Consider the following 72,089-nt stretch of genomic DNA (forward strand, 5'->3'; position numbering starts at 1 on the left):
TCTGCAAAATATTGTTCACAGGATAAAAGGAGCAGGGAGAGTCCGTGATATGTTGTGCTGGAATTTCTATTACACAAGAATGTCAGAGGGCATGAAGTATTAGAAGGAGGAAAGGAAAGAAATATAATGTTAGGTAATACTGTATCTAAAAAACCAAATACAAAGCCAAATGCAATGTGCACAATATAAGGGCACATTTAAATCATTCTAGAATTTTTATGAATAGTATTGTTAGCCTTCTTTATAAGCTAAACAAATCCTCTCACAGTTCTTCACAAATCTCAGTTACTTTTAAAAAATGTCTTTCTTTTGACAACCGTATTAACATATGGCTCTGAGCAAAGGAATCATGTTGAATACATGCAAAATAACACTGGGATTGACATTTTTTGAAAGAGATGAGAGGATCCAAAAGTATAATCTTCCTCTTGTAATCCTGTATTAATCCATTCTGTACTGCTAAGGCTTTTATTTGAGTGTGAAGCTCACAAAGATTTTGGCAGAACAAAAAAAAAGAGAAAGAAAGAAAGAAAGAATGTGAAACGTCTTCTGCATTTAAATCCCCAAAGCTACACCTATAAAGTATTTCTGCAATCTGTAAAGAAAGGAACAGCCCCAGGAACTAATCTCTGGATTTCTCTCTTTCTATCCTGACCTTGGCTCTTCCACAGCCTCAGTAAGCATGCCTCTGACTCATGATGATCTGGCTGTTCTTTCTCATCCTAGCACACTCTTAGGGCATGCCTTTTCAATATCAACTTGTTGTTTAACTAATCCCACGCTTAGATCACTCAGACATTGAAAGAGGCTTAGTTCACTATCGTCTAGACCTGGAGAGATGATAAATCAATTGATTTTGTAGCAACTGCTAAAAATGCCAATGCTTAATCATAAATGCAGTTAGTAGACTTCAGGGTAGGATGTGATCTAAGCAGAGAGAGATCACAAAGTGTTTGCTCAGATCTGCACACCTCCTTGAAAGTTAAAAATGCAAGGAATATGTTTGCCTTGAGGCAGTTCTATAAAATTATCTGAAAGAAGAATAGCAAGAAATAATAATTTATTTCTTCTTATGAACTTTGAATCAACAAAAATTTTACTATTAGAAATGAACTGAAGCTAAATCTTGCGATGTGGAATATCTGAGACATCGTTGCAATAGGGTAGATAATATTTTACGGTGGCTACTCTAAAAGTAATGCCTCCTATCTTATTATGTTGACTCACAATGTCACCAGCAGATGTTGGTGGTATCACAGTAGAAGTTGGACGTTCCCATTAATATTCTGTTATATTTTGTGGCCATGCAATGGATGGCAGCAGAGGAGTAGTCTGACAAAATGGTGTTCAGAGTAGAAGCGCATATGAAGGAAGGGTATGTCAGTTCCATCATGCAGAAAAAATTGCATGCATTGATATTCATCAACACTTACTGAACATTCATGAAGATTGAACAGTGTATGTAAGCTCAGTGAGGAGGTAGGTGCTGTGTTTCAGCAGTAGTAAAAATGGGTCACCTTGGCTGGTTCAGATTTTTATAAGCACAACATACAAGATTTTGTTCATCACTGATGAAAATCCAAAGCTAATGGTGGTATCTATGCTGAAAAAGATTTTTGTATTTAACCATTCCCTCCACCAAACAGAGTTATAGAGTTATTGTGCTCTGTAGTTTCCACTGAAATAAACAGGAGGCATTACATTCAGAATATCTCTCATACCTTTTTGACTATTTGACCACTAATTTTTTACTTACAGTGCTACATTTATAAACAAATCATCTACTTATTTGACCATTCATTTAATGAAAAACACAGTTTTGATAAAATCAAGCACTGTTACAAGACATCAGTGGTTTGCAGCATTCCAGCAGTCCTTAAATATGGAGTAGTGGACATTTTTTTCTGCATGTTTCCTATCGCTCAGTATTGTGCAATCACAGATTTCCCTAAAGATATTTCTTTAATTAATTTTTTCTCTTGAGCAGGGAAACAGTTCTTTCTTGTGTGCAAAAATGTGGCTCTTGGAATTCTTGGGACACTCCTCCATCTTGACTGGGCAGCCTACTGTCTTGAATTTCACAGAAGAACTGTATTCATCCCCAATTTCCTGTGTTCTGTTAACAGATTCCCTCTGTTCCCTCTTTTACTGCTATTCTGTGCTCCTTCAAGTGACAGAAGACTGTAAAGGTACTTTACTTGTATTGGGCAGAGGCCTGTTGATTTTTCTGTCTTCACAAGTCAACTTTCCCTCAATCCACTAAATGATTTTGATTGTGTTGCCAATTGTCTTCATCTTGAAATACTTCTGTGATAGCCACAGAACTACATACCAAATGCCATCAAGTGCTATCAAAGCCATCGATTAAAAAGGAAAACACTGCCTTGTGCAGATTTATGATATGTGTTTTTTTTTACATTCTTTGATGTTCCTGGCAAAATTTTATGGAAATATTCTCAGTTTGTTGATTATAATGTTGTGCCCAATGTAATCTCTTGAAGCATCAGGTTTTGATGTTCACTCAAAAGCGCTGCTTTGCATTATTCTCCAGGCTTTACAGATTAAGACTGTAGATGGTTTCTCGGCTTAAAGTTTTTTCCTGCAGCTCTGTTTTTCAAATTGCTGAGAGTGGATATCATTCATTCAAGGTTTTGATATTTCAGAGATCTTTTTTTTTCCTACCATACATTTCTGGAGTTCAGAGAATATGTGGCATTTCTACTGTCATCCTTATGATGCTTGCTCTTTACCAGTTGATCTTTTTCTTGTTTTTGATGTACTTTTTAATGATATTTATTTCTTTCCATTCAATATTTCATATTCTTTAGTTTTCTTATTTATTGGAATTCAGCTAAGCTTATGAGTTTAGAATTTAAATGAATAATTCAGACCTACTCTAAACATTATATATGTATTAATAGGAGCATGTATTCTCATTATTTTCGAGAATGAAGATAATGCTGGTGCACAGAATAAAAGTGAGATGAATAGACCGAATCACAAAATTTATGCTAATCTCTGTTGCACCTCATTCATGTAGGTCCCCACTGAAATAGAATAACTGTAGTAGTAGTTAAATAAAGAATAGAGAAGGAAATATATTTCATTTTCCTGCCTTTCATTACGTTTTACTAGATTGCACATCATTTGTAAACAGCTCGATTTTTTTAACAGGAAAAAAAAAAGCAAAATCATGGACAAAAAAAAAAGTGATGTATTCAAAAAACTTGCTTTCATTCATTTTTTTGTTCATCTTCAACCCAACAATTATTTTATTAAAAGAGTGACTTCTCATAAAGGGAAAGAGAAAACAGACATTTGAATAGATGGGCTTAATAAAGATTTTGCAGTGTATCTGCCAAAGTGGTTAAAAACTGGTACTATAGCAGGACTAAGATATGACTGAAAATAATGGACTTCCAAATAGTTTGTGCCTTCAGTGAAGGAGTTTTAGTTTAAAAGACAAAGGTTGTGATGTAAATGCACATAAATCAAAGAAGACACATAATGGAATCTTTCTGTGTAATAGGAAAAATGCACTTTCTTTCTGAGCAACAAAATTGTGGCCTGTTGCAGTGGGAAAATTGCAAGTCTTTGTTTTAATTTTTGTGAATTTTTTGTTTTTCACCTAATGCCAATCTTAGATGAGATATAGTTGCTGCCCTTTTTCTCAAAACACTCAAAAAAATAAACCAAAAACTTAAAATGTTAAAAAAAACACAAAACCCATGGTTACTAATGATTTAAATTTTCATAGCTATCTCTCTTGCATGGGATGGTAAGAAAATATTGTCATCATTCATTCTCTGCTATAGAATTTTGTCTACCCAATAGCACACAGAAACTTTAGCAAATATTATAGCATCATGTTTTGAAGGGGAAAAAATTTCAAATATGTACTTACTGAGCTTTGAAAAACATGTCAGAATAAATAAAATTCATGTACTTTCAATTTGCCTCAACTTACTAATAGAATTAAATATAAAATGTCCTGTCACAGAAAACCTAGCAAAAGATGAAATTGAGCTTACCATCACATTTTAAAGTTTTGCACATATCTAATGCTTTTTCTGTTGCCATGGTTAAGGAATAAGACATGAAATGTAATGTAGTTTTAGTCTCTGTATTTCAGCAAAGATTGGGAATGGTCCGCTGTTATGCCTGTTGGCAAAAGTGGGCATGAGAGAAGACCCAGGAAATTTAGACTAAACCTTGGAATAATTGTGAACATTACGAACAATATTGTCCTGGAGGATACTGAAAGTCAGTTAAAGAGTAAAACTACTGTAAGACATAACAAACATGAATAAATCAAGAGGAAGTACTTGTGCTTACCTTAGTAACTTGATCTCCTGCTATGAAATGCTCACCTGCCGTGTGGATGAAGGGAAGTTGGCAGATGCATTTTTCTAGATTTCTGTAAGGTCTTTGTTATTGTCCCTCATGGCACTCTTCTGGATGAACTGTCCAAATGTGAGATGAACAGATTCGTGCTTCACTAGGTGATCTGGCTCAAGAATAGAGCTCAGATAGTTTTTAGCGAGTAGAGCTGCATCTGACCGTTGGATACTCACCAGCAGACTGGTCACTGGGTTCAATTTTAGAGCTAGTACTGTTTAATATTTCTATCAATTATTTTATATGCATGAATGCATGAGGGCAGCACATCCTCAGCAAGTTTACTGATGAAACTGAACTGGAAGATGTAGTTGACCCCCTGGGCAATGCCTTGCAGAGAGATCTATATCCATTGGAGCACTGGATAATTAACAAGTGAATGAAGCTCACCAAAGGCAAATGCCAGATTCTGCATTTAGGATGGAGTAATGCTGGACACAGGAATAGACTGAGGTTTAGTGGCTGGAGAGCCGCTCAGCAGAAAGGGACTTGGGAATGCTGGTCGCATCACCGTGAGTCAGCAATGTGCCCTGGCAGCCAAGAAGGCAAACAGAATTTTGGGGTACATTACACACAACATAGCCAGACATTGAAAACAACTGATACTCCCATTATATGCAGTGTTGCTGTGGCCTCACCCTAAATATTCCATACAGCTCTAATCTCCACAATATAAAATAAAAAGATGCTAAATTAATAACCTTGAAAGCATCAAGAGGAGAACAATGAAGCTGGTAACTAATTGGAAGGCACAGCCTGTGAGGAGAGGTTGAGGACACTGGACTACCCAATTTGGAGAAGAGGAAACCAAGAGATGACCTCATTCCTTCCTGTAGCTCCACGAGGAGGGGAAGCAGAAGGAGGTACTGGGTTCTGCTCCTGAGCACTGATGATAGGACATTAATGGCACACATCTGGAATGATCTTACTGGACATTAGGAAAAGCTCCTTTTCTTTTTGAGGGTGGTCAAAAAAACTGAAGCAGGCTTCCGGAGAAGTGATTCCTGCTCCATGCCTGTCAGTGTTCAAGAGGCATTTGGACAATGACCTCAATGTTTCATGCTTTAGCTTTTGGTTAGACCTGAAGAGGTCAGGCAATTAGACTAGATTATCTTTTTAGGTCCCTTCCAACTAACTTGTCTATCCTATCCCATTCGAATGGAAACTCATTTCTGAAAGTTTAGCTGGTTTTAGAAAACAACTTCACTGAGAAAAGATGTTGTGAAGGAAAAACTGGAAGAGGCCTCATCAGCACCTCTCCTCACCCTTGCTTGAAAAACTGCGTAACAACCAAGTTTTCCATAATTGATCCCTGGCTGTGAGGGTCTGTGAATCTGCTGGTGCTGCACCTGGGCCTTATCTCCTACCTTCATGGCCCTAACATTCATTCCAATGTGTCAACTTCACTTTCTGATTTAACGTTGTCACTGGGTGATTGCTGGGCTCCTGGATGCCCTTAGTTACTGTCATCAGACATCATTCTGGCTCTGGCTTACTGACTTAATTTCCTGGCTCCTGGTCAGAGAGGCTGCTGCCTGGCTTCTGGCTCACCATCCCTTGCCAGGAAAACTGCCCTTGCTCCATATTTACACTCATGATAGTGCTGCAGGAAAAATGAGTTTTCTCTAAGTCTGTGTATTTGAATTGTTTTGGATAACCTTGTGCTCTTTTTTACTGTCACTTAAGCACTGAATCTGTCTACTTGTAGTGACCTTGACAGTATGTAAGTTAATACTTGCGGATACTCATGTGCTAACAATTCCTTACTTCCCACTTACAAATCACTTTCATCCATCATGAAAGTGCCTGGCACTTTACACTAATGGTCATTTGATTAGCAGAAGATTGAAATTATCTGGATGAATCATCAGTGACAAAGATTTAGCAATAGATCAATATTAACACCAGACTGAGACTTGAAGGGGACAGAGCATGGGTGCTGCAGAATTAGCCCTTGAAGAATGATCAGAAGAAAAAAAGGGTATCAAAGCTACTCTTAGCTTCTTAGTACCTTTATTACAATGAGGCAAAGAGCTGACTTAACTGGTTCAAGAACTGTCATCATGTGGGGATGCTGCACACTTAATTTGTCAACTGCTTAAGAATGAAGCAGCTAGACCAGTTGGCATAATTCTCCTTGGAGACTTCATTATCAGAACATCCATGCAAGAAAAAGTGCTATTACAAATGTGAATGTTCTCAAGCTCTTGATTCTTTTGAGTATTCCTGAGGGAAGGTATAATGTTGCTTAAAAAGAAGTCAACAAGAGAAAAAGTAAATACTTTCATAAGTAAAGTGTAGAGGAAGAGACAGTTTCATTCCTTTCAAGCCTAAACTGTACATTTCATCAGATATTTAAAATAAATATCTTTGAAAGAGGTGTTTTAAGAAAAGAGCACTTGTCTCCTTTCTCAAGACATATTTTAAATATTTTTTCTTTGCAGTTAACATCTATGCAATATGTCTTCATAAAAGCTCTGAAGACATTTATTGAATTCAAGGTTGGGGAAATAGTTTATATTCAATCTGAAAGCTAAAGAGACTATGTGCAATTATTTACATAACACAGAAGCATAAAGACAAAACTCAAATTGTTTTACAAAAAAAGTAGGGTGTATAGCTATTAGCAATGGTAAATACAGAACCAAAATAGGTGCGGGCACTGGAATAAAAATCATATTCTTGAGTATAGCTGAATGGCATAGCTAAAGGTAGTTCCTGCTAGAATTATGCCTAGAAATGTCTCTTTTTGATGTCAGAAAAAAAAAAAAAGGAAAAAAAAAAACAAAACCAAAGAGTTGCATCCTGTGTGATTTAAAACATAGGCAGGCAGGCTTGAAGATTGTTAGCTGAGCAGTAACAAACTGGGATAAAAACATTATCCCCAGCAAACTTGAGAGACGTTTGTGGAGACTGGACACAAATACATCCAAGTTCTAACGGGCCTTTCTGCCAAAGGCAGGAAACTAATCAGGGCAACACAGGATCCTAGGAGAATTTTTTGGGAAAAGCAGAGACCTTCTGAAGTATTGCTACCGTATTGATTGACTAAGGGGATGTTACTTTTGGGATTGTCTGCTAATGCAGTGTTTCCGGACTGAATGGCAGGTAAACTACACAGATTGCCCTTCCTTTGCTTGCCTTGGAGAGCACAGCTGTGATATAAAGCACCCAAGAAGGTAACAGTACTCAAATCAAGGCAGAAAGATTACAGTGTTAGTTAACATCTCAAATTTCTGCAAGATGAAGTGTAAGGTGAAGAAAAGATAAATATACTTAACTAAGAATGATGAACAGAAGAGTGGAAGTGTCAGTTTAAATCTAGAAGAAAGCAAAGAAGAAAGGAATGCAGTGGCAAGTACTAACCCAATCTTGAACTCCCCTGGGAGTCTGGGAACACAAAGCTGGTCCCTCCCTTCCTGTCAGTAATAACTGTACCTTGTCTATGCAAATGCTGACTCTGATTAACTGCATAGCAAGGTCTGTATTCCACAATAAATTAACGTGCCATGATACATTAAGTAATAATGTTTAATTAGTAGTAATTAACACAAGTTAAGTGATTCATAAAATTGTTCTTTAAAAAATCACCCATTATAAAGGTTGAGGGGTACCGTACACACATCTGTATTTTAAGAACAGCATAAAAAAAAAAAGATTTTTTTTTTTAAATCCAAAGATTGATTGATACAAACCAAAGACATGTATTACCATATTAGAATGTTAGCTACGTTATGAGGATAAGCAGAATCAAGTAGGTAAAAAAAAAAAAAAAAAAAAGGTTCAAATATTCAAACTTAATTGTCTGAAGGGTTTTGCTCTTGTTCACATTCTTTGTTCTGGCTTTATAGATGATAGGGCAAAGCATGAATCCACTTGCTCATTTTCCAGGGGTTTGTGTCTGTTGATTATCTTAAAGAGAACAAATTACTATGAAGCTAGTGAATTTTTCGTTGACCTCAAACTGTTTAACTATATAGTGTTTTGAAAAAGGACTAAGCATACGTATTATAAAGCATCTAACTAGACTTTTGTTATTACTGATTTTTTACTGACTACAACAGACAGCAAAGCCACTCGTAGTCTGAGAAAATGTCAAAATACTGGTTGAGGAATTATTGTATAAATGAATGCACATCGTGTAAAAGAAAGAATGAATCTATTTCATTTCAAAAATGTTCTGATTGTATGTAGGCCTCTCTAAACTAAGCCTGTGTTTTTCAGGAAATGGGTAGGAAACCTCTAGCTATAAAAATTGCTTTGTTATTTTTATGTGTCCGTTTATAGAAGGAAACAAGATATAAGTGAATAACTACACATGTAAAAATTATTTTTTGGTCAGAAGATACTGGCAATCGCTCTAGCTAACCCTGATTTTACACTGAGATTTGTAGAAAGTATTGTCTCATAAAAGCAAAGAAACTGAGAAAGAAATCTAGCCTCTAAGGCTTGAATATGAATCATTTGCTTGTTAAGATTATGAGGCCATAAAGTTTAGGTTCCAGGAAAGGAACTGACCTATTTATAGATGAAGGGAGAAAATAGAATTCTTAATATAAATGCCACATGCTTCATATATATACATACATATATATATATGTATGCATATATATGTATATATGAACCTTTTCAGAAAGATTACATCTAATGAACGCATAAAACAATAGCTTAGCTAACAAAAAAAGTCATTAATTTTTGTTTTTATTAGAAACTCAGAAACATCCATTTCCACAATTAAAGTTTCTGCAGGGAACATCATGAAGTATTTGACATGGAGATAGTACCCTTCACAGTTCAACTTTTAATATAGGTCTAGACTGAGCAGGAAAAGGATAGGTGCTTTTTTATTACACCTGCTGAATAAACATAGACAATCCATGTTAGAGATGTACAAGAAAAAATTTCCTAAATCAGCTTCAATTCACATACTTGAAATAAGAATTTTTGCTAGATTTTATGGTGTTACCATACCCAAGCATGACCTTCACTAAAAAACACAGGTTTTGAAGAGTAGCTTAAAGAGGAGTGAGATGCGAGTATTCTATTTCCTACTTCACTTGCCAGATTAGAAGTTGTTTTCTATATAAACCAATCCTCAAATTGCTTTTTTAATCCAGAAGTTAAATGATTACAATAACTCCTTTATATATTTACTGTAGTACTTAGTGAGTAGTGAATCTGTGTGAAGAGAGCATTTTCAAATACATTGGTGTGTGATAAGCTTCCAAAGATGACAGAGGGGTACAATGATTAAACGTTGTCTTCGTAAGGGGTAAATATTTTAAGTTACAAGTTCAGATTCTTCTTTGATTCAGATTCTTCTTCGAATATCTTCTTTCTAGATGGGAGTGGTAATATGTGTAGACTTTAAAGAGATTTAATTTAGAAAATATGTATTTCAGTATATTCTGATTATTTAGGAAACCTGAACATTATCTATAGTTAGAGATTATTTAATGTCCTTGCCGAAGGTAATGATGTTTGTACTGTTGCTCATTCTAACTTATTCTGATGCCACTGATGAGAGTTTGGGTAACAGTGAGTATGATAATGAGAGAATGTTGTAGATATGTTTAGGCTTAGTATTCTGTCCTGGATTGATTCCCCTTTGTTATGATGATGTAAAATGACTCTACAATCATATATATTCTGCAGATAAGAATTGCTTCTCTTTTCTGAAGTCACCTAAATAAATTGTATATACATACATACATATGTGTGTAACTGAACTATATTTCTAAACTCAACTACCATTTTTAGGGTTGTCATAAATAAATAAATAAATAAATAAATAAATAAATAAATAAAATGAATAAATAAATAAATAAATGATGCATTCATCTCTTATCTTTGTGAATACTTACCAGGCAACCAAACGAGAGATTTTACCATTACAAATTAACTCTGTAGCAAATGCTAAGAAAGGTATCTATAAATATACCCAAGAACATTGAGCTCATTAAGCTAGTTTCAGTTCTGCTCACATCCTATATTTCAGTTGGGTACTCAGTAAGACTTTTTGACTTTCTGATTAACAGATGAGATTGCTAGCTACCATGTTCTCATTGATTTTCACAGTGGTGTTGGGATTTGATTGACAACCTTGCCTATTAGTCCCTTTCATTTTGAGACCTTAAAGCAGTAGCCACAATATGTTAATGTAACTTTATACATGATAGTAAGCCTAAATATATGTGGTTAAATTAAAGTCTTTGCAGTCTTTGTCTAGTATATGTGCTCAAGTAACAAATCAGAGGTAGATTTGTTTCGTTGTTTTTTTTTTTTTTGTTCTTATTCTTATAAGTAAATTGATTTCACTGTAAAATACATCTGTTGTTATATTATATAAATTAGCTGGAAACTTGCAAAAATAATGATTTGTTCTAGAAAGAATTAATTGTCTAACTTGCAGCTTGTTTTAATTTTCTAATTAAATAAGGTGTAAGATATATCCTTTTACTGATAAAATAATATTTGAGCATTTTGCAGTGCAATAATAAAAATAAATACTGAATATCAGGTATCAAAATATATGAATTAAATAATAATTATCATTAGTCTCTTGACTTTTATTCGTTGACTTTGCTATGTGAGAAGATATATATTGAGCAAGAGCATATGTATCTGTTTGAATGTATTATAGATCGCTTAACCAAGATGAAGAGACAGACAACATGTTCTACAAGCAGATGGCAGAAGTTGTGCAGTCTGCAGCCCTTGTTCTCATGGGAGACTTCAAATTCTCTGATACATACTGGAAATATAATACAGTGTAGAAGAAACAACCTAGGAGGTTTCTACAGTGCATGGAAATTGACTTCCTGATGCAGATGGTAAGAGAGCCTACTAGGTGATGTGCCCTGCTATACCTGCTGTTCACAGAAAAGAACTGGTGGGAGGTGGAGAGGCTGGGAACTGTCCAGTGTAGAGCAATCACAAAATGGTAGAATTTTCTATTAATGATGAAGTCTGGAAGGGAGTCAGAAAAACTGCTCCCTTGGATTTCTGGAGGGAGGACTTCGAACTCAGGGCATTTGTAGGAGAATCCCTTGAGAGTCAGTCCTGAAAGGTAAAGGTATCCCAGGAAGGCTGGACATTCCTCAAAAAGGAAGTTATAGAGGCACAAGAGCACACTGTCCCCTCTGTAAGATGAGCTGGCAGAGAAAATTGGCATGAAGGAACAGGGAACTTGTTCTGAGAATCCAGGAGAGAAAGTCTACCTACTGTGATAGAAGGAAAAAGCAACTTTGGGAGAGTATGCAGAAGTTGTTAGGATATGCAGAGAGAAAATCAGAAAGGAAAAATCCAATCTTGAACTCAACCTGGCTACTGCAGTAAAAAAGAACTAAAAGCTTTTTACAAATATATCAACAGTAAGAGGAGGGCTAAGGAGAATCTCTAAACTTTAATGGATGCGGCAGGGAGCATGACCACTGAAGATAAGGAAAAGGCTGAGGTTCTCAATGCTTTCTTTACCTCTGTTTTTAAAAGTCAGACCAATTATTCTCAGGGTATTCCACCTCCTGATCTGGAAGTCTGGAATGAGGAGCATAATACGATTAAGGTTGAGACCTCTAGAGACCTACTATTCCAATTGGACTGTCACAAGTCCATGGGACCGAGTAGAATCTATCCAACGGTATTGAGGGAGCTGACAGTAGTGATTGCCACGATACTTTCCATCATCTTTCAGTGGTCCTGGTCAACCAGAAAGGTCCTAGAGGATTGGAGGCTTGCCAGTGTGACTTCTGTTTACAAGAAGCATTGTAAAGAGGATTCAGGAAACTACAGGCCTGTCAGCCTGACCTCAGAAAGCATATGGAACATACTGTCTTGAGTGAGATTACACAGCATGTATGGGACAGTGAGGGGATCAAATCCAGCCAGCATGGGCTCATGAAAGCCAGGTCCTGCTTGGCCAATCTGATCTCCTTCTGTGATCAAGTGACCTGCCTGGTGGATGAGGGAAAAACTGTTGATGTAGTCTACTTAGACTTCTGCAAGGCCTTTGACACTGTTTCCCACAGTATTCTCCAAGAAAAGCTGGCAACCCACAATTTGGACGAATCTGGAGGACCAGACCCAGATATATAGTTTAGATTATAAATCCAGCTGGTGACTGGCCACAAGTAGTCATTCATGGGGGTTGGTACTGGGGTCTGTCCTGTTTAACAGCTTGATTGATGTCCTTGATGAGGGGATTGAGTGCACCTTTGGTAGGTTTGCAGATGGCACCAAGTTGTGACAAAGCATTGATCTGCCAGGGAAGGCCCTTCAGAGGGATCTGGAAAGGTTGATTTCTGGGCTGAGGTTAATGGGAAGCAGTTCAAAAAGATAAAGTGCCAGGTCCTGCACTTTGGCCACAACAACCTCAGGTATCGTTCAAGAGCTGGGTGTCTAGAAGACTGTGTGGAAGAAATGGACCTGGAGATGTTGCTTGATACCCATCTAAACATGAGCCAGCAGTGTGCATAGATAGCTAAGAAAACCAATGGAATCCTGGCTTGTATCAGAAATAGTGTTGCATGCAGGAGAGGGGAAGTGATCATCCACCTGTACTCAGCTCTAGTGAGATCACATCTCATGTACTGTGTTCAGTTTTGGGCCTGTCACTGCAAGAAAGTCACAGAGGCCCTGGAGCATGTCCAGAGAAGGGGAACATAACTGGTATGGAATCTGGAGCATGCTTCTTACGAGGAGCAGTTGAGGGAACTGGGATTGTTTAGTCTGGAGAAGAGAATGCTTGGGGTAGATCTTATCACTCTCTACAGCAACCTAAAAAGAGGTTGTGTTGAGTTGAGGGTCGGCCTCTTCTCTCCCATAACTAGTGATAGGATGAGAGGCAATGGCTTCAAGTTGCACAAAGAGAGGTTCAGGTTGGATATTAGGAAAAACTATTCTCCAAAAGAGTGGTTAGGTGCTGGAATTAGCTGCCCAGGGAGATGATTCGGTCACTGTCCCTGGAACCATAGAAAACTTTTAGGTATGGTACTAAGGAACATAGTTCAGTGGGAAATAAATATTGGTAGTAGGTGGACAGTTGGACTGGAAGATTTTGAAAGTCTTTTCTAACCTGGTTATTCTATGATTTCATTCAAAGAAAAAGTCTTTTCCTTTTTCCAACAATTTACAGTAGTGGGGACCCATGTTTATATATGCAAAAGGAAATATTCATGGACCCTAAATGAAAATTCTAGCTTTATACCAAGAAACATCTTTTTTCTTAAGAATTCTTGATATCAGAAAGATTTAATCTCTAATAATATCTCTTCTTTTGACACAAAATAATAAGAATTTTGATCTTCGATGGAAAATCCTAGCTCTATGTATTTTCCAGCATGTTTCCCTTGATATATCACAATGTACACTCAAAGAAAAAAGAAGTAACATAATGGTTGTGCAAAAAAAAATGGTAGAAAACATAAATGGGATAAAGGAAGGTATAAAATCAATCACTGAAAAAACATCTGCTTAAGTTAGAAAACTGTGGGAAGCAATCTGAGCAAATGATGAAGGAACAATCGGCATTATGCCTAATTTAATTAAAAAGGAGAATAATCTTTGTCATAAGCATATAAATTCTTGCCTAGTGATAATTTCATATTCTGCACACATTTTTCTGGTAAGGCAGCTACTTTATGAACCTGGGATTTTAACATGAATTATCAAGGAGTATGCTAAAAGAGTCAAGCAGAAAATCCTGAGTCAAACAAGATACCCATACACCTTGCCTCCTTGAGGCATCCCTACACATGGTTAGGAGAGAGGCTTCTTCCAGACAGTGATGTAGCATTAGAATTGCTTTCTGGAAGAGACTGTCTTTTCAGTGACCAGAAATTTTCCATCATTTTTTAGGTGTTAGGTGACTAAATGAAGTGAATAACTCCAACCTGTATGATCTTGAAGGTGCTTGATATGCATTATTGTCTTCTGGATTTGGACTACACATTATTCTGTCTTCAGTAGTTTTCTTACTGAAAGAAAACAACAAGAAGATAAAGTTATAGATTTTATGTATGTATGCACATACCGAATTTATTTTAGCTATATCATAAGTAGTTGTCAATATTTCAATGATGATCAACAACCATTTCAAGGTGTTCATAAATACCATGGCTCCTCTTTGGGCCCCCCTTTTTACAGGTGATTTATGGAACTTTGAGAAATAATAAACCCATGGGCATTTACTAAACTTGTGCACATCCAGAATCTCAAGATGTGCTTGATAATGGCAAATTAAAATATTGTGCTAAGCATTCATCTTGAGGACAGGTAGCGATAGCAAGGCTCTGGGAATCTACAGCAGTGGAAGATGTGGCTGCAAGACTGTGCATTTCGGTCAGTAAGTGCAAACAGGTTGTAGGTGTTAGGTGGTGGTCTCTCTTGGCTGACGAAGTCTTTGGCTGCTGGCAAAATCATAGTCCCAGAGAACTGGGAATAAAAGGCTTGATGTGTTCAACCTGTCCTTCACCTTTGCTGATTTAATGGCTGCTGAAGTTTAGCTTTTCCTTGGAACTAATTGAAAAAATTTAGGGGAAAGAAAGTGCAGGCTTGTATGTGGCTCCCAAGGAAATCAAACTGAATGCATCTTCACAGGAAGAGCTGAAGCTATAAGAAATGATGACCAAAAATAAATACTGGTTTGTTAAGAATGGTAATACATTGATCTGACTTGCTTTAAGAAGGTATGTGTATGGGAACTGCTGAGTCACGGCCTGAACCTCTGATTGATCACCTGAGGTGAGCAATGAGTCAGCCAGAGGAGCACAGGTGAAGGCAATTCACTTTTTTGCTGGAGAAAACATTGTGTATCAAGTTTGTGGCATACCAGGCAATCAGAAATCTCAGAAACTGGTATCAACGAGTTGTTCAAAGCCTTACTTCTGGCGGTCTTGTGAGCTCAGGCAAACAGGTGAAGGCAATTCACCTGTGCTGCCAGAAGCTCCTAGACCTATTTAAGAGCTGGCTACAAGGGGGGGAAAACCTCTTCTGGAGATTTGCTCTGCTGGAGTTTTGCAAGTGAGCTCAGGATACAGGTAAGCTTTCTATCCATTCTCCTTCTGTTATCGTAATTTGCTTTGCCAAACTCTCTTGTTTATTTTGTAATTATGACATCTTAATTTTCATTGATTATACAGTATGTGAAACCAGTATATATAGAGTGCTCCTATTTCTGCTGTATGACAAATGTATGTTATACTTTTAAAGGATAGCTACTTTATGAATGCAGTCTGAAAGTGTGGTTACATGATTATGTGTATAAGGCCTTAAGATATTTGTTCAGACTCCCAGGATGTACTTGGTGTTATATTGATACATTAGTACAAAACCTCTGTTTACATTCCCATTTCCTACTGCTCTGTTACACTGTGAACAACTCACACTTTCAGATAACCGAAAAAGCATTCTCTTGGATCTTCAGTCTCAGACACCATGTTTCTCTGTATTGAGAAATTCTATATGGCTGTGGAATGTTACTCTGATTCACACATTAGAGTTTGAGTTCAAAATTGTAAATGAAATTCTCCTTGTCTCCTCCTAAGATATTCTTTCTTCTTTGCTCAGGTTTTTTGAGCAGTGTTTGTTCCCATTTAATAGCTAGGGTTCAACACAGTATAATCAAGGCTTCTGAAGGTTGTTCAGGGGTACTCCTAATAATAATATCCCTGTGAAGTATTTATATTTCTAGGAATTTCTCTTACTTCAGTATTAATGCATATATCTGCCTTGAACTGGAGGTTTCAATTATCTAGCCTTTGTCCCAATACATTGGCAAACAGCATCCATTTTAAATTTTTAGAGGAGTTCTTTAGAATCATGAAAATATAAAAGCTTTAGATTGGGTTTTTTACTTAATAAATTCCTTATTTATTTTTTCCCTTCCCTGAAGGGGATTTTTGTATGAAAGGTATTCTCAGAAAATTTCCATTAGTGTCTTCCTTTTTGGCCGTGTAGATTCTGAAGTATACTTGGAGATGCTATTTGCATTACATACTGCATCTAGAGATGGGACAACAGCAGGTATAAATTGCTGCTTCCCTTTCAATTTTTGACCTTTGCTTATTGCTGGAGAAAGCATTGTGTATCAAGTTTGTGGTATACCAGGCACCCAGAAATCTCAGAAACTGGTATCAACGAGTTGTTCAAAGCCTTACTTCTGGCGGTCTTGTGAGCTCAGGCAAACGGTTTTGTTTGGATCTTATCTGGTTAAAGCAGGCTACTGCTGAACAAAAAGAATGAGCTGAAAGGATTCCAAATGGATGGCAGAACAAAATGAAGATAAAAGTTAGTTCTTCCTAGACACATCCAAGTTAAATTAAAGACTCTGGAAATGAATGATGGGCAGAACAATGAATCTTTATTTTATTCACATAATTTTTCTTACACTAAATTTTCTTTTTCAGTTTCAAACTGCAACCCTCTGCTGTTAGCCATAACCTGCAGCAACCCCTATTATGGCACTGCTTCAGTTTTTTGTTCAATGTAATGTAATTTAATCTTTCCAACTTCTGATATACTTTTGTACAATAATCTGTAATGGTTTCTTGTTCCAATGAAAATTTAAACTTCTGCCAGGGTCCAAGACTTCCTAATGACTTTTCTTTATGGCTTTTATATTTTTATATGTTATTTCCCACATTCATCATCATTTGCTTTGTTATTCCTAAAAATCCCTTAATCTTCATGAAGCGTTTCTCATCTGTTTTACTACTGCCTTTCTTATGAGTTGCCCAAGATTCTAAACTGAAGTCTGCAGCACTCATTTCATTATGTGCAAACAGAGGTTCATGTATCCTTGCAGAAACAACAAATGACTAACTTCTGAGCCTGACTAATATGATCCTATCAATTAGCTGAATTACCTGTACTAGTTCTGGTCAGATAAGAAAACTGAAGCTGATGAAGGTTCCTGCAGTTTGCATGTGAAACAATTGATTGCCTTGTCTTCTGCATAGTTCCTAGTTCCTGCAGGACACTAACCTTTTCCAGTAGCTCAAAGTCAATCATGTGGAGGCTTTGTAGATACTCGGGCAACATTGACAGTTGTGGTTTTGTTCTGCTTTTTTCTTTTTTTTTTTTTTTTTTTTTTTTCCCTTACCCATGCCCCTGCTAACAAAGATAGATTTCAGAATTAAAATAGTTAACCAACAGCCATATGTTGTTCTCAGAATTTATTTATTAAAAATACATGTATTTGTTATTAGGAATTACAGAAGTACCCTACTCCAGATTCCCTTTTTAACACATAAAATATGTTAATGGAATTATGAAGAACTGAATCTAGAGTTGATATAAAATTTCTTTGATCTAATGACACAGAAAAACAGGTATTCATAAGTAAGATAAAGTGATTGCTGGTAACGTAGGTTAAGGTTTTTCAAGTTACAGCCTCTGAAAAATATCAATGTGTATTTTGAACTAGATGATAATGTAGGGGATTAAGTTGGTTATATCATTGTAAATGCCCATTTAAGACTATAGGTACCTCAACTTTTTAAACACATTTGGAAAGGTAATTTGGGTATCTTGATAAGGCATTCTTAAAATCTAGTGCTCTGAAGATCTTCTATCCCTCCCCCCCCCCAAAAAAAAGTGCATATTTTTTGCCTGGGAATATGTTTTTACTGAGGGTGTAAGAAGGCAGAGAGATAACAAAGGGTTTCTTATTCAGTGCTTTCTATTAGATGTATGCTGAAAAGGACAGCTTTCTTCAATCAAAAATAATTTCCTAAGTCTTAACAGGTAAGTAGGTATTTATTTCTACTTTGAGCTCACATCCAATCTCTTTCATTCATATCATATTACGTAGCATGCATCATTCTCACTAGCCTACCTTTCCTCCTTTGTTGATGTTAGTAACGGAAGAAAAACATGAAACAATAGCATCATAATTTCTAGCCCCCCTAAATGTGTACTTTTGATGACACTTCTCATGTGAAAATAAATGTGCACACAACACAGCTAACATGTCAGTGTGTCCTATCAGTGCTACGTCTGGAGTTGCAGATTCATGGAGAAGCTGCAGCTGGAAGAGCCAACCTGAAATGCAGCGTGATGTGCTCTCCCGTGCACAATCTAGTAAATTTGGGAATGTCCATTTTTAAACAGAAATCAGTGTAACTTTCAGTCTGGTAACATGTTTCCACTAATTCAGCTAAGGCTGAATTTTTTTTTTTTACACTATGTAAGATTAGAATTCAAATATTCCTACTTTAATGTTATACTGAACTCCACTGCTACTTCTTATGTGCCTTCATTCACAATCCTTTGGATTTTGAGAAATCTCAATATGCCAGCATAAAATATGCAATAAGGATTTCCTAAAAGAATTATCACACTGCTATAATTTTTTTGACAGTTAGAAGAAAGTGAAGAAATACACAATTCTGGTGCAAAATTAGACACCTTTACAAAACATGATTTGTTAGATCATATTAAAAAATATTACCATGGGATTACTGTGAATATAATTGTATTTGAGCTTTTTTCTTTCTACATTCTGAATAATATTATCCACTTGCAAGCAGAAGGTTTCCCGTCTGGTGAAGTAAGAACCCTGATAGATTTAAAATATGTATATTTCATCTTTTTTTGCTTGTAATATATTCTTAATTGAAAGAAATATTTAGGAAGACATGATCCCTTACACACCAAAATCAGAACCTATAACCAACTAATAAATATAATTAGTGCTGTCTTTTTGTCCTTTCCCAGACAGCGCTGAAGAACCTATCCCATCAATTCAGATTGCCTAATTGCAGTATGTGTTGTGTGATGCACAACAGAAGGATAAATATTTGACTTTACATATAACTTTCTATTCATTAGAAAGCTGTGTGAAGGAAAAAAGTAGTCTGCTTGTAAGACAGCAGTTTCTGTTGCTGAATAGGCTGACAATGCTTCTGAACTAAGGTAAAATTGTGGTTGATGACTTCATTCCTAGATATAATTAATGGTGGTAATGAATGCAGAGGACATGATTGTATAAGAGATTGTTTTGGCTAACATTTGCTCTAGGGAGTTGTTCACCTACTGTATAATTTCTTCTGGAAAAGATTCCTGGGAAAGAGAAATACAATTTTTTCTTGAGGTAAGCATTCTGGTCTGCAGAAAAATGCTGTGGCTGGTTTACCAGAAGTGAATTTAGATGTCATGATCCTAAGTTTAGCAGATTTTAACTGTTATATGCTGTCCCTTGGCAAACAATGTAGATGATAACTGAAAGTAAGATCGGTAGTGAGTTAGGGGTTCTATGAAGCCTGAAAGTCCAACCCAGCAAAATGCCAGAGAATGCCTCAGCAGACAGAGGTATATGTTAAAATATGAGCTAAAAAACATATTATTGTTGTTTTCCTACTCAGGGTTAAGTTAATGTCTTTTAACATTTGTAGTTTTCTTAGGTCTTCACTCTGTAGATCATTCTGTAGCAGATTCCTCTACTTCAGGCATAGATCCTTGCCATTATTAGATCTCCCTTGTGAGCGCCTCTAAACCCAACTTTGAACATGTACAGGTTTGCTTGGTTTCCAAAATTCCCTTCAACTCGTATGTGATGAAACTAATACTTCCAACTTCATCTTCCTCTGTGAAAAAGACCTGATATCTGTGGTTTTACATTCTGTACCTCAAAGCCCTTCTGTAGCACAGCCACTGCTTTGTCAAGTGTGAGGCCCAGGATGATGTCTGGCCACAGCATCAAGGGAAAAATAAAAATAAAAAGAAATAGCATAAATGTGCTTCTCTTTTCAGAGTGCATCAGTAAGCTACTTTTTCAAGTCTTGACCATAGTAAGGAGAGAAAAAAAAAAAAAGAAAAATTAAATCACAAAAGTAAATGTTAATAGGAATTGATCTGAACTAGCATTTTTTTAAACATACCATATTTAAAATCTTCTTTTGGAAGAAAACAAAGAAAATTGTTTAGCTGTATTTGTGTGGGTGGATGTATGGGCTCACTTAAGGAAATTAGCCTTTAGAAGCTGTATTCTTTCTGGCATTCAGACTCCGTGACTAAGCAAAACAGAATATGTATGTCTTTATGCATGATAGCATAAGCAGTTTGATTACAAGGCATACACTACTGTAATCTTCTGGGGTGATATGACTATGTCTAACAAACTATACAAGTTAACTCAACACAACTTGTAATAATAAGAAAATCTAACCTAGACAGCTGGAATTTTTTTTTTTCTAAGTTCAGGTTTTTCACTATCTATCTGAAAAGTATTATATATCATTGCAGTAAAATAGACACATTAGTGCCAGATCTGACTCATTTTATCTATTTTACTGTGAGATTATATCCAAGGTATTAAGACAATTGGGAAGATATAACAAAACAAAACTTATTAGAAAACTATTTCAAATAGCTTGGATGTACTTACTTTGTCAGATCAAATCTTAATGAGAAGAGCCAAGTGAACCTTAACTAGTTAAGTTTAAGATATTACTACTATAGGAGAAATAAACAGGAAAGAAGGGAAGGGTGTAGATAGCAAAGACACAGCCCAAAAGGAAAATCTTAGTTATCTGGTTGTGTGTGGTTGGTTTTGGTTTTGGTTTTTGATTGGTTCGTTTTTGCTATTTCAAGCCTTCACAAGTCAATATGAGAAGAAAATCTGGCAACCTTCCCAAACTTGGTAGACATAAAGGGAATCTGCAAGGGCAGTGACTGTAGACACCCAGAGTGAAGTATAGGTCCATTGTCAAATTAAGTAAACTTGATCATAAGGGAAATGTGTATCATAACCCTAAAGGCTGAAAGTGAATAAAGGCATTATCACGGTGTAGTGAAAGTTAATACTTACCTGCAGCTATCAAAGAAGATACAGACATTTTAACCTGTTACTTGTAGGTATTATTTATCCTGAATGATTAATAAGGGGGGTGGGTTTTGTCTTAACTGGGGGAAATGATTTTTGCTGTACCTTAAGAAGAATCCTAAGAAATAAAGGATTCTTAATCATTGGAGAAGATTTGCCTACTGTCACTTACCTATGCTTTAGCACGAGTGTCTAGCCTTTTGGCTTGTCTGGACCACACTGAATCAATAAGAATTATCTTGGGCTGCATAAACAAAAGTCACTCCAAAAGTAATGCCTCCTATTCACAGAGAGCACAATAATACTATTTGATAGAACAAATTCTCATCTAACTATAAAACACTATTTTTTTCCAACATAATCATCACCATTAGCTATGAATCTTCATCAGAAATGAGCAGGAGCCTGCATGCCATGGTCATAAAAATATGCACTAACAGAGGTGACCCACTGTCTCATTGTGCTCACATCCACTGTTTGATCTCTATAAACATTCATCAAATGTCAGTGAATGTCGATAGGTGCCATTTTTTTCCCCATGGGGGAATTCAGTTGTATCACATTGCTTCATATGCACTTCCATGTTGACACCATTCTCTCAGATTGCCCCTCTGCTGCCATCTGTCACACTGCAAGAAAATGTGATGGAATATTGGTAGGTAGGTTCACCCTGTGCTGTCATTCACCAACACTGTGGGCCAGTATAATGAAATGGGGCACTACAGTTGGAGCAGCCTTCATAAAATATATTAATGCATGTAAGTAATGATTTTTATTTAAAAAAAAAAAAAGAAAAAAAAAAACGAGTGGGGTATGTGACCTTGTTTTTGTGAAAATAATGCATCAGTATCTGTTTTAATGTCAGTGGTTGCAATTCTCAGTGAGTTCTCAAAGTGTTCATCAGAGACTTATGATGAAACTTCACTCTTCCTGTGCTTCATCCTTGAAAACAGTTGTTCACAATTGTGTGTTCTGCCAAAATGTGATAACATGAATAAGGTGTGACTGTGAAGTGAGGAATGTTTTTCTCTAGTTAGAGAGGGCTTATAAAAGTGAAGAGACACAGTCAGATTTTTGAGTTGAATGTCTAATTGCAACTCTATACACTCCATTTGAAAATTCTGAGGGAATGTATGGCTGGCTAATTGTTATTTTGTTTGTTTGGTTTCTTTGCTGTTAACAGGACATTTTTTAGCCTATTAATCAAAATGCACACAGTTATTTGCTATAACTTGAGTCAGCACTGCACTATGCTCTCCCTGAGCCCTGATTGCAGCTCAGACACCATTAATAGCACACCAGTGTTTGGCTGTTGCTGAGTGATGGGTGCACTCCTGGGGTGGCGACACAACAGCAACAGGAAGCTGGGGCAGTGGACATACTGCTGTGCCAGCTGTGCCAAGCCGCATGCAGACTGCAGGTTGGCCATGCATGAATTACGCTGAAGTGATGAGCTCTACTGTTGTGGTAAGTAATGTAAGTTTATGGAGAATATAATTGACCAAGGAACAACTTAATATGCAGGTAGTAAAAGACATTGAGGCCCTGGAGTGTGTCCAGAGAAGGGCAACGAAACTGGTGAGGGGTCTGGAGCACAAGTCTTGTGAAAAGAGGTTGAAGGAGTTCGGATTGTTTAGTCTGGAGAAGAAAAGGCTCAGGGGAGACCTCACTGCACTCTACAACCTCCTGAAGGGAGGTTGTGGTGAAGAGGGATTTGGCCTCTTCTCCCAGGCAACGAGCAGGACACGGGGGAATGGCCACAAGTTGTATCAGAGGAGGTTTAGGATAGACATGAGGAGAACTTTTTCTCTCAGAGAGTGGTCAGGCACTGGAATGGCTGCCCAGGGAGCTCGTGGAGTCGCTGTCCCTGGCAGTGTTCAAGCGGTGTCCGGATGAGGGGCTGCGAGATATGGTTTAGTAGCTTGTAACAGTGGTAATGAGAAAATGGTTGGACTAGATATCTTATAGGTTGTTTCCAACTTTGTGATTCTATGGTAGATTTAACTGCAGCCGCAGCATAACTCACTGTAATTTTCTATCTTTTCATGATGCTATTTCCAGCTTCAGCACACAAAGAAGCATTTGTAAAGTTACTATTAGTGGTTAGAAAAATAACTCACGCTGGTTGTCACAGGAGCAGGCAAAAAAATCTGAAAAGTAGGAAGAAGAATCTGTTTAAATCTGTAATGCTTAAAATAATGCCATATCCCACTGCATGTGTGTTAACAAGCACTTTCAGATGAGAAAATTCTTTTTCACAATAGATTTCAAAATTTCTTTTATTTTGAAGTGAGAGGGGGAAATAGAATATTTTACAGATATTCACAAAAGAATATTCTCTTTTGAAAATATTCTATGTGCTTTAGACATTGGAGTTAAAATCTTTGATTGCATTTTATTATAACGCAATGTAAATTTAAAAATGGAATCTGTGGCAGGAGATGTTACCTTCCAAAAGCCAACACAAGACAGTGTAACAGAATTGTTTCTAGTCCTTATTGTTAAGGGATGGGTAGGTTTCTAATTCAGGTTATATTTGTGTGAGCTCCTCAGGAATCCAGTTTGCTTCTTCAGAATTAGTTTGATCTCAATGAAGTGTTGCTTCTGAAGGATAATGGTTCTTCCACTGTGTGTCAGATTGCCCATTCATCACATTCACAAGAAAGAGTCAGTTCTCCTAGGATTATAAGTATAATGTGAAAAGAAGATAGTTTACTTTCACTTTACCTATCCAAGCCCCTAATTAATATTCTTTGAGAAACGAGTACCAAAAGTTAAAGGAATTACAGCACTGTGGATGTTTTTCTGCAGTATTCTTGTTTATACCCCACTCGTCATGTCCATGTTGCCATTCTTGTATTTCCTGTCAGTTGGATTCAGAGCAATATCCGCAGCCCTTGTCAGTGCAGCTTTTGTGTCTGGTGCGTGCCCGGAAAGTGCTAGAATGAGCTACATGCTGCATCAATGAGGAGCAACTGAGGGAAACAGGGAGGAGGGGGCTAAGGGGAGAGATCATTTCTCTCTACAACTACTTGAAAGGAGATTGCAGTGGGAAAGGTGTCTGTCTTTTCTCAGTAGATCAGTGATAGAATGCAAGTAAATAGCTTCAGTTTGCTCCAGGGGATGTTTAGATTGAACATTAGAATGAAGTTTTTCACAAAGAGTAAACAGCCTTTGGAAACTGCTGCTAAGGGAGGTTGTGGAGTCCTAGCCCCTGGAGGTATTTCAGAGTTATGTGGGTGTGGCATTAAGGGATGTGACTTAGGTAGGATTCAGTCAGTTAGGTTGGTGGTTGGACTTGATGATCTTGAATGTCTTTTCCAATCTAGATTATCCTATGATTTTATGATCACAGAAGAATGCCATTGTATATATTTGGCCTTTAAGCACAGTTTCATTACCTTTTATTTTATGCAACATGTACTTAAAACGTCCATTCCAGTGACAGTGTCATGCATTTTAATGAATGTCAAATGCAGCTTTTCTGACGTATTTCATATTTGAGGCAGCAGCATTGGGGTTCTGAGGTCTATTTAAACACAATTTCATTCAAGATGTTACATGGAAAATTGCATTTAGATCCATTTTAATAGAAAAATATACTAGTTTGATTCTGTATTCAGTTGCAAGGATGTGAAATATGAAACTTCAGTGACCTCATGCAGGATTTTGTCAGTGCAAATATTAATGCCCATGAGAGCAGAATCAGAACATTAGTATTCAGACTTGTTCTTTAACTGCAGGTTTTGGAGATGAAAGCATGCACTTAACTAAACACTTTAGTGACTACAGATCCTGAAATATGACACCAGCTGAAATCTCTAGCACTTTTATATTTTGAGTATTTACATTCTGACATCATGTCATTGACAACCACTTCATAAGCTCTTTGCCAAATTTAAAGATTTTTTAAATGTCAAAGACCCTTTTTATTAGCAATGAAGAAGTTTCAAAAGAAATGAGCTTTATAGATGCAATCATCTCTTTCCAAAATCATTGCTAATTGGAAGACTTTTTCCCTGGTTTATGTCAGAGACATTGTTAATATGAGGTAAGTTTAAAAAAAGAACTTAGAAATTGTTCAAAGAGTCTCTAATACTTCCTAATTTATGTCTTTAAAATTCTTAATAATAAATAAGTTATTATTAATAAATAGATAAAAAGAATAAATATAATAAATTAATAAATTCTCTTAACGTTGAGAATGTAGCAGAATTATTTTTATTGTTAGGGCAAGGAGAAATAAAATCTGAAATCAATATTCAAAGAACTATCATAGCTTACAGTCAACAAAGAAAAGAGTAATTGTATTTTAATTGATAATGCCAAGCTAGCTCTTGTACTTGATGAGCTGTTTTTTGCCTATATCAAATTTGAAGAAAGCGTGGATAAATTTAAGGGCATATGCACCCTGAAACTTTGTAATTCTACTTAAAGAAGTGCTAGTCTTTTTCTTCTTTCTTCATTGTAATTCTGAAAAATTATAGGAGTCTAAAAGCATATATTAGGAAATTGTACAGTAACCTTTCTTCCTCAGTGTTGCTGTTTAGCACACATTAATACACTTAACACAAAAGTTCCCTCACACACACAGTTTTAGGGATTGGAAAGGACCTTTGGAGATCATCTAGTACAGCCTCCTGCCCTCCCCCACCTGCTGAAACAGATTCCCTGCTGTAGATTGCACAGGAAAGGATCCAAGAGCGTCTTGAGTATCTCCAGAGGATATTCCATAGCCTCTCTGGACAATTTGTTCCAGTACTCTGTCACTCTTATAGTAGAGAAGTTGAGAATGGTTTAAAAGCCTAGAGGAGGATGTAAAGTTTGTTTTGAACACATACACAAAGTCAATTTTAAAATGTGTTTCTTTTGCCTTTTCAGTTTTCGCAGTTGTAGATACTTAGTTATTTGGAAGAAAAAAATAAAATAGTGAGCTAATTGGTTTTAATTTAAAAACATTAGCCATATATTCTATAAAACATCTAGTATAGCAAACCTGACATTCTAAGATCTTCCTTATTATTTAAATCACACATTAAGTACATTTAAGTGTCCTGAAACAGAATGGACTATTTGAAGACTAAAATTAATTTGTGTTTTTTTAATATCTTATGCAGGGATGGAAAAACTGATTTTTGAACTTGATAAACCAGAGCAAGGTCAACTGTAACATAGACTCATGTGTAACACATTTATGTCTAATGCTTATTTTCTTAAATTCTACACACTAATTACAGTGTCCATCACTCCTGGTCATAACTCAAGTTTCCAAAAAGATCTTGTTTGTTTTAGCATCTAAAATTTAATTCAAGTGCTATCTATGACTACACATCTTCTACATAAGATGAGACAGAGCCTGAGAGATTTGTTTTGACTCTGAAATATGCAGCATTTAAGCTATCAGGAATGAGTTTCATGTCACAGTATTTCCTAGATGTATGGGTTTGCTCAGTAGTGATGGCCCCGTTGCTGGCAGCGCAGAGCAAGTAGATATCTCTGTACTCAACCTATATGTTGCTACTGTTAAACTGAATCAGTAAGGTCACTGGTAGAAAACAAAAAAACTGTGTTTTTACTGTGACTTTCTTTAATGCTCTCTATAAATTTGTTGAATACTGATAATAATACTAATAAAATAACTTAAAGCAACCTAAAATCTACATCCATTTTGGAGGTTGACATCACATCTGCTGCACTACCTATCCAGTCTTTTTCTTCCTCTTTCATTTTATAGTAAGATTATTAATATTTCAGTTATAAGATATTTACACCAAGATTATACACATAATTCAAAATGTGAATTCTCTCTTGAGCCTCCATCATAAACTCAAAAATCATAAATGTAGACCATTATCTTGCATAAAACTCGATGAACATTTACTTGTGCAGCTTCCGTGATTGGAGGATGTTAGTTGGTTTGTTTATTTTTTTCCCCACAACTTGCTGTATGTAACTAGTGTAGACCTACTTCTGTGAGAATTTCACAAATCATTACAACACATGTGAAGAGCTTCACAGAAGAGAGAAGAAAAATGGTCACCAGACTGGTGATAAAAGTGGAACAATATAGTTTAGAGAATTTGTGGTAGAGTTGCTTATGTGTATAAAAAATAATGTATTTAATTTGAATGCATACGCAACCTTACGCTCAATGTTGCATACGTTAATTTCACCATCAGAATTAAACAGCGAATTAAAACCTCATGGACATTCCAAATCTGAAATTGTAAATCTGAAGGCTTCCTTTTTCTATTATGCTACTTTTCCAATTGTCTTTTTACATTTTTAGAATTGGTTTCTGAAAAAAAAAAAAATATATATATATATATATGTATATATATTTAATGCCAAAAATGCTAATTTTCCAATGTAATATGAGGTAACTTACAACTAATTTTCTCTTCTGGATAAAGATTTATCTTTTCAAGTAAAAGAAAATATTTCACCTATTCAACAACAGTAATAATAACAGTCATTATTTTCATAACTGTTATCATATAGTTTTAGAAGACAGTTTTCTTTCTTCCTTCTCATTGCTGTCTTCTCATCTGCTTTGTCAAGGATTTCAAAAATCACTGGTTATATTGCTGATACAGCTCTAGAATACAGTAGGTAGCTGTGATAGTGTTTACCAAATTACATATGTGATTAATAAGACAGTAATAAAGGGATTTAGTATTTCTCACACGAATTTGGTAGGGTGCTGATGACTCAAGTTTGTAAAGAAATATCATTTTTTCTGCAAGGAATTTTGCAGTCATCATTACCTATCCACCCTTCCCTAACTAAGACTATTTTCCTGGATTTTCTAAGCAGTTTAATTTCATATGTGTAGTCACATGCTTGCTGCTGAATCTTACTTTTACCGCCCATTTAAGCTGACTCTTCAACATTTATTGAAGTTATTTTAAGTTATATTATTGAAGTTACAGGTATTAATGCTGTTCTGTGTCTCAACGTGTGAAGAACGTGTGTGACATTCAAGCACCAAGTAAGCTGTCAAAATGGGTAGTTAGCTTTGGCAACACTAGAGTTTTCTTTCTTGCTAAAAGGAATTGTATTTCTTCTAGTATTCTTCCCTTGGTTTTTAATCAGTCTTTGCTTGTGTAAAACTCCTGTTGTTAGCTGTAATGAGAACATTTGTACAAATGTAAATGCTGTAATATAATTTATTTTATTAGATATAAGTATTCAACAATACCTTTTCATCACTTAGTCCTTTAAAAAATGTAATTCACAGCATGTTTTTTCTGGTTTCATGCTGTACCATTTAAAAAATGTTGAGCTTATGCTTAGTATTCAAAACAAAGCAAAAAAAAAAAATTGTTTGGTGACTGAATTGCAAAAGCACGTGGTGCACAGTACAGATGGAACCAAATTATTTTTAGTAATTCTTTTGACAAGATGAAAAACTACAACAGTGGCCATTTTTCAGGCCACTGAAATTTGACGTTTTTATTCAAGTTGATGTGTTAAATGTGAAAAATCTTTTAGCAGAAGAATAAAAATGCAGATTCATTATGAAATGTTTAAACATTTAAAGTAAAATTGTTTTGATATTTCCAAATCATTATTTTCCTCTTTCAACACCTCTTTAAAGATTTTCATTTTTCTTTCTAGAAAGCACTACTCAAAAAAACTGTCTCTAACAGTTAATATCTTCTCAAATCTCCACTTTTTTTGGTGGGGAAAAAAAAAAAAAGCTTGCCTACTTCTATCAAAGCTTTGAAATGCTTAATTCTAATATGAATTAACTGAGGATACTCTTGTAGCGGTTCCACCTGGGAATCTACTTGAGATTTCCATGTTCTTACATACACCTGAAAAAAATTAGGTCTTTGTTTGTTGTGTGTGTGTGTGTGTGTGTGTGTGTGTGTGTGTGTAAGATAAGTATACACTATTTAGATTTTCATCTGATGGAAGATAATAGACAAACTACCGTGAATGGATGTTAGCTATAGCACATAATTCTAAAAAATGCCTCTGGAGTAATCAAATGCTCTATGTAAGGTTGCATGTAGGAATGCTTAGTATTAGGCAACCATATTATAAGAACACAGATTGGGTTTTAAACTAAATTACTAATGTTCCTGCAAAATTTCCAATTTCCCCCAGAGAATTTCCCTAAGTGTAGTCATTGGTTCACCTTCAGTGATCGGGAATGCACTGATAATATTTTTATGGAGACAGAAGGGGAATATGCTGGGTGCTGGTTGTGCCTTGGAGAGGCAGATCACATACACTGATAATATTTAGAAGTGATCATTAAAATTAAACAAAAACAGTCATGAAATCCAGCAGCCTGTTTGTATTCAATATCTGGAAATTTTATGAAATCATGTTTGTAAACAGGAAGTATAAGGTATTTTTTATCCTGTATTAGATAATATATATTATATTATTTTATTCCAGAATATTCTGGATTATTCTACCCTAATCCCAGAGGATACTACTTAGTCAGTATAACTCAGTGGATCAGTATTTTGAATAATTCTTTTTGGCTCCAAAAATTTCTATTAAAAATTATTTGAATTATTCATTTTCTGATTTAAAATCAGAATCTTTAGCTCGTTCTTTTCATTTCGTTGCAGATGCTTTGTCATATGTATTTATATATACGTGAGCGTATACAGATTTCAGTGTGCTTCAAAAAAGATTCCACCTGCTTGTGAGGAAATCCAGATCTCTGCGGGAAGTTCATGCGGTAATTTAACTCATCATGTCCTGTAGCCTTCCTCAAAGGTTAGATGTCATGCATTGTCTTGTACACTATGCATTTGTTTTTGCACAGTAGTTCTCTCCCCCTTTTTTTCTTTTATTTCTTTAAACAACTTAGCATTAATTAGTTACACACTAACGACATCTACATAGCATGGTAACTGGGGCACTTACCTCCAGAGTGAGACACCTGGCTTCACATGCCAGTGTTGGTGAATATTCAGGAATTTTGTACACAGTAGGATCCCTAATATATCACTTGGGAAGAATACTTAAGCTCAAGGGTGAAGGTTTAGATTGGATCTTGATGAGAAGTTCTTTACAGAGAGAGTGGTGAGCTGCTGGGACAGGCTGCCCAGAGAGGCTGTGGATGCTCCGTCCCTGAAGGTGTTCAAGACCATGAGGCCCTGGGCAACCTGCTCTAGTACCAGATCTGGAGGTTGGTGGCCCTGCCTGTGGCAGAGGGGTTGGAACTTCACAATCCTTGGGGTCCCTTCCAACCCAAACCATTCTATGATTCTATGTTTCTATAAATACTGCTTGCTGATGAAGAAGGAAAAGAATCACATTAAGTTCCCCTTAGCAAAGAGAGCAAGAGTTATGTATCTCTTGCACTGTGACTGAATGCCTCCATCACTGAACTGTTAGAGAAAGGATGAAAATGGAGCATTTACTCTCTTTCCTCTGTTTCAGTTTTTGAAGTGTGGTTTTTCTTTATTGTTTCAAATGCCAGGATTTTCATGCTCTGTGGTAGTTTTGCAGTTCTTATTTGGCAGAAAATACTTGACTCTGTTTCAGAGAGAATTTTACAAATCCTCAAACTGCTTTTCTAGTAAAAGATGAATCAGTTGTTTCTCTGCTGCTTACTTCTTACAGCTTCTATGCTGTTTTGTACTATGAGGTACTGGTTTGTTATGATTCCAGTGAGAAAGGCTTAAACTTTGTAAGTTATCATTCACAGTGCTGTTACTGGAGTTAACACTATAGAAAGAGAATGGCATAGGTACAATTTCATCCCTTTCAATGCTGGTAGGCTAGGGCAATTAACCACAAAAGGTGATTCTGAGCCATGCACAGCATGCTTTGCATATCTCTGTCCCTAGCAGAGATTCTCCCCCCTTGGACATTTAAGCTACTGTGGGATTTTCTTAGAAAGAAACAAAACTGCTCAATTTCTACAAAGCAGAAACAATGTCCTTACGAGAACTTCTTGCTGCTCTGCTATGTAAGGCAGGAACATGCAGATGAGGTGGTTGCCAGTGCCATCTGCCCCCCCAAAGCTGGTGCAGTATACACAGCTTCACAGCTGGGACTGATGCAGGTCTGCTGCATCAGATCACACAGCACAGGTCTTGGTATAGCTCAGACTGTGTGGAAGATCCCAACTCCTCCATTGGCCATGGAGGAATCTTCTGTCAGAATCAACATCAACTATTAGGCAACTCAGCCATGCTGGCTGGTAACAGCACTTATTGCCAAGTCATCATGGTTGGCTACGAGTGCAGTTGCCCACTCCTGTTAAATAACTCCTGTTTTTGATATTAGTGATTGTCTATGATGTTTATCTCCTGGTTGTCTCCTTTCCAATTTCATGGTGCTACTCTCTTTTTTCTTGAGACGTTTGTGGTGGCTGAAATCAATGAGCAGAATCTGAAGTGACATGGGAACCTAAGTGAATTGATGCTGTTTATCCAGAACAAAGAGAAAATAAATTCTCATTAGTTTACCTTGATTATATTCTATAAAGCAAGAAATATTCTGTGGATAATGTTAGGAAAATATTTTTAGATTGTGTCTGTATGAATGCTATTCATTAATAGTGTCAATGCAGTAGTGAACATGCTCACTTTTTGCACCTGTGTAATGCTTTTCAGGATTGCTGCATGCTTTCCCTAGTGTGGGTCTTAGTATTCATATATTTCTTCATCTTATGTAGCAATGAGTTGCTTTGAATAACATGAGAAGCCTATTCCTCCATGAGGAGAATATCATGTAGATTTTACTGTGGCATGGATAAAGAACTAGTAATATTCATAAATGTATTTGTAAGACTTTTGTCTTCCTTGTAGGTTTTAGAAATCAAAATATCTTTTCAGGAACACTAAAGGAAACAACAAAAAAGTAGGCATAACTGAGCCATAAACTAGTTGTAAAGCTCACCGAAGTATTTGCAGACAGCTGTTTGCAGCAGTCATCTAGCTCTGAGCACTCTTTGCATCAGCAGTGTCATAGTTTGAGGAATGTTCTTCAGTAATATTACAATAATTCCAGGAACATGGAGTAGGACCTCCTTTTTCTTGTGTAACTGTTAAAAAATGAGACAAGAGTCATCTTTAAATGTAATTTTTTCTTGCTTGACTTACTTTTTGGACGTTATCCCAACCCTTGATCACTGAGATGCATTTTTTTAATGAAGTTACAGCCCTCAAGAGCTCTTCATGTATTTCCTATTTTTAGTGTAAAACTCCTTGAATTACTTAACACATACTCCTGTTTGCCAAAAACAATAGACTGTCTTTTGTCTTGATATGCATTTTCTAATCATCGTGCTAAAAGGTTATACTGAGCAATCTGATCATCATTCAACTATCTTCACAACTCTGCTTCAATATGCATCACCTGAGAAACACATTTGATATAATTACTGGCTCTTACCCACTCGAAAAAGGCAGTTAAATAAAAGATAAGTGAGATCTTAAGTGAGATCCTAGTGCAGTGAGGCTGGAATGATTTTATCTGGGGATCCTTCCCACCACTTGTTTTATTTATTTATTTATTGGTTGGGTATTGTTTGCTTTTTGTTTGTTGGTTTGTTTTCTGTACTATAAATATTTTGTTATTTTGTCACCTTCCTGTGAATAAAATGCTCTAATAATTTAATCCTTTATATTAAATAATTTATTGGATCACACTGAATGTGATGAAAAAGCTGCTTTATTCTCTTCTTTAAATGATCAGCAGTAGGCAGTAAAATCTGTCAACTGATGCTATGAACTCTCACCAAGACTGAGCTGAAGAACAAGAACAAGGTACAGTGTACTCAGAGTAAGGCCTTATCTTGATGCATTTAAAAAAAAAAAATAACTATTGGGAAGTTGCAGTGCTCAAGTCACTTCTGTTTCTCATTTCATGTAGTTTTTCATTGGAGACTGCATATGCCCATGTACACACACATCCTGTCTAGTCAGTGCAGCTCATTTTGAGGAAATAGGCTTTTAAACATGTAATTGTGAGTGTAATGCTGTAAGGTAAGACCTTGGGTATCCCTGGAGGCTTCTCTTGTGGATACTTCACTTCTGCAGTGGAAGTATTTTGTTTACATCTTCTCAAACCCATCTCTATATTTTGAAGATTACCAGGCTGACAATATGATGTGATACATTAATTTAAACTTCTGTTTGCTGGAGAAACTAGCACTGTATATGCTTATAAATGTTAAAAAAAAAAAAAAAGGGGGGGGGCGGGGGGGAGAAGATAATATTTCTGGATACTTATCCCCCCCTTTTTTTTCCTTTTCTGAAATGAGTGTAGCATTGTGATCACTTTTTAAAATATGATCCTAGAAAAGTGATGAATTATAATTTAGCCATTTATTATTGTATCCATGCTTTCTACCACAGTTATGAAGTACATTCACATAACAGTAGTTTCAGGAGAAAGATAATCGATATTTTGTCATGAGGCTCTGAAGATGCTAAGATTAACAAAACATTTTTTTCTTTTTTGTTTTCAGATTTGTCAGTTATGTGCTGCATGACTTTACTGAAGACTAGAATAGAATGTGTTTTCACATTATTTAAATTCTAGCTTCTAAGAGGAAGAAGAATAAATATACAATATTGTGACTTACTTATTAAACATCATCTTGATTTTTCTTAAAAGTGCATGTTCAGAAGATTCAACTAAATTTTTTTAGTAAAATAACATAAAAAATGCAATTACAGGATTAAGGCAGTTTGTAAGAGTGTGTAGGAATAAAAGGTATAATATAATTAATCTTTCATGTCTCTGATGGAAGACTCACTTCCAAAATAATTGCTCAATGAGTAATTCAGTGCATAGAATAAACGAATGAAAAGAACATCAGTGCAGTAAGTGAAACAAAGTAATCACAGGAAAGCCTTCCCAAATATTTACACTTGCTTATATGATGTGCTTAATTGACTGTATTTTGATTCTCTAAATGCCAGTCAGAGGCAGAAGAAAAAGTTAGTTTTTTAACCTCTTGTGACACATCAAGAGGGAAATACTCTTGTATTTCATGTAGTGCTTTGTCAGAACAAGATCTATTTGTAAAGAGGGAAATGAATTAAATCCTTGCAACTTCATTCAGAGTGACCGGTGCACTGTTCCTTTGAAATACTAGGGCAGAGAACAAAATGCCATGCTATAGGTTCTGGCTAGTCTGGGGAATGTGGGACCTCAAGCTATGTTATCATAAAAAAAGAGAAAACTTGTAGGGAAATATTATCTTTCTTTTACCTCTGTTATAGTAGGTAGGAATTCCCATGTTAAAATTAGATTGTTTATTTTCCAAGCACTTATGTTATTTATGAACATTTAGCACTTCAAAACAAAGATTAAAAAAAAGAACATTACACTAGGATATTTTATAAGATCCAGATTTCTACAGTGGGAATTGAGCAGTTAAGGCACATTGGTGTCTTCTACCATGAATAGAGAGGCAGTGTTTTTGTTGAAGGACTGGATCCAGTTCCCTTGAATTTACTTAAGAGACAATAGGTGCACAAAAATTCTGGGACATGTCAATGAGGTTTTCCATCAGTGTTGTTCCGAGAGAAAATAAATACAAAACCTTGTGTATTTAAGTTCAGTGACAGTAAACACAACCCTTTCTGGCAAATTACCATACCAACAAAGAGCGTAGTACCTGTGCGTGAAAAAAAGAATGAATACTCGTTTGTTTGTTTGTTTTTGAATGCAAGAGTAGAACATTGAGTTGAGTAGAACAGTGAACTCTGAGTAGACACTCAGAGGTCAAAAATTTTTGTAGTTGCTCAGATATTCCGTTGTAAGTAGACAACAGTTACAATGGCTAGTAGCTGCTAAATGCAATCACTCTTGAGGACGAAAAACAAAGAACTCACCTTCTATCATCTCTCCGTTAGAAGTCAGTCCTGAACATTTAACTGAAGTGCTTGGAGTTTGCGGATAATCTGAGTTCTTTCAAAAAATAAAAGCCTTGCAGTGGGCCCATTGTCAGTGAAATTAGATGTTTCAAAGCTGTTCATTGAGGTGCTTCCTTAAGGATACATGGTTTCAGAAGAACAGCAGCGTTGAGGGAGAGATACATTTTATCTGTATGTAACTGACTTGGGATGCTTTTAGTTGTCAGCTCCACTCTGTGCTTCCATGTGACTTAATGCCTACTTAAATTTGTCTCACATTTGTAAAGGGGGGTAATAGTCTTCCTTTTTTTTTTTTTTTTTTTTTTTTTTTTTAGATTTTTCTCCTGAAGGCAAGGATAATTGAACTTATCATTGTATATTTTTGTAGAGCATGAGTATAGGAAATCAAAGAATATTGGTTCTCAAGCCTCTGAGCAAATGTGAGAAGACTGTGAAAACATCAGATGAAAACTCTGAAACATTTCCAAGTGTATTGTCCTCTCTGGAGGAAACATCAGCATCAACTTCTGTACAGCCTTTCTGTATGCTGCTCTGCACATGCAAGTCAGTTCATGCTGCCACTCCTCTTATCAAGCCGTGGTTAACTAATAAATACATTAGCTAGCATGTCATGATTTTTTTTGTCTTATTTGTGTAGTTCTACTGAAAAAGCTTAATATACTGTTTTAAAAAACAGCATCATAATATCAGATTCTCATTCTTCAGGTGATGTCTTTTACTTCATCTTCTGTCTCATATTTTATACCTTAGATGAACGTTTGTTACTTAGAAGAATATTTGTTTTCCCCTGTCTTTTGTTATTAGCTAGTTCTTCTTTCCTCCTCTTCCCCCTTTTTTTCCTTTTCTCAAGTCTTCCCTGAATAAATCAAATGTCCCTTTTTTTGCTGTCTCTTTTAGATTTATAAGCCTCAGCTTAAATGTCAGATAATCACTTTATCTTCTCTATAATGATGTTTTTCATCTGGAGCTTTTACCCACAGCCTGAAATTACTAATCATTAAAACATCCAGCATATTTAAACATTCCACTTATTATCTTTTACATACAGCAAAAAAGTAGACCTAAGAAATTCTAAGCTAGATGATGCAAAAGAGAGCGAGAAATAAAAGAATCTTATGCTGTGAAAAGAACATACTGCCAACAATAAAATAAATAAAAATTATTCTTAACTGAAAGTAAAAAAATAGTCTTTTCCATGTCTTGTTGTGTGGAAAAAGCAATGTATTGTGTATTCCAAGAACTACTGCCATTTACTTTCTGTAAAGTCAGAAGTTAGGCTAATTCCTAGCAGGATTAAAAGTGTTATTTCTAATTAAGTTGCCAAATGCATTAGGTTGCTTTTAATCATGATAATAAATTCATATTGATATTTAGAAGCTGGATTCAACACTGGTAAAGAAAAAGAATATTATATATACCGTGAATTAAGGGAGATCTTGAAACAAGCTCTTATTTCTGAACAAGGAAAAAATCACTGATGGAGTAGAATGTATTTGTTAACCCTGTTCCTAATAAGACACATACTTTCTTAGAACAAGATTTCAACTTCCAATTTTCAGCTTACTACTGTGCAACAAGATTAAAGCAGGATTTTTATAGAACAAGTGTTTGATAGTAAGCATTAGAAAATATAGTAAACAGCATTCATTATTCCTAGAATAGACAATTAGTGCCCTGGTGTGGGAAAAAAAAAAAAAAGTTTGTGATGTGTTTTAAAACGTTATTTTCAAATAAAAATAATATCAGACAGGAAGTTTCATGTAAGCTTTTGTATTTTAACCACTGAAGGGAATCACAGTTCATCAAAGAATGCAGCTCACTGGTGTTGGAAATATCCTAATAATTTTTGTCAGGATGGTATCTCTGATAAAAGCAGATTTTATTCATGATTGCAATGGTAGGTGTCCCACAAGCAGGAGTGCCCCTATGGACACAGCATGACAGTCTTTATACACTGTTTTCTCCCCCTTGCCTCCCCTCCTCCGCTGTTTCCCCACTGGATGGGTACTCCAGGTTCACAGTCTTATCAGAAGGTTTACATTTGTTATTTACTTGTTAATTTATTTGTTATCTGGTGTCAGTCCTGTCCTCCTGTCCTTCCAAGATGTCTCAGTGCTCTTCTTGTCGTATTGATATATTGATTTTCTTGGAATGATGATGCTAGGCCTTCCGCTGAATCTTCAGGCACTTCCTCTGGCATGCCATGACTTGTTCTCTGTGTGTTCTCTTCACCCTTGTGCAGGATATTCTTGTAGTGTGTATGACAAAAATGTACTTACATACATCAATATACAGAGTGTGCATTCCTGGGAAGGTTCATCTAGAAGATAGGTGATGTAAACTATCAGAGATCTTCCTCAAGTTAAGTAGAAGGACTCCCAAAAAGAACTATGATAGCAGGGATCATGAAATAAAAAAATATTATCCAATTCTAATGCAGAAACAACGTTTGATTCCCACACTGGTGAGTTCTGTTAACTTCTGTTTTATTTTCAAAGTCTTGCAGGTCAAGAAGATAACTGAATGGCAAGCACCAACTTCTGTTTGCATAGGAGAACTTTCCTATCCACACTATTAAATTACTATTTGGATACTTGTAATTAAAATGCAACTGCATACAATGCTCACTTAAAAAGGAAACAACCTGAAGTAAATCAAGGTGAAAAGAAATTGTATTCATATGTATGGAATACTTTATAAAAACTAATGTGTATCAGCTAAACTTTGAGAAGAGTCCAAAAGCACCTATTTACTTACTGAGGATCAGAATAATCTAAGGTAATGTTCTTTCATTAAAAATATCTCTCATGTGAACAAGTACACATTTGCCATGGAGTAGAAGGAGGCACAACCTCAGCTGCACCCAGTGAACTCATCATGCTGGTCTGTTAGGCAATAATGTATTTCTCTGTGGGGTTTCTTAGTTTTAGCATAGCTCAGGAAAAGATTAGATCAGAATTTGGTGTTTACATTAATTTTAGAAGTTTTCTGCAAGAAAGCTTTTGTGTGTGCATTCAAGTGCTAGAGGATTTTCTCCCAGTAGATGCATGTCTTGTGGGGCTGTTCCAAAAACCTCAGAAAATCTCTAAAGCAGATACAGAGATTCTCCACTGGTTCTGTTTCTGCATAAGTATCAGTAAAGTTGAATTCTGAGGTTAAACTGCTATATTTTTTGTTTTCTCTAATATTTTCCAGTTTCTCGGTGTAGAGATATAGGGGATGGAGAATAGAAAATTCTTTCTGTAATTACTGCCCTTTCCTTTACCCATTTCAGAAAAGTAAAGATGGGTTTTATAGGCCAAATGAGTCCAGCTGTATTCTGTAATCACACCTAATTGACTGTAAAAATGTGCAAAGCTGGGATAGTGTGCATTGCCCACAGAGATCTATGCTGTACAGGAATCTTCTCTATAGAGGAATACTAACATGCTCAGATGCATTTTCAGCTGCATTGCCTCTTTGTATGCTGTAGGAGAATAATATACTCTCATCCATTAAAAACTTCACAGAAATGCAGAACTATTACTAGGCAAAAATTCTCCAAAACCAGCAAAAAACTTTATGCTAAACTTGACTTCTCCTTATATAAAGAATCAAACCAGGTCATTTAAACTAATTTTTTTGAAAACTAGGGCCAGCCCTTATTTTGACACTGTCTGCAGTGTCACCCACTGCTCTCATTGTATCACCTGTCCTTGCGGCACTGAATCAACAGCATTCCTCATCACTCACAGTAGGAAAGGCTTGCTGCTGCAGGTATTTTTCAGCAGAGCAGAATATGAGTAAGGGACAATAGGAAGGAGTCCTTTGAGAAGTTATAAAAAGAATGAGAAAACAGAAGGCAGAGAAATGAAAGGAGGAAGAGAATACAAAAGTGAAGGTATGCAGTGGGCTGGTGAAAAATAAAGAAAACTGCAATGGGTGGGAAATAATAAATTTTTGACACTTTTAAAGAATAGGTACTGAATCTGGAAAGGAATAACAATTCAGCCTTTGTAGAAAAAACTCATGTATCTTTATGCATGTTTTTTTGTGGAGTAACATAAAGGAAAATTACTTTGTTTCTGATATGAAAACTCTCACCTTGGGCTCGTGTCTCCTTTTATTTGTGGCACCTCTGTGCAAAATGCTGAGAAAGGCAAATGAACCCAGAAGTATTTATTCTTCATCACTCAGCTTTATGCTGTGATGCAGACTGTTCTTGTTTTGTTTTGTTTTGTTGTTGTTTTTTTCATAATAAGAGCTGAGAAACAACCACTTGAATATGTTTGTATGTTTGTAACATAATTACAGAATGAAGTTATTAATTTATTAATTTACCTTCAGTTTCCTAAGGTTTCCTCAAATAAAAAAACTTTCTGTTTTAAAACTATTGTGTCCTTCAACATTCCTGATACGTTTATGTTCTTTTGACATGCGAAATCAAACTCTGTAACCCAAGTAAGATTACAAAGCAAGTATGGTTTATTTGGTGCTGCACAGACACTGGGTTCAAGGGGGATAGATCCACCTAAATTGCACAACATAGGTCAAAAGCTTGGTACAGATATAGGCCAAACTAATACATAATTAATGATTTTCCTGGAATTCATATCCATATTCATTACATTTCTGAGAATCCATCAGCAGATGGTCCTCTCCCTCTTGCACATGCGCTGTGGGCAGTGAGGATCTCCATCTGGTGGTCATGGGATGAAGGCTCATTGTCTTCAACAGAAGTAATCCCATCCTGACCTATTACAATGGAGTTTCGAGATGTTATCTGGCCCTCAAGGGGCTACAGGAAAAAAATGGGAAAGTGGAGTGAAAGCAGAATCAACGGAGCCGTTCCTGAGGGCCATCTGGGATATCACACTGTGACGTCACATCAGGTGAATTAAAAACATGAAGTACCTTACTTGCAAAAGCTGACAGAAGGTATGCTTATTTCAGTCAGCAAGGGACTTGCCAGTCTTGTCTACACATCCTCTTTCTTTGTGCTGCCCAGCACTGAAAACATACCAGTTCTTTATATTAAATCAGGAAAAGATAACACACCCAGGAACAAGTGCTGAAGTCTATTACATAAAGGTATTGCATCCTTAAGTTTCATCATGCTCTGGCTTGAACTCTGGCATGAAAATGATTATACTTGTAACGCGATGAATTTGAAAGCATCTTAGGAATCTACTCTTGCAGAATACTTAATCTTGTGTATGCTGCTATAGTAGTTTGTCTATATTTTGGGCCCTAAGATTTCGTCTGTCATCTTTTTCCCACTTTTATTAACACTTGTTTTAATATGCATGCAAAAGGACAATAATGCCTTCTGAAAATGAATAATCTCCTATACCTTCAGTTAACCATGTATCAGAATGGACAATTTGCTGTCAATTTTTCTTTATAGTGCATCTTCCACTGTACCTGCTACATTGCTCATTACATCAATTCTAGCTCGATGTGGAATTTAAAAGACTTCCAATTTAAGAATGCGGTGAAGCCTAGTTACTGCAAAATAGCAATCACTGACTTGAAACTAAGTATCTGTTAAGTGTTGTTGTGAAGCTTTGTTTGAAGCTGATCTCTTTATTAAGAGTTCATTTTCTTTTAAGTATTACCTAGGAATTCAAAGACAAGCTAAAATGCATTATAAGCCAGTGTTCCTGGATAACACATACATTAAAAGCAAATGAGGAAAGATGGAAGCTACTGAGTCTTTTAAATCTGTGATGCTTGAAGTCATGGTTCTATGATTTTCATTGTTAGGATAAGTTTAAATAAATTGATTTGTTGTGCAGACCTCCTAGTACCATAGGATCAAAGGCATTTAAGTATTTTGAAAGAAATAAAATATAAGATTTTATTTTCAAATTAACAAAACTCGTAAAATTATTTATTGTATGAAAACAACAGAACCTGACACATCCTGTAAAATACACTGTCATTCTCTGCTCTTCTCTGCTCGGCAGAGAGGGACCTGGGGGTCCTGATGGACGAGAGACTGAACATGAGCCAGCAGTGCGCTCTGGCAGCTCGAAAGGCAAATGGGATCCTGGGCTCCATCAGGAGAGGGGTGGCCAGCAGGGACAGGGAGGTGATTGTCCCTCTCTACTCGGCTCTTGTGAGGCCCCACCTGGAGTACCGTGTCCAGGTGTGGAGCCCTCAGTACAAGAAAGACATTGAGATTTTGGAAAGGGTCCAGAGGAGGGCAACTAAGATGATCAGGGGGCTGGAGCACCTCCCCTATGAGGACAGGCTGAGGGAGTTGGGCTTGTTCAGCCTGGAGAAGAGAAGGCTGCGGGGTGACCTCATTGCAGCCTATCAATACCTGAAGGGAACCTACACCCAGGAGGGGAGTAAACTCTTCAAAAGGGCTGACAACAGCAGGACTAGGGGAAATGGTTTTAAGTTGAAGGAGGGAAGATTTAGGTTGGATGTTAGGGGGAAGTTCTTTACTAGGAGAGTGGTTAGGCCCTGGAACGGGCTGCCCAGGGAGGTTGTGGATGCCCCGTCCTTGGACGTGTTTAAGGCCAGGTTGGACGGGGTCCTGGGCAACCTGATCTGAATGTGTATGTTTCGTGGCCCTGCTAGGCAGGGGGGTTGGAACTACATGATCCTTGGGGTCCCTTCCAACCTGGGTGATTCTGTGATTCTGTGATTCTGTGATTCACCTTCTGGTTTGTACGTAGCGAGAGTGGGAGAGTAAAACACTTTTAATATCATTTCTGTGATCCTCTCTAAATGAAGGCATGTGAGTACTCTTTGTCTCTTCATGTCTTTCATTTAAAATGACTCACTCTTATTATGTGTTTGTTCTGTTATTCAGATCATTCAGTTTTGTGATTCTCATCCTCTTTACACTCAAATTCAATTTGGCTGTTAGGTAGTTGGCCATGAGATTGAAGTATATTCACCATAAGAAAAATGAGGTTAGTTTCTTAAGCTCAGATCTTTATGTGTATGTAGGCACTAATCCTTGGAGTTAGGACCACAGCTACCTTCGAGCAGGTGAGAAATCCCACTGGAAATGCCCTCTGTTTAAATTTCCCACATGTCCAAGTGTTCTGACTTTCTGAATTGTATTTGAAGAATGACTTGTAAACTTAAAAGCCTTTCATGTTAATAACAGCAGTCTTCCTCAAACAGTTCAGGTTGTACTCAGCAATTCACTGTGGGACGTTTCTAAAATCTTTTGCACTTTTTCTGTTTCATATGAATCTGGAAATGAAGTTCCTTCATGTTTAGTTTTTCAGAATTAGATCTTAATCTTTTGAGGCAGTAACTATCTCTTTTTGCATACCAGGACTGGGACTACCTATTCCAGAGAGACTGGTGCCAATAATTTATTAATAAAAATATATTGTAAGTAAAGCAGCATACTTATACATATTTCAGATAAAAAATGGACCTTAACTGCTGCAAAGTGGGGTTTTAGAAATGTAAGCACGTGTCAACAGAAATAGGGTTGGACTGGACGACCTTGAAGGTCTTTTCAACTTTTGTGATTCTAAACGTTATTCTCTGAATGTTGAAACTTAGTTGCTTAGCTTGAGTTGTTTATGCTGAACATTTTAGGCTATGCTAGATGTAGACAGGTACACTAACAGGTAACTGGTGATGAGAACAAACAATAAGAGATCAAAAAGACACATAACAGGGAAGAAAGAAGGGGAAATGGTAATTCGATTAGTGAAGGAAAAATGCAGTGAGAGAGACTGTTAATATAAATGCACAATAAAACTACAGAAATTATCAAGGTAATATGAGAGTTGTATATTTGCTTAATATTTTTAAAGTTCATGTAAGTGTATACATATGCACTTTTGAAAGAATTCTTGGTTCATTCCAGTTCCACTTTTGAATGGACTTATCAACATCCGGGAACAGCAACCAAAGCTCACTTCCTTAGAGCACATGCCACTAATATTGAAGAATACTGTGTTCAGAAGATAGGTCATACTCACAGACAATGCTCAACAAAAGGATGATCAGGATCAGGAGACTATTTTTATTCCATACCACTATGTGATGATACTCTGTATATCATAGGTATTCAGTCATATGCCTTCTGAGAAAATCACAGTGTAGAAAATTGTGGTGACAAAGGTACAAGTGTACTAGAAAGAAAAAAAAATCCAACAACCTCGTCTTCCAGTGTAATATACAAATTTATATGTCCCTTTATGTGCCTAGAAATTTTTTCTCGCTCCTCAAAGTGTTCCTTCTTTCCAGTCTTTGAATGAGAAGGTAAAATGCCTTCTATTCATCCAGAATATGTGCACAGTTTTAGTTCAAGGCTCCCATTAGACAAGGCACCTCTATGAAATAACAGTGAGAGAGATACTTAAAGTACACATTCTGACTAAAAGCAGACTGAAACACGTGGTGTTTTTTTTTCTTTACTTTCTTTTTGTTTGTTTTCTGAATGACAATTCAAAAAAGTATCTATCTAGAAGGAAAATGTTAATGTTTCTGCTGTTGCTCAGTTCAGAGAAGGCATGCCTTGTAGTATGATGGAGTATTGAGTCTGAGGATGGGAAATGACAAGTATGTGCTGTGGGGTCCCCAGTGGGGACCAGTGGGGACAAAGCACAGATTTCTGTTTCTTGCAATTTTCTCAATTCATAATGCAGTAAGAGTGAGAATCCCCTGCCTTACAAATAGCTATGAATCTTTTTCTTTTAGAGGCTGCTTTGGCTGAGAAACATTTTGGACTGGAAAAGGGTGAAACGAATTGATGTCTGGCCTTGGAAGTTACAATGGCTTATAGGTGTGATTGCTAATCCCTTCCTCTTTCTCTCTCCTGCCTTCTGATGTGTTTTCCTCCTCCTCCTGTTTAAAATAGAACAGTTTTCAGAGAGAAAATCTGGTGTTTTTCAGCTGAAATACCACAATCAGTATATGAGTACTGAATCAAGGACATCTTTTCTGATAAACAGTCTAAGAAGGTTTCCAGGTATGCAGGGAAAAACCTCATATATCATTCAATTTGGAAGGATTCAAGTGAAAGGAAATCTCTCTTCTTCAGTCCTCTGGGGTAGCTTTTGTTCTCTGAGAGGTGAAAAGTCAGGTAGGTTTTACTGTTTTCTTGTGGTCTTACAGAGGTGAAGATGTAGGATGTTGTAAGCAGTATGTTATATAAGGGTTACCTTATATACAGTACATTTATACTACTGTGTACACTGTACAACAATATGTAGTATTGTACTCTATACAGCTGTTCTTTTCTGCATCAGAACATGTATGAAATGTATGTATCGGCTTTCAACATAGCTTAAAAATGTCTACAACCATATTTGTTTTCCTTTTAACTTAAATCCACAGTGTATTTACAAGATGTCACCCATGCAATCTCATTAAGCAATAGTAGACACTATTTAGAAAAAGTTTTTGCTTTCATAGACAGCAGTTTTTTGTTGAGAGAACAGATGGTAATTTGAGAATGTTTCAGTTTCAGCACTACTCAGTTTCATTTTACAGTCATATTTACTTTTGTAAGTTATAAATAAGAGTTGAAATTTCAATTAAATTGCAATTGTTTTAGTCTTTCTATTTCATTTTATTATTTTTAAAGGAATATATAATTTAATGCTGAATATAAAGTGAAGGATATCCTTGTACTTTTTAGCAATGCATATACTAAAAGCAACCACTTATATACATCAAAACAAAATTTATTTCAACTAATCTGAAACAACTGCAGCTGGGATATTGTTGGAAAGAAGATAGAGTAGGGGAAATTATGTCTTCAAGACAAATTCTGAAGTACAAATTCACTAATCTATGCTTTGTTTTTCTTCAAAGGTGTTAGCAAATGAGACAAAGCTAAATAGCAGCACTCGACTACAAGATTTCAATTTGGTTTTTAATTTTATTATTATTATTCTTTTAAGAAATAGTAGCTAAATTCACAGAGGCTATGAGCCTCGATGGTCAGATTGTGGCAAGTCTATTCAGTGGCACTGTTCTTGTTCCCCCAGTCACTTCTAGCAAAAATATGACCATGAAAGGGTACCTCAGCTCCTTTTTACCTTATTTGCCAGGCTCTTCTGTTGGAATTTAGGCTTGTAGTCAAGCTAGATAGAAGTACATGCATGCATCTTTTCAGACCCTGACCCAGGATACTAGTAGATCTCTCATCTAAATGTGGGAGATATGTAGATTTTCATGGTGCTGTAGCTTAGGCATAAGCAGAGGAACATGATTATTGCAATATTAGTTTCAGATTCTTAATGGAATTCACAGTTAGATTTACATGCCTGAACACCCATAGAATATGGGGAGATTTGTGCAACTATGACATGTTTCAAAACAGCAGCTAGCTGAAGAGGGGACATCTTTTTAACTGCAAACCATCATATCTTATTAAAAGTGATAGGTATTCTAAATATATTGCGTTTAAGCTAAATGAAAGAAGCAGTAAAACTCTACATGAGTAAAATAGCTGAAAAAATAAACCAGAGCAAAAAGCTTGCTAATGAGAATAAGAATGATTTCTAAGGAATGATAAAAAAGACTAGTTTTAATTTGTTGCTGTGTTATTTTTCTGTATGTGTATAAATAAAGAAAAAAAAAAAAAAAGGAAGGAGAGGGAGGAATGCAAGGAAAAGAAGCAAAGAAGAAAACAGAACCATTCAATCCTTAAATCAAGGACTGTGAGGACAAGTAGCCTTGGAAACAGTTTCATGTTTATTCATTGTTTTCAAGGAAGCAGGATTTCATGTTGATTTTTAATAATAACTGAGAGAGAACCAAAAAGGAAATAACAGTAATAACCCTCTTCCCATTCGCAAACTGATTTCCACAGAGAACAGTCCAGCAAGATTTTGGTAGACGGCATAGTATCAACCAAGGGTGAATGCCAGAGAATGTGATTTCAGACTATGCTTCCATGTAATATTATTGTTAATTTCTAACAGACTTACTGAGTTGATCAAACTATAAAATAATGGTTTATCTTTTGAGTAATTCAAAACATTGTGAAAAATTGACCCATTAATCAAGTAGTTAGATTTCATAATACTGAAAAACTTAATGCCCCATTACACAAAAAACAATCACAGTGTGAATTTGCTCATAAAAGCCCTTTTATTACCCAGTTATGAAGCATCTGGTCTCAAGTCAAGAAGTTTATCATAGTGCAAATACAAGAATTTTTAGAGCAATGTCACACACCAACATACTAAATGTCCTTGCAGACATTTCCTTTTCTGCTTCTCCACATAAAGGTAACAAGCAGCTATTGCTATAAAATTTCCTAAGTATGGCCATTCAATGTATATGCAAACTCAGTCATGCTGATGAATCCTGCGGTTGTCTAAATAATGTCCATGAGAGTAGAAAAGATTGTATTTTCATTTCAAAAACTGAAAAAAATGAACAATGATATGGAAAAAACAAACAAACAAACAAAAAAGCCAAAAACTAAAGTCATGTAGCACTACTTAATAATACGGATTATAGAGGTAACTACTGAAAATTAGCCAAAGTTAATTATTTTGTCATTCTCTTGATACAAACAAGTGCCTTATCTCAGAAAATGTATTTTGAGTGTTCAGCTGTACTCTAAGTTTAGGCTGTATAATCCAAAATTTTTCTTTCCTACCTTAGACACCTTGAATATGTTAAACTGATAAAATTTTGCTAGGAGGAGTTCAGTGCTTGCTACCATCAGATCAGATTTTGCTAGTGATTTAATGCCAAAGCTTTAGTGGAGTCCATTCAGACAAAAAATTTGTCAGAGATCTCAAGAGCTTTCATGATCCTCTTCTAAATTTCATAGCCAAGCATTAGAAAAAAAGCACAAAGGTGGATGAAATAGAATATCTTTTATACTTGACATTCAGAGACAGAAAAAAATTAATCCCAAAGCAGTTTTCCAATACTGTATAAATGCTTCGTTCACTATTCAGTATTGAAAAATTAATTTAGAAGCTATATTCCTGCCAGTAACAAAATTTTCTTTAATATTTGTTCTTGACAAGATTTTTTAGTAATATTCTGCATTTTCTGCATCATGAGTCAAAAAATATGTATGCATATTAATTTTTATCACATACATTATTTTGTACATAGCAGAGTTCCTTCCAATGTTTTAAAAAGTTTTATTTAAATAGGGAATACGACACATCAATATATTTTAATTTACCATAAATTCTCTTATAAATCTGTTACTGTACATTTTAGTAATCTAATCAAATATATTATAAATGGACTCAATAAAAATTATTTTCTTCATATCAGAATACATGCCATGAATCATCTTTGCTTTTCAAAGTTGCATTTCAGAAACTGTAAGAAGACATTTTCCAAACCACTATAAAGAATGGTGTTTTCTTTCAGCATTGCATCTCCCACCTCCCAATTCTCCTGGAAACAATTTGTGTGTATGTAAATAAAATCCCTCTAATTGGGATACCATCTGTTATGTTAGCTGTGATATGTCACTGACAATTCATTCATTTGTTCAGTATATCCCAACTTTTGAGAGTGTCTGTGGTGAAGCAGTTATTTCAAGGAACCTAAACAAGATCGAATTGAGATGAATGTTTCTGTTATCAATAAAGAGCTGTCATAGCTCTCCAGACAAACATAATTTTTAAGAATCACTGAAACTATGGCTTGAATAAAGAGAAAATTTATGAGAATATCAACATTTCCCTTTGAATGTTGTTGTACTACAGCAACAGTCTCTAAGCATATCCATAAGAAAATAAGCAGTTGCCTAGGGCAGTAGATAGGAGGCTAGTGGCAGCCAGGCATCTCGTGGTGTATTTATTGCAAATGAATTCTCTGCTTTATAACCTCCCCCATATTGTGTACAGGCTTACCTCTTTGATGTTGGAGCAAGAGATACGACTGCAGCAATTTGCTCTCAGAACACTTATCCAATATCATTCTCCATTTTTGCCCTTTCCTGCATAGCTAAAGCCATCAAGGTAATACCTTATGGAGCTCCTGGCTCATTGAGCAAGGCTGTGATGAAGTCCAAATTTTAGGTACTGGATGTTGCACATTGACAGACATATTATGTTAAATATATATATATGTAAATATGTAAATATATTATGTCTATTTGGATCTCTGCAAAGATTAATGTTTACCTTCTCAAGCAGATATACTGGGCAGGATGGTTGGCAACTGGGATTGACAGAAGTCTCCTGCACAAAACCTTCAGCTGCATATATTGAGACTCCTCAAAATGCTGTTCTACTAAGTCCATATACCCAGCTTGCTGGGTAACAACTCCAGTATTTGAATGATACATTGTTCTAGATTTTCTTCAAAAATACACAAAACATCTCCTACCTTAGGTATGTACCAAAGCCTGCACTAGGTGACCATTTCTGCATTTGCAGGATCAGTTTCTACTGACTTGAAAGTATCTATCTATTTACAGTTCTTCTTATTTTGCAGCAGGAACAACACAGAGATTATAAGGATGACCAGACTCTCCACTCAGGTTGCTAATCAATAAATGCTAATCAGATAGTGCGTAGGAATTTGCCTAGGCACAGCAAGTCTGCAATTGTCAGGCAAATATTTTCATGTGAAGATGGGGAGCAATTCAATTAGTCCTGTTGTCTCAAGTCAGTGCATTTGTTTCTCTGTGCAGAAAGTACCCGTGGAGTTGCTGGACCACCCAGAAAACTCATAAGTGAATGCAGTGTGCTTGTATGCAGGCACAGCTCTAACAACTTGCTACATGGTGTTAAACAGTTACTTAAGTTAAACAAGTTAGAAAGTGAATTCAACCATTGCAGCTATAAGGTAAATTCCACAGCTTCCGCCACATGGAGCTGAGTACCACAAAGGAAGCCAAAATGACATCCTTTCCCAGGAATTATTTTGTCCTTATTCCTCATGTGAAATAATTTATTTTTTTTCCTATACTCTCTAAAAGCCTGGAAGTGAGTCTGAACAGAACCCTGATGATTCACTTTAACTCCCAAGTGTATTTATCAGATTGTTCCTAATATATTTTCATGTTAATTTGAAAAGATGGTTTACATGTCACATCTATTAAAATTTCATTTTAAACCCCTAATTCGACACTAGCCTGTAGCATTAAGTCTCTCTAAGCCTAATATATTCTAAGATTCTATCATGCTGTAAGTGTTGCAGAAAAATAATTGAACAAAGGAGATAGATAGCCATGTGAAAATCTTCACAAAAACAAATGAACATTCAAAGACAATATTTTTTTAATAGGCTAAATCTAAATTTTTTTCCTTTTTTTGTTTTTTTTTTTCTTTTTTTTTAAAGAAGAAGTGTAATCAAGTATCTGTGGATTGGCTGTCATAGCCAAAATGGACTGTTATCTTGGTAATTCTACACAATATTCTATCACTAGAGTGGAATAATTGGTTTATTTCTTTTTAAAGGGTATGTTGGCATGGTTTGGGCTTGGGTAGATTTTATTATCTTCAGAGTAGGATGGTATGATGCCACATTTTGAATTTGGGTGAAAAACAATTTGATAACTTGCTGATGCTTTAGTTGTTGCTTAGCAGTGTCACACTGAGTCAAGAACACATCAGCTTCTCTTTCTGTCCTGCCAGAGAGGGAGCTGGGGGCTCACAAGGAGCTAGAAGGGGACAGACACAGGTGATCTAAACTGGCCAAAGAGATATTCCATTGCATTCAGAGTCATCCCGAACAGTAAAATTTGAAGTAAGGCAGAAGAAAAGAGAGACATGATGATTTTGGTTTTCTTGTGTGCTCAGCTTTTGCTTTATCTAGTAAACTACCTTTCTCTCTCCCTCTGAATTCTCACACTTCTACCTTTCCAGTTCTCCTCCCACTCCCACCTGAGGAGAGCAGGGCAGTGCTGAGTTGCATGCCAGAGTTAAACCATAGCACATGTTCACACAGTACACATTGTGATTTGTTCAAGACAAAAAATAAGAAATAAGAGCATTCATCAAAAAGGAAAACAGAGGGCCACAGAAAGTGGCAATAATGCTGTGAAAAGATTTGGCCTTTGTTTACTTCACGTACTTCACTTTAGCAGCTTTTTCACGAGCAGTTTCCATGTAATGGAGTTACTTCTGCAGAAAATTGGAATAATATTACAGTGAATCTAGTCCAAAGAGGACTTTTTTATCTGCTTTGTAGGGCAGGATCAGATCCATTAATCATAACAACTCTAGTCAGAAGGGAAAAAAATCCAATGTCATACACATTTCTAACAGAATGAATTGCCTAAGGAAGGTATTTATAAAAACAGTGACCAAAAACTGTAAGCCAGGAGGAATCTTCTGGTGAAATTGGGGTAATGTATCAAAGTGACAGAAATAAGACAGTAGGATTTCTTTTAATCAGTGAGTTCTGTGTAATTAAATGTTGTGTAACAAAAGAAGTCTTGCTACAAAGAAGGGAAAATATAGATGTGTTTACTTGCTTGCTCTCGTACATCTTTGGTTAGAGTAAAAAAATAAAATTACAGAGGAGGTAAAAGTATATTTGTTTTTTTCTTGAGTAAAGCATAAAAACACAACTCTGTTCAGTGTTTGTTGTTAGAACTAAACAAGGAATATTCTTGTTACAATACAAAGGAAAGTACTAGAGACAACACATCATGTATGTTGCTAAAACATACTAAGTCAGATGCAGAACCAGGAATAGTTAGGAATATTCCCATTTGTTTGATAATTTTGTTGCCACTCATATAAAATTCTCTGTGAATTAAACAAAATTCATGGGGTAAATCACAGCCATTCTCTAAACTCAGGAACTTATCAGAAAAAAAATAGTTACTATCTTCTACACTTCTGACTAAGTGGAGTACAGTAAGCTGATGTACGTTATGAGTTAGTATATGATATTGAAGTGCTTGCATTGCTGCTAAAGGAAACTATAAGCAGAGATAATGTTATATTCTATAGAGAGTAACATTTATGAGGTCCTCAGATTCTAAACCAATTATGGTTTAGAAATTAGAATTATGCCAGGACCTCAAGTCCATGGAATTCCAAATATATTTTACTGCACATCTTCCAGTTCTTCCATAGAATATCTTTGGACCCTCTTTAAAACAACTGTGGTCAAAATTTATAACTCCCTCTCCATGATAAATCCTGAAGACAAGAAGAACCTAGACTAAAGAAGAACTTAAACATTTAATTCATTCCAGTTTAGCTTGCTTACTGTGAAAAAAAGTAACTTTCTGCAAAACTTTTTAGTAACCTTCTGCTTTTCTAAATTTTTCCCATTGCAGCTACCTGTTTTATCTTGGTTGACATTATTTATGGTGACCAAAGAAAAGGTCATCCTGGGATTGTTTAGTCTAGAGAAGAGGTGGCTCAAGGGAGACCCTATCACACTCTACAACTACCTGAAAGGAGGTTGTGAAGATGTGGAGGTCAGCCTCTTCTTCCAAGTAACAGCAATAGGTTGAAATGGAATAGCCTTAAGTTGTACCTGGTGAGGTTCAAGTTGGATATTAAGAAAAAGTTCTTTTCAGAAGGAGTGGTGAAGCACTATAACAGACTTCTTGGGGAGGTGGTTAAGTCACCATTCCCAGAGGTTTTTAAGAAATGTGTAGACTTAGGGAGACTTAGGGACTCTTTAGTAGGATATGATGTGTTAACTGTTGAACTAGACAGTCTTAGTGATCTTTTCTAACCTTTATGATTCTATGATTTTCATACTGATTCATAGATGGGAAAGAAGATATTTTAGTGCCAGTCTTGCCAGGGTTTTGATGTCTCTCACCACTTATTTGCATAGTGAGATGCACTCGGGAAAATAAAGGTAGTAACAGAAGATAATAAAGAATATAATACAGAATTAGTCTGGGAAACTGGTGACAACATTCTTTATTCTGACAGCTGTTTCAGAATACTGCTGTTTTAGAGAGCCAGCTATGATGGGATCCCTCTGTTCATCCAGTAGACTCCCATGGACAGGTGTTCATGTGTATTGTTAAAGCTTAGGTTTATCAGACTTTGTTGCCTTAAATCTAACTTCCTAGTTCATGCAAAAGATTGTCAAATTTACAATTTGTAGGATTAAAATGTGTCACGATTGATTTTTATTTATTTATTTATTTATATATAAATATATAGATTTATATATATATATATAGTATGGGAACTGCTGGGTCATGACCTGAACCTCTGATTGATCACCTGAGGTGAGCCATGAGTCAGCCAGAGGAGCACAGCTGAAGGCAATTCCCCTGTGCTGCCGGAAGGGGTGGAGCCACGCTCCAGCCCTCCTAGACCTATTGAAGAGCTGGCTACCAGTGGGGAGGGATCTCATCTGGAGATCCCCTCTTCTGGTGTTTTCTGTAGGTGAGCCTGGCATATGGGTAAGTCTTCCATTTATTCTCCTTTTTATCTTAGTCTACTTTGCCTAACTCTCTTGTTCTTTTGTGATTATAACAACTTAATATCCATTGATTATACATATATAAACATAGATGTTTTCTAAGTTTAAGAAGAAATTTGTGTTCTAAACATAGACATCTGAAGTAATATCAGTAATTTTCCACACCCTGTTAGGTTATATTCTGATGAATGCTTGAGAAAAAGTTTCTCAGCTTATTTGAGACAATTCTGAGCTATGGTTTGTAACATATTGCTTTTATTGCCAGATTGTATCATACAGCAAACTTTAGGCCTTGCTTTGAAAATAGAGTAGTTAAATCTATCAAAAACCCTCAGAAAGTTGAGTTTCCAGCTTTGTGTGAATAATACTGGGAGTTCAATGTTCTGAAAACTATATTTGATGCCACAGAAAATACTGTGCTTTATATTATGCTTTGAGTCACCGCTGTGAATCATCGTGGCTTTTTGTTTTCATCTGTGAATGTCCCGCAGCGAGTTATAGCAGTCAAGGCATGTATGTAGATTGCTGTGTGACACCTCTGCTTGTCTTCAGTTTATTCTTAGTATTGTTATTCAACAGGTAAATTTTCAGAATTTCATCCAAAGCTTGCATCCCCTGTGAAATTGTCCTCGACGAAAAGACTTACATTAACTGTGATCAGAATGTACCAGCTTTTGAAAGAATTCTCCATCATCTTCAGGCTGAAACACTAATGTGATATTTACAGCTTATAATCCACTTCTGCATGAACAGGTACAAAGGCTTCCTTACCTGAAACTACAATTTCTGGCTCTCAGCCATAGAATCACCTTCTCACCAACAAAATGCCACCTGAAAAATCAAATGCACCTTCTGGTCAGAGTAATGTACTAACAGGCTCAAGGAAATTGTTTACCAATTTACCTGCTGAGCCAGGTAAAAATTCAAAGTACTTAGTTATGTTAACTGTGTCAAACTACTAGCAGCAGGAGTAGAAGTAATGCTAAAAATGGGAAAAAGAACAAGTATAATAATAAGAAAGAAAATGATGAATTATGGGGCTGATGTTTCAGATAACCTAAAAGCTTAGATTTTTCTCAAATTATTTCTGCCGGATCTTAAAGATATTCTTAAAGACCTTTCGTCTTGTCTTAGTGTGTCTGCTAGTGAGAGGTTTTTGCTTAGCTGATTTTAACAATGTCATTTCCATTTTCATAATTAATGTCATGATAGGAAGATTTATGTCACTGAAAATGTATTTCTATCCTCACTGCAGGCTACAGCAATGCTTTTAAATCTAAGTAGGAGCATTTTGAATCTCTCTAAAACACTCAATATCTTCACTGTTTTCTCTTACTTTATTTGGTAATACTGTGTTGACATTAATTCAGAAAGCAAGCATGAGGAGTTAATTTAAAAAAAAAATCTATTATCACTAGTGAAGTAGATCTTATATTAATTATTTTTTACACAAGCATTAGTTCACTCTGAAAGTTTACTTGACTTCCACAGCACACTGTGAGAAAGTTTTTAAAAGCTTGTTTTCATTAACTGTCATGTTCATAAGAAAAGTGCTTACTCAGTATATTACAGACATAAATTATGTAAGAGGCTTGTTGAGAACTTAAGAAAGGTAAGATTTTGCTTATTCACTGAAGAAAGCATATAAAAATCATCAGACACAGAGCTTAAAAAACACTTTTAAAAGAATTCTGCTTCCTTGTTTTGCATTTCACCAGTGATTATTTGTTTAACTAAATCTCTGGTGTATTAATATATAATCATCTTTCTTTTCCTTTTTTTCTTTTTTTTTTTTTTTTTTTTTCTTCATTTGTTGCATTGTGGAAAAGTAAAATAGAAAAGAACCAAAAATGTTCTGGGGAGATTCAGCCCCCTAATTTTAAGGGGAAAAATATTGCATATCTTAATACAGAACTGTCTCGCTCCAATTTATAGGAGGGAGAGGAGGTTCTTTTATTATCTATATACCCGGCATGAGATTAAGAAGCAACAGTTCAAATGTTGGTCCGACCAGTTTATTACAAATCTTAATCAGGGAAATGGGGAAGGGGAGGATGGACACTATTATGAATTAGGGTAATGGGGAAGGGAAGGAGGGCGATAGAAAAATATAGAAAAGAAGAAGCAAGGGGTCTTTATAGGCAGCAAGAGGGAGATAGTCACCACCATGGATCCAGTGAGGTTCATGGTTCAGTCTTTGATCTTCAGTAGTGGTGGGTCGTCAGGCAGAGTTGTTCTGTTGACAACAACGAGGGACGACCATGGTGATGATGGCCCCTTTTCAATAGTTTCAAAGTGGTCGAGTCAGCTGTCTTTGGAGTGACAGCTCAAATTCAAAGTGGTCGAGTCAGCTCTCCTTTGAGTGGCAGCTTCTGGCTCTGGGATCTCAGCAGAAACTCCTTTGTTCCCATCTTCCGGGCCTTGCCAGCAGATAAGAGGGTGCAGGGATGCCCATCTGCATCCTGTTTCTCACAGAACATGATGGTATCGTTCCCCAATTTTCCCACAACTAGCTGAAGCTGTTTTGTCACAGGACAGATCTTCCGCCAGTGAACACTCCTGAGCACTCTCATCAGCTCTTCTACAGAGCAAACAGCTCTGGGGGAAGGGGCTTTCAAATGTTCTCAAAGCGATATCGATTGTCACACAGTTAGCCCCCATTAGTTGCCTCCTCAACAAATCACTCAGAGTCTTATCACAAGAGATACCTTAGGAAGCAAGCTTTGAGCCAAAGAACAAAGAAGGATTCTCACAAGAACATAAAGTGATTTTCCACAGGAAAATCAGGAGATCAAGTCACTATGATGTCTCTTGCTCCCATGTGCGCTCTAATCTGGTTTAACATCACAATGCAGTATTTTTCTACCAGTAGAGTGGCTTGTGACAGCAATGTTGAGGTCGCTCGTGAAGGTTCTTGATGGCAGTACAGTTAGGACTACGCCTGAATGGACTGAAATTAGAATTTGACACTGAAAATAATGAGGGAAAGAAAGAGTATTAGCTTCCTTCTTGCTTCCCTCTTGACCAAAAACTAGAATTTGGGATTTTTAAGTAATATTCCTTTTTTTCTATTTTTCTTTTTTTTTAATATCCAAAATCAATTGGAGAAAACAGAACAAAACAAAACTGCTATGTTTTCTGTCAACATTTCAGTGTAAATAATTCGACCATTTCCATGTGGAGCACACTGACCTTCTTCTGCAGCTTGGCCTGACTGTAACTTTTTATTGTTTGCAATTATCTGTCAGATATTTTACATCCAAGCCATTTTGTTTTGCTCTCCACTTGTGCAGCTTCTGATACAGCTCTCTGCAATATTGTCTGGTGCAGATATATAAAATGAGTAGAATTGTGTGCTTCACTCTTGCTGACTACGGAGTAATCTGTCAGAGAGCTGCCTTTTTTTTTTTTTTTTTTTATTTTTTTTATTGAGAGCCATATGTCTGCAAGGACAAGTTCAGGCTCCTTTTTCCATGGTTTTCACATCAACCACTGTTCTCTAATTGGGACCTCAACGCATTCCCTTTCCAGTTCACCATTTGTCATTGCAAATCAGGAAAAGAGGGAGGAGATTAATTGCAGTGCTCTCTCTTGGCTTATGGCTTATCCAGTTCAGTGCACCACTAAGTAATTCACATGGAATATTCCCAGGATAAATATACATGTTTTATGAGTCCCCTTTCTGAGACTCCTATAAAAACTTTTTTTTTTTTTTTCAGATCATTTGGTCATGCTATTTTTTTGGCCAACAGCAAAAAAAAAGTATGCTGTTCAGGCCTAAACAAAAGCCCCCCTAAAACAAAATTTTGTGTAAATTCAGCAACATATCCCATGCAGTTTTTCATATTCCTCTGTGCTTTACATTCTAGTAATAAATTTAATATAAGTCTTCTGTGAATATTGTGAAGAGAATAATTTTTAATATAAGGTAATATATGACATTCACCTGCTTGCTATTATAGCTATTATTAATGAAGTTTATCTTGAATCTTGTTTTTTTTCTCATTTAAACTTTACTGCTCCCTTTTTTCCATGATAAAGTAATGCAAGATCATTTCCCTTCTGTTACTGCCCTCTCTGGTCTGACCTTCATATGTCAGACTTGCTGCTTTTTGATCAAGTACATAGTATATGTCATGACTCACTTATGGGAAGCTGTAGGAGAGAAAAGTCCTCTGATGATTCGAGCCTTAAGTGACGTAATCATTTCATATCCATCATTGACAGCAAAAGAGAAGATATTTTAGCAGAACTTATCATCTTTCCCTACTGAAGTAAAATAAAAGTGGCAAAAACATAGTAAATGCATCTTAAACAACAAAATAAATGCTTGTTTCCAGAGACTAGTGGCTAAGCAAAATTGTATTTAGAAGCTATATTAGTTGTAGTCTTTAGGCTATATTACGTTTCATGATGCAAGAGATTTCAGAGCTGTTTACTGTGTGCCTAATATACTTAATATCATTGCTCTGTTCAATTATTGTGTATTAACATTAAAATAATAATAAAAAATCACCAATTCTTCTTTAGGTAATTATTCAGCACCAATTGTCTTTACTTGACTTCACTGGTGGTTTCATTTATCTTTGCTAATAGACAGCTGTATGTAACTCGATTCCCAGACTAGGTCGGTGGAACCTTGTTTCCGCTGACTTGATTTTGAAAACAGCAAGAGGTTAAAGACAGATGGCTAACAAAGGAATCTTATGTATAGTCTAATTATATGAAAAAATATGTTTTCCAAGAAAATCAAATCTTTATAGTGCTCTTAATCAGAAATGAGGAACTTGGAAGGCCCTTTTTATTTTCCCTGCCAAGATCAGAAATTATATGCTTTATTGAAATCAAATTAGTTAGAAGTAAATAAGGCTGTGAACAAAATTGAGGTCTTGGAAAGCTTTTTTTATAATTTGAATTATTACTTTTACGTCCTTTAAAATTTCTTTACAAATGACATGTATGCTGTGAAATCTTGGGAGTTCTTTCATCAGAATGGAATATCAAATTCAAGAGCTTTTCCAATAATTATTTCCAAGGGACAAAATGATGGTCAAAGGTTTATGATCAGTATTGAACTTTTTCCTTGCTGGCAGAAAATAAAAGTAATGAAATTTTTCCACCTGCTAGAAAAAAACTGACTACTTCCTTTCTTGATAGTGAAGTTGTATGTTTTGTACTCACTTATTTTTCAACTTTCTACTGCAAAATTTCTATTAAAAAATAGTAGTTTGCCATAACCCATGCTTTACATATTGTAAGTTCTAAACAAATGAAATTGCTCACTAACAAGAATCCTTTTTTTTTTCCTTTTAAACTTCAGACAGACCAAGGGACATATTTTGAAACAGTCTCCCAGTGAGTGAAATCTTCACACAGAAGGGGTTATAGGCCATTTGACATTAGACCAGATGATCTTCTTTCCTTCCTAGTGAAACCCAGATATTGTAATATGCTTCTGGAAATCCTCTATTAAGAAATGCCTGAAAGGCAAATACTGAGGTGAGCGTCACACAGTGCCCATTCATTACTTACTAGCTGCTGGTTTTAATGCAGACAACTAGTGCAGGACTGGATTTCACAAGAACATCTCATCACTACAGACAGTTAATGTAATACAAAAGTCCACTGGAGTACAATAGTCTCCTACTTCTTTTCTCCAGTATTTATTGTTACTGCTCTTTTTATTTGTAACCTATTTATAACCAGGTTGCATTATTATTGGTGGTTACCATCAGTCCCTCTTCTCAATATGTATTCTTAAAATAAAAAAATCAATGAAAGAAAAGCGTAATGTTTATTAGGAAGTAAACTTATTTTGAAAACTTTGGGTATCATTTGTCACTGTTAGAATCTATATTCTTCATATTGTTTAAAGTATTTCGTTTGCATCACTTCAGCTAATTATATGCTTGGATAAATGGTTTTCATTATGAATTACTGTTCAAGTTCTGTGAATGATGATTGATTTCTTTTTCTCTCAAGCAAGTAATCATGCTTCATTCATTGTATCTGAATGTTTATAATCTCTTTTCAAAAACATGTGGGTGCCTGTATCATTACAGAGATGCCATTACTCAGACTGTGGTATATTTATGCTTGAGAATGACATCAATACTCCAGTGGCTTAAGATTTCCCAGTACTAATAAACTTGTAAGCAAAATAACTGAACTTTTGAAATACAGTGGAAAGTATCTTCTACTTTTTTTTTTAATTATATTAAAGAATGAAACAAAACAGAATTTATGCAATTTACTGTGAAACCAGTAACTTAAAGATACTTTCTTACTTCTGATCATTGTTATAAACAGCTCAGAGCCAAGTCTTTAACTAGTTCCTTGACTATTAAATTGAGAAATTAGTCAAGTAAAAGGCAGGCATTCAACAGCAATTGATTTGGTTAATCCACACAACTGTTTTATTTATGTTACTTCCTAGGAATTATTAATTAATAAGAAAGGGAATCTCTGTTGTATGTTGTTATTCCTATGAATGGTACCACACATCACTGACCTTTGTACTTAGATAAAGCATGTGGATACAAATGTCTCACTGACAACTCACTGGCTCATGTTGTGCTCTCCATCAGTTGTCACAGCTTTTTGCAGTCAGTGTTAGGAGAAAACATTCTGTGCCACAGCTGTTGATTGTAAGGACTCTCACTTAAAAAAACAAAGAAACAAACAACAAAAAAAGATTAGAATGATTCATGCTATAACAAAGTATTCAAACACTTGCACTCACACTAGGTACTCAGTGATTTTTTTGCCTTATTAATTATTATTTAGGCTAATTATTCTCAAGGTACCCAAGCCCCTGAGTTGGAAGACAGTGACAGAGTGAGATGATTTCAAATTGGAAACTGTAAGTGACCAGCGTTCTTTGGTTCTGTGGGTCTGTTACATCATGAGAGTGTTTATAAGTCTATTGGGCTGGATGAGATCTATCCAAGAATAAATACCACAAGAGCTAGCGAAAATTCTCACTAAGCTGTTGTCAATATTAATCAGCCTTCCTCTCTGGCTGGGGAGGTACTAGTGGAGTAGATGTTAGCAAACATGACTCCAGTGTACAAGAAGGGCTCGAAAAAGGATCCAAGGAATTACAGCCCTGTCCACCTGACCTTGGTACTAGATAAGATTATGCAGTGGATCACTGTCAATGTCATCATATGACTCATGCAGCCTGTAAGGTTTTATGAAAGGCAGATGCTACCTGACTTAACTTTGTCTTCTTCTATTATGAGTTTAATAATATGAACGCTGTAGAGAGGCTGTGAGTACTGTCTACCTGGATTTTAGTAAAGCATTTGACACTGTTTCCTACAGCCTTCTCCTACAGCTTAAGCTATCCATAGAGTATGAAGGCTTACAATTTGCTGGGTGAAAAGCTGGCTGACCTCTAAGAGAAGCAGTGAATGGAGTTCAAGCTATACGGCTGCTTATCACATACATAATGCTGAAATGTCCCTATTCTTTTGAGATTGTAACTTAAAAATGCTGTTTGTGGTTTTATTTCTGTTTTCTTGGAAACTTCAGCCTTAGAAGCACGTGCCAAAGACTGCTTCTGTTAGCTGAATGTATTATTTACTACATGTTAAGAAATTCCATAACTTGCTTATAAGAACCAATACTGACAGAATCTTTACTAAAATTATTCTACTTGACTTGAAAATATACTCCCAAATTCTTGTGGAACTATGTGAGATGAAGCTGTTTGACTTTCAGCTCATTCTGAGCTGTCATTATTTTCACAAAACACATGGAGCGCATAAGCGTCCAGCTAAACATCAACCTTGTATTTATTTATTTGCTTAAATAGTTGAAGTTAGATTTTTACAATTCCTTTTTTTTTTCCCACTGTTTCCTTGACTTCAATCTTTTTCCAATAAGCATTATTTCTTGATTATGTGCTCACAGAAGTCTACCAGTCTTTTACACAAACACCTTGGTGCCCTTCTTAAGACTTTCTGTGAGTGCTGAGTAAGGGAACTTGAGACTCCTTTGTCTGGTATTGTGTGGAATCATTTCCACTAGGTAGCCAGAAAAAGTTCATAACACTGCAGTGGAAATATCATTGATTGTTTACATCCATTTGCCACTGCAACTATAAGATGAAAGGGTGTTTCTCTCACTTGATTTCTCTTTATTTCAAAAGAAAATAGATAGTTTAAGGGTTAAATTTAAATAGTGTGGTTATTATGTAAATGAAATGACTGCTTACACTGTACATTGCATAATCTGAGAGGGAACATTTTCTCTGGATATTGCACAAATAGGCCAAGGCATTGTACACTGTGTGGAAGTGATGGAAATAAGTTAATGGAATAGTTAGCAAAAGTGGTTATTCTAGCAGATATACCTTAGTCAGAAGGAAAGAACCATAAATGAACAGTGCCTCAACATACTCTCAGTGGAAAATCTCCCTCTGATGTCCAATCTGAACTTTTCTCTTTTTTAATTTAAAATTATTCCCTCATGTCCTATTACTGGGTAGTGGCCATTAGGAAGTTGTGCTTGCACAGAGCTTTCCCTCAGCTAGTGGGATGGCCCCAGCTGGAGCAGGGCACAGTATGAGGAGCAGCTGAGAGGGGCTATCAAAGACAGTTTCTATGGAAGATGCATGTTTGTTTCCTTGTGGGCAAGCTGTTTTTGCAGTATCTAGGAATATATTGATGAGTATGACAGGACCTCTTGATTCCGAAGAATTTTACAGCTGATTTTAATGCAATTTCTCAAAACATCCTTTTTTGTTTGTTTGTTTTTCCTGTTTATTTCAATTTGTCTGTCTTTATCTTCTCAATTCCTGTTTTATTACTTTGTTCCTCAGAGCTGAGCTGGTAAATTGAAATTTCTGGGACCACTGAATTCAGTGTTAATAAGATGTGAGGGTATAAGAATGGCTGGACAATTTCCAATAATTTACAAAGTAATATGGATGTCTTCTATAAACTGTAGTTGTGTATTTCAACTTTTATTCCTTGTTTTTTATTTTCTTTGTTAAATACAAATGTTATTATAGATATCTTGAAGGTATCAAATGAGGATAAACTTCTTGGAAATGCTGATGATACATTTTGCTTCTCCTGTTTAGACTTGGTTTCTAGTTCTGACAGGAAGTTTTCATCAAATAGTTTCTGGTTGGAAAGCTGAAGGATGATTTTTTTCTTCTTTATTTTTATATATATAGTCTCTGTATGTATCTATAATAATCTAAATTATATATAAATATATATATATATATATATATAATCTATGTATGGTATATGTGGAAAACATTTCTCAAGAGTTTATTTTTGACTAAAAACTTGACCAGCATAAAATAGCCAAGAATTACTTCTGAAGGGAATTATCCAGACTGGAAAACCAAAGTTCCAGTCTCTAGTTTACTGCAGCCATAGTTCTGGATTTCTTAACTCTCAGAACAGGACGCAGTACTCCAGATGTATCCTCAGCAGGGTGGTACAAAGAAAAAGAACCTCCCTTGACTTGCTGACCATATTTTTAATGCACCCTGGAATACCATTGGCATGGGTGCCCAAGACTTTGGCTTGTCTGGGCCACACAGAATGAACAGGAATTATCTTGGGCCATATACATCTTTCCAAAAGTAATGCCTCCTCTTTGTTTCTGTGGAAACTACAGCTGATACAAAGAGAACAATAACACCATTTGATAGAGGAAAATTCTCAGCTACAAAACACTGTTTTTCAACATAATCACCACCATTAGCTATGCATTTTCACCAGCAATGGATATGAGTTTGCATGCTATGCTCATAAAAACATACACCAATGGAGGTGACCTGCAGTTGCTACTACTGTAATATATTGCCCGCTACTTCACTGTGGCCCCAGTCCACTGTTTGGTCACCATCAGCATTCAGCAAGTGCCAATAAATGCTGATGGGTGCGTTTTTTTTTTTTTTGTTTTTTTTTTTTGTTTTTTGTTTTTTGTTTTTTTTTTTTTTTTCATAAAGGAATACAGTAATGCTTCTTTTCTTCATAAAAACTTCCATGTCAGATAACACTCTGTCAGATTGCCATCTGTTACTGTGCTGTCATCTGTAACATGAAAACAAAATATAACAGAAGGTGGGAAGATTTAACCGTTATTTCCATTCTACTACAACAGCTTCCGATATCATGGGCCAATAAAATTTTAAAAAGGCATTATTTTTGGAGCAACCTTCATAGAATCATAAGGTTGAAAAAGACTACAAGATCATCTAGTCCAACTGTCCTCCCATTACCATTTCTACTGCAAGCTACTAAACCATATCTTGTAGCACCTCACCCAGACACCTCTTAAATACTGCCAGGAATGGTGACTCCAACACCTCCCTGGGCAGGCCATTCCAGTGCCTGACCACTCTCTGAGAGAACAAGTTTTTCCTTCATAAAATATTTATTACATTATTATTTCCTTCATAAAATATATAATTAATGCATATAAGTAACAAAACTTCTTCTGATATTTAGTATTTTTATTAAAAAAAAAAAGAGCAAAAAAAAAAAAAGCAGTGAGTGGGATATGTGACCTTGTTTTTGTGAAATTAATGCATCAAAATTCAGTTTAATGAGGATGCAATCCCAGTGAGTTCTCAAAGTGTTCATCAGAGATTTATGATGAAATTTTACTCGAGTTGTACTTCATCCATGAAAGTAGTTGTTCACAATTGTGTGTACTGCCAAGAAGTGATAAAGGTGATTGTGAAGTGAAGAATGTTTTCCTCTGATAAAATGGGTTTATAAAAGTAAAGAAACATTGTGAGGTTTTTGAGTTCAATGTCTGATTGCAACTCTATGTGCTTCATTTGAAAATTCTCAGGTAATCTATTTTTAGTCAAGAGAAAGAGGAGTTGCAAATATACAAGAAAAGATGAAGTCTACTCTTAAATTCCTTATCAAAATGGAAAGCATGGCTGCTTTTTTTTTCCTTTTTTGATGTCCACAGGACTGTGTTTAGCCAATTAATCAAAATGCATACAGTTATTCGCTACAAATTGATCTGGCACTACACTGTGCCTTCGTTGTGCTCTGTTTTCAGCTCAGACAGTGTTAATAATGCACAATTGTTTAGCTGTTGTTGAGTGATGGTTGCATTCCGGCCAGGCTGAGCTGCTTGGTTGGGCTGAGCCGTAACAGCAGTGGGGAGCTGATGGAGTGGCAAATCAGCCAAGCCTCATTGCCAGCTCAATGAGTGATGGGCCATAGGTTGAAAAAGTTTGCCATTGGCCTGCTTGCACACTATTGCCATGGCTTGTTTATGGACAACCTATTGTCCTCCAGAGCATTTTGGTCCTTCTCTGCAGAGCTTCTTTCCAGCAGGACATCCTCTAACTCGTACCCATGTATGCTGTTACCCCTCTCAAGGTGTAGGAAGGGACAGCCCCCTTGCCCAATACCTCAGCCTGTCCAGGACTTGTTAAATGGCAGCACAGCCTTCTGGTGTGTGCCATGCCTCCCAGTTTTGTATAATCAACAAATTTGCTGAGAATGCATTCTATCCTGTCACTGGACTCAGTTCTCCCAGTGGAGTCTCATGAGGGTAGAGATGCAGAATTGCCTCCCTTGTCCTGGGTCATTATTCTCTTGATGCAACCCAGGATACACATGGTTGTCAAAAAAACTCCCCGTAGATGGAACACATATTCATACAAGTAATGTAATTGTTGAACTCTTTCTTTTGTTGTTGTTCAGAAAAGGAGTTGGCATGAAATGTTTTCTGCTACAAACTTGAAATGGGAGAACTGGGCAACAAGAAAGCATAGCGTCTTTGAAAATTTTATGATATGACAAAACAAACATATCTCTGAAATTAAAAGTAATCTGTTTTGGCATTTGTGGGGGGAAAAATGGCTGGCATGTCTTTACTTCTGTAGTTAAACTGTAAGATATTCAATGTATCAGATCCCAAACAAGTGCTTTCTTTGCAACACAGAATAATCAGTATACAAGGGCTACACTTCTGTGAAATCAAAAAACCGAAAATTCACCACAATATATGTCATATATAAAAATAAGGCTGGTCCCTATTATCTCTACTAGGGAAAAATAAGAGACAGTTACTACATACTGCAAGAATTATCACATTTGAATAATTGCTTTCACATTCAGGTTTCTAATATCAGTGGACTCCAATATTTTTAATTAGTCTTTGGATGCTTCCTTGGTTAAAGATAACACAGTTATTGCTTAAATTTAATTTAGGAGGGTAGAACTTCTAAGAATGGATGTACTATAATACTTGGCATAACTTTGTTTATTTGTAGAAATATATTACCTTTCATTTGAAGTAGAACATTGATATAAAAAAGTTAATGTCTTAGAACAGTTTTACATACTTAAAAGTTACTTAATTTTTAATACTTTATTTTTAGTTCCAATGCACAATTTTCATAAAGCATTAAGAAAAATATTGAACAGTTAAGTCATTCATTATTTCTATTTTACAGCACACCATCTTTGGTGAGAAAATTCCACCTTCTTAAGCCACTAACATTCCATTTCCTTAATTAAATAAAGGAGAAGCTTCAGCTTCACTAATGCAAGCAATATTTATTGCATTAAACTGTAGGATATTGTGCTTAAATCATGGCTGACATTTAAAGTTCCTAGCAAGTAGTTGGACTTCAAATTAGATAAGATTAGCTAGTATAAACTGGAAATCCTGTCACATGCTGATCTCCCAGTTCTAGACACTGGGCAAATTCAAACAAATATTGTGCTCCTGCTCTAAAAAGCTAGTACAAGTAAGGTAGATATAACAGGTATACATATGCCTTGAAAAGTGAGAAAATTCTATGATGAAATAATGACTTAAGGACATTGTGAGTTACTGAATTAGGTTAGGTATATGTGTTGTTATAAACACACTGAAGCCTTTCAGAAGACTGCTTGTCTTGTCCATAACCATCCCTGTACAGTACAATTTTTTCTTTTCTGACAGATCAATTCAAGTAAATAAAATTTCATGGTCTTTCAAAAAAGCTATCGTACTGTCTTTTTGAACATAATTTTGTCTGATTTGTCTTTTTTGGGGGAGGATAAAAAAAAAAAGATACTCATTTTTGATTTATCTGAGAACCATATGATTATAGTAATTTTCTTACCATATTTTACATTCTTTCATTCTAATGTTATCCAGCAAGTGCAATTAATTTTAGTAGCTATGAAATTCATTGTTTTAATAGAAAAGCACAGTATTTTCCCATGCTTGCTCACTCTCAAAATATTTACAGTATCTGTGAACTAAAGATACAGTGTTAAAATTGTATCTATGTTATCTAGTAAACCTCTGTTTTTCAGCAAGGAACATGTAAATATCTAAGTTTATCTAGACAAAGAAAATGACATGCTGGGAAATTTTTTATTTGAAGGGGATGCCAGTTTGTATTAACAATTTATGACAGTAGATGAATATTTTTTTACAGCCTAAGTTGAAACACGCTTCTTTCAGGATTGTCATTTATTGTGGTGGCTAAGTAGCTTCTAATCTTTGAAGTTACACTGACTTACATCATAACATACAATGACACATTGACTTACATCATAGCGTAAAGGAAGGAGGAAAAAATATTTCTTTAATATAACAATGATGATAAGATTTTAAAGGGTTTTGTTCACATGTCATGACTGTATACAAAGGGGCTAGGATGAATTTCAATGTGTAAACTCAGTTGTTAGGTAGAAGCACAATAAAATAATTGCCAACTACGATGCACAAATCCTTACTCAGCTGGCAATTTCCCACTGCATTTAATCCGGACTTTTGAAGTAAGTTGATGTTCAGCAATCTAATTTCTGTTCTCTGAATTTTTGTTTACTACTTATTTTCTATTTCAGCTCTAGGAAAGTTCCCCTTTACTTTATCCCCTCCTCTCTTTCATTAAATGTGCCAGAACAGGTAAACAACTTGCTGTCACTGTCTGCAATAGGCCTGCCACTTAATATGGTGCTGTTTGTCAAGGTGATGCCATGCACATCTCTCAGCATCCTGTGGGAGAGCATGTACCTAGGCTTTCTGAAAGAAAACGGTACTTAAACACTTTTTTTTTTTTTTTTTTTTTTCAATCTGACCTCTTTTTCCATTGTGTTAGCCCAGCTACAAAGATTCAGGTGCATTGATTTGTTTTGTGAGGAGTATTGCAATTGCTGTGGTGTCCATTTCAGCTGAGACTGTCCCTGGTAGCTGATGACTTTTCAATGTTTTGATGATTAAGTGTTTCTTACTTACAGTTACAGACTGTCATTTAATAGAGGGCATCTTATCTTCTTAATTGTATGCAATAGATACCATAAGCTAGTTGTTTGCCTTTTGCAGCTTTGTACTTCTATTATGCGAGCCTGCATATTAATAGGTATATATATATTATTTTGTTGTTGTTAAAGTGAGTTTAAATTGGAATTTTTAAGATTGATGTTTTCTCCTTTCTTCTCATGCTACTTCCCTTCCCTTCCCTTCCCTTCCCTTCCCTTCCCTTCCCTTCCCTTCCCTTCCCTTCCCTTCCCTTCCCTTCCCTTCCCTTCCCTTCCCTTCCCTTCCCTTCCCTTCCCTTCCCTTCCCTTCCCTTCCCTTCCTCAAAGCGTCACAACCAATTGGTCCTCCTTGTCCTCAGTAACTTATTTCTGTCAGTGACCTTGCCTTTATGTATTGATTATGTGCCACTGGGACAGTAAAATGCTGCCTACACTGAGAGATATGGATGTACAGAGAAATGAATTCGTATGAGCTGGACGTAGACAGAGATTTTGAGAGTGAGAAAAATTATTAGCAGACAGTGATCTCAGTTTAATCTTTGGAGGCTTTCTTTATAGCTGATGGAGGGCAGAAACACAGGCTCACAAACTCTGACATTTTGAAACCCATGGGTTCCCTGCCTCTTTCTCCATTCTTCCTCTCACATCAAGGAAAGCACCTCGGTTAGTTCTATGTTATGAACTGTCTCACTGACTGTTCAAAGGGCTGTGGAGCCTCTATGAGCTGGGGCAGGCTTTTCCATTCCTCTCTGCATTCTTTGCTCTCCATAAGCAAGCAAAAGTTGATCTCACACAGGCAGCAAGCCTAGAACTGCTCTGCTTAGGGCCTAGAAACTAAACCATACTTGGCTATTTTCTTTTAATCAGTGTTTCCTACACCTGAATTCACTTTTTACCACCCTCTCCCCCCAAGTCTTTGGTGTCTGAAAGAGTAAGGCTGGACTTTGTCATGAGGTAATTGCTGCTGCTCACACCATTACTTCAGGTGACAACATGTAGCCCCTGCTTGCCCCAGAAGGGGGAATCATTCACCCTGGGCAGCAGGGCAACCACTAAACCCAGAAAAGGTCTGCACCCCATAGATCCTGTACCATGTCGTTTTGTAACAATGGCGAAACCCAAAATTGTTGGACTATGCCCTTCTTCAAAATTTTCCTTTTTTAAGTCAGATTTTCCCTGTAGTCATGTTGGGCTACGTGCACTTGATTTCAGCATATTAGGCATCCTTGATGCATCTAGAGCCTGGATCAAAGACTGTCGGAGAAAACAAAGTGGTGGTGTTATCAATGACAGGAAAGGTGTAACTCACAGAGGCCTTAGCAAAGCCTTTGCAAATATTTCATTTATCTAGTTATCTTGTTCAGGTGAGAATGAACAAATAAAAAATGGCCAATATTGTAAATTCATGATTCATAAGGATGGACTCATTTAGGAGTACAGTTAGTTTGGATAAATTTTGAGCATCTTCATTTGTACTGTAGGAATTCTGTACAATTACTTTGGTTGAGCTGGTGTATGGGAACTGCTGAGTCACGGCCTGAACCTCTGATCACCTGAGGCGAGCCATGAGTCAGCCAGAGGAGCATGGGTGAAGGCAATTCACCTGTGCTGCCGGAAGACCTATTGAAGAGCTGGCTACCAGTGGGGAAGGTTCTCTTCTGGAGATCCCTTCTTCTGGTGCTTTCTGTAGGTGAGCCTAGCATACAGGTAAGCCTTCCATTTATTCTCCTTATTATCCTAGTCTATTTTGCCTAACTCTCTTGTTCTTTTGTGATTATAACATCTTAATATCTATTGATTATACAGCTGGGTTTCTCCCTTAATGTTATGACACAGGAGCTTTAATTTAAAAGATAAAGCAAAGTATCACAGGCCACTTATCACATTGACTGAAGGTAAGTGAGCAGGTATTCTAGACCCAGTTAGACCTAGCATCATGATAAGGACACTAAAGAGAACCATTAGACTTTGTTCTGCAGGGTTTTTTGTTTGCTTGTTTTCATTTTCTCATCAGGTCTAAAAAAAAAACCTCACAAGACAACATTTTCCAACATGTTCAGAAGTATAGTCTGAGATTTAGACTGAAATTTAAACTTCATCTGGATGCCTAAAAAAAACAGAACTTTGTAATGCTCGGGTATCTCTGCAGTGATCAAGTCTAACACACAAGGTCTATTGCAAAAACCACAGAAACTAATCCTTCTCTATGTGTGTTTTCTTACATGGTCCTTTGGAGATCTGGCCAAACACGCTGTAATAATAAGCATTTATTGTAGCAATAGTAAAAATAATGGAGGCCTCAAATGGGGCTGCAGATGCTTGTGTTCTAAATGAAAGGGAAATCTTGCTGCTAAGGACTGTGCTGAGAATAACAGCATTGCTGGCTATGTTATCAATCATATTAATCTTATGTTCGAGTAATCATTACTGGAATATATTTCACTTCTTCTGCCTTTTTATGTCTTTATTTTTGGCTTTATTTTCTGGAGAAAGAGTAAATGAATGTGATAGTGATAATGAAAGCACTTTTTCCTTGCTAATTTTAAATCACACTGAGAAGGAGACAGAATGGACCAACAACTGCTAAAGATACTAATTGCTAACTGTTGCCACCAGTTCGGTCTAAATGTGTAGATAAGAAAAGCTGTTTCTCTTCTGTCTTTGTGATAGGAGCATCTGATGCATGATATTTAGCATTTCAGTAGCAGATGAGTGCATTTGGGTAAAAAATTGAGTGAAGCAGTAGTGAAGCCAAGTCAAATAATGAATGGTGTCCCTTTTAGTAGATTTCTGTGGGCATTAATATCCTCTGTGGACCTAAAAGAGGGTGACCTTCCTTGCAGTTTCTTGAGTGCCTGGTTGTGCCTCTATAGCTAAAGGTCTACAGAAGACCTGGAACATAAGCACGAGATGTACAAAAGCCTATGCTAGCAGGAGCCCAGCAAGCCTAAATATACTGTTTTGGAGTAGGAGATAGTTTCATTTTTTTTTCTTCCAAGCTCCCAGAGAAAATTGCTCCCAGCTCTTGTTTGTTAGGCCTGGTACTCCATATAGCGTGGGAGCTATACTGTCAAGGGAGATAAGGTCCCTATATACATGTAAAGAACATGTTGGGAAAAGCAGTCTGGGTCTTTCCAGCTTCTGGGAAGGGCAAACTTCTTCATGGAACTGTTTTTTCTGGGGACCTGGGCCCATTTGGTGGGTGATGCAAAAAAACAGGGATGTTCAGTGTGTACCACAAGGGAATTTGATGTTGGGAGAGTGCAGTCAGTAATTCCATGTGTATATATCCACCCCTTATTCTACATCATGCTTAATATATACAAACAAAATATAATTACCAAACATTAAACACATGCACATACAAACCAATGTATATACACAGAGAGCACTTTCCCAATGAAGCTCTCCGAGAGAAGAGAGATTCATTCTAAAAAGCTAAAAAGCAGCCTTGGCCTGCATTCTCCACCAAGAATGTCAATGGTTTACATGCTGGCTCAGCCCTGTTCCGTGACTAGCGGGGTGGAGGGATCCACGAATCTGTGCCTCCAGAAAAGGGAAACAGGGGACCCCAAAATAATTAGCAACAGTGGCATCGATCTGAGGAGAAACAAACTAATTTACTAAATATAGTATCAGAATGCAAGATAACACACCATAATACAATATAATTAGAATTGAAGCTAATAAATCAAATATAATGAGAGAGAGAATGTAAGAAAGGTGGATAGGTCTCACCACAACACTGAGGTGAGATGTGCAGTCCAATTGAACAGCAGGAAGGCAGGAAGAGAGCTGATGAAGAAGAGTAGATGAAGAAGCGCAGATGAAGAAGAGCGCATCAGGTGACCTTGCCAGGAGGTATATCTCCTCTCTGACTGCAAAGTCCCCTGGGGAGTGTACTTACTCTCTTCCAGACAGGTACCCAGAACTTGAGCATTAACGGTTAAACTCCCAGTGCATGATGTTGCAATGTGGAATACCGATAACTAAAAATCATAAAACCATGACAGAAGTAAAGAAAGTGAAATGTATCTACAAGGAGCTTCATGCTGCTCTGTGGGCTACAGGAACTGGTTTCTATGTTTGTGTTTCACTTGGAGTGAAAATGCTAATGCTCAAGTTCCGGGCACCTATCCACAAGAGAAGGAGAACTACATACCCCAGAGGGCATTGCAGACAGAGAGGAAATATAATCCTTGGCAAGGTCACCTGATGCTCTCTTCTTCATCTCCCTGCTGCCCAACCAGACTGCACATCTCACCTCAGCGTTATGGTGAGACCTATCCACCTTTCAGACACTCTCATTATATTTCATTTATTAGCTTCATTTCTAATTGTATTGTATTATAATGTGTTATCTTGCATTCCAATACTATATTTAGTAAATCGGTTTGTTTCTCCTCAGATCATTGCAGCTGTTTTTAATTATTTTGGGGTCTCCTGTTTCCCTTTTCTGGAGACATAGATTTTACAAAATCTCTCCACCCCGCTAGTCATGGAATCAGGCCGAACCAACCTGTAAACTTGACAGTTCTACATATCTATGATTATTAATCAAAATTTAAGCATTGGCATATAATTTTCCTCACTGCTTAATTTCTGGCATGCTAATGGACATAATTTTGGTTCAGTTAGCACTCTCAAAATGTCTGGACAGATTTGCTGGCAGCATTAGTGGAAGACTGTTCTGAGGAAGCAGCAGGAAGAAGACTACTGTGAAGATATGGTGTGTCATTGTGGTTACACAGATGTGCCTGCTGTTTGCCATTGGGATGAGAAAGCAGGCCAGTGTCTTTTCACTTGCCTGTAGAGACATGGCTCCTTTGCAGCTCTAACTGTAGGGACTGACAGATTCAGACACATGAGGGGGGGAAAAAAAACAATTAGAGCACTCCAAACACTCCTCTAACATTTGTGGCTTCAGAATGTAATTAGAGAACTCTGTCAGCTCAAGAAGGGTGACATTCTCCAGTAATTAATTTATTTGTAAGCCCGATCATTGGCTGGGAGTTGAAAGCAGTACTTTAATTGTGAGCCACAAAACACAAAATGTTCAGGTTTGGTACGCTGCAATCATTCCCTATGACTGATGGAATTTCTCATAGCTGAAATGTGAAAAATAATAATAGTAATAAGTTGATCAACATATAGGGTTGATATGTCCCTGACCTACTATCCAATATTTATATTGACAAAAATTGATGAATTGCTTTAGCTTAAGGATATGTTTGCTCTTTGGAATTTTGCAAATAGTGCAAACGCATTTTTAGAAGTCCACTGGAGAAAAGCAAAAATCTATTTTTGGATCTCTAATGCTTTGAGCAGATCTGCCAATGCCATCTGTGGTTTTTGCACTGGGATTTCAAACCTCAGCAGTGCTGATAGGGATAGCTTTCTTCTCTGTTGACCATCTGTCACAGGTGCTGG

The 72,089-nt window shown here is 36.3% G+C and overlaps 2 long non-coding RNA genes across 2 annotated transcripts; both read left to right on the plus strand.

The window, feature by feature from the left end:
* The first annotated feature begins 15,393 nt into the window (after window positions 1–15,393).
* Window positions 15,394–34,266, plus strand: LOC125690734 (uncharacterized). Its single transcript, XR_007375763.1, has 5 exons — window positions 15,394–15,434; window positions 18,071–18,141; window positions 29,812–29,962; window positions 32,897–32,967; window positions 33,672–34,266. It is a non-coding gene; the product is annotated as an uncharacterized LOC125690734 (long non-coding RNA).
* An 18,061-nt stretch (window positions 34,267–52,327) lies between these two features.
* LOC125690733 (uncharacterized) lies at window positions 52,328–59,442 on the plus strand. The gene is made up of 3 exons (XR_007375762.1): window positions 52,328–52,381; window positions 52,981–53,154; window positions 57,722–59,442. It is a non-coding gene; the product is annotated as an uncharacterized LOC125690733 (long non-coding RNA).
* The last annotated feature ends 12,647 nt before the right edge of the window (window positions 59,443–72,089 follow it).

The sequence above is a fragment of the Lagopus muta genome, chromosome 3 (assembly GCF_023343835.1).
Source record: "Lagopus muta isolate bLagMut1 chromosome 3, bLagMut1 primary, whole genome shotgun sequence".
In the NCBI taxonomy this organism is placed as follows: domain Eukaryota; kingdom Metazoa; phylum Chordata; class Aves; order Galliformes; family Phasianidae; genus Lagopus; species Lagopus muta.